We start from the raw sequence: 72,089 nt of genomic DNA, 5'->3' as shown, positions 1-72,089 counted from the left end.
TTCCATGGCAACAGCATGCTATAATGACTTGTACATGTAAATGAGAACGGATATAATGGATATAATCTTACAATATACAATAAATTCTCAAATTGTTGAGGTGTAAGAGGAATAACGCACTGCTGTTCCTGTGAAGGGGGGGCACGGTGGCTTAGTGGTTAGCACGTTCGCCTCACACATCCAGGGTGGGGGTTCGAGTCCCACCTCCACCTTGTGTGTGTGTGGAGTTTGCATGTTCTCCCCGTGCCTCGGGGGTTTCCTCCGGGTACTCCGGTTTCCTCCCCCGGTCCAAAGACATGCATGGTAGGTTGATTGGCATCTCTGGAAAATTGTCCGTAGTGTGTGATTGTGTGAGTGAATGAGAGTGTGTGTGTGTGTGTGCCCTGTGATGGGTTGGCACTCCGTCCAGGGTGTATCCTGCCTTGATGCCCGATGACACCTGAGATAGGCACAGGCTCCCCGTGACCCGAGGTAGTTCGGATAAGCGGTAGAAAATGAAAAGTGTTCCTGTGAAATAATGAGCTCCAAGCTGCATTGGCATTGGACATTGGACTACTGATCAGAAGGTCATGAGTTTGAATCTCAGGTCCACCAAGCTGCCACTGCTGGGCCCCTGAGCAAGGCCCCTAACACTCAAATGCACAGTTGAGTAAATTGAAATAAAACTTAAATCACTCTGGATAAAGGTGTCTGCTGAATGCCAGAAATATAACTCCATCCATCTCTGAGTATTTTCCGGTAACAGTATCATTTCCTTGGTTGTATTTTACTTGACCTAGGGGTACGCAAACTTTTGCTCTCGACTCTCAGCTAAACTGGGAGAGCGTTTTTTCTTTCAATATACGATGTGAAAAACAGAAAGAAAGAAATCCAGGTTTGACAGTTGATTGTTCAGAGGAATCAACCTGCTTGTTAACGAATCTTCAAGAATCATTTGAATCACTGACTCGACCCTTCACGCAGTGACGAGGCATAACTGACATGAGAGAAGGAGAGAAAGAGAGAGAGAGAGAGGTGGTGCATTAGGCACCTCTGTCCTGCAGAGAAGACATGCCACTGCTTCTTCCTCTGACCTTTCCCTTAATCCCTCCTCCATCCTTCTATCGCTCCATCGCTCTTCCTCCACCGTTAGCCACCTCTCGCCGGTCCCCCAGCCGATCTGCTGTGTCACGCTGTTTGAAGTCGGACATCAGAGGCTATGAAAGCACTGTCTCATCCTGCATTGTTCATTTATTCATCCGTTCCTGTTTCATTATGCATTTCATTGCGTGTTTCTCGAACCTGCTGTCCAAACACTTAGCTGTGAAAAACCACACACACACACACACACACACACACACACACACAGATCTCCTAATTCCTTCGCAAAAGCCTCACAAGTAAATAATAAAACCCCAGTGTGGCTCTTGATTACAGAGTTGAGTCAATATTAACAGAAGCATAAATAAAATTAAGAACCAACCACAAAAACATCATTACATCATACATAATTCATAAAATGGAATCTTAGAAGCTAGTGTCATTAGCATGATCCCGGTTCGCTATTAGCCTCATGAACATTAGCACGTTTGGGTGAAGTGTCTCTTTAAAGCCGCCCAGGCATCAGCACCCGTTGAAGCTCATCCGCTGTTGAGTCCTTGCTTTATTAGCGCTTTCCGTTCCATTAAAACTTGTTCCAAATATTTTCATTCAGTAAATATTTATTTGTGATGTTTCCTCAGGATGAAAATCCAGTGTAAGTGTTAGCATATGGTGTTCTCATAAACTACTACAAAAGAAATATAATTTAAAAAAAAGTCTTTATTTCGGTTTTTGTCCTTTATTTCTGCTTTCTGATTCATTTTGCTCACTACAATTAGATTTTCTTTATTCAACAAAGATACAAGAAGGAGTTCTCATTCAAGGATCTGTTTAGCAAGTTCATGTTAATATTTTTAACTAGCTAGCTATGACTGAAGAATTAAAGGTGGGGTCTCCGATGTTTGAAAGCCAATGTCGACATTTGAAATCACCAAAACAAACACGCCCCTAACCCAAATGGGTCCCACCCCTGTATTGATAGCTCCGCCCACACCTACATACGTAACCCAGGCAACTACTGGAAAGAAATGTGTCTTTATCATAGCTGAAGGGAAGAACAATACGATTGCAGATAAACAAACAAGCAAAAATGACACACAAGTATAATCATGTAATGGACAAAGGCATATATTAGTTCTGTGTAACAAAGCAAAACCAACGTTACTCATCTATCGAGAAGGAAAAAAGCGCCTCGGTGTCTTAAGTAAAGTTGGTCACATATTCACAGATTGGAGTTTCCCGAGTCAATAACTCCTGAGCTAAACGCTGTTACTACACAAAACACGGTTGTAGCTGCGTCTCTACATTACTACGATAGAAAAGAGGTGTTATTTGTGTAGTAACAGTGTTTAGCTCAGGAGTTATTGACTCAGGAAACTCCAATCTGTGAATATGTGACCAACTTCCTGCTCCTTCAGTTCTCTCCAGCGCTGGAAAGCTGATCCTATATTAACACGTCCTACTTCTTACCTTATCGTAAGTCTTTCTTCTCTTTCTTTCTTTGTTTTTATCCTCCATGTCAATGTTAAAACCGCTTTCTGCTAATGTCACACATGCGCACTGAACACTCTCTCCGCCCATATTGACAAGACACGCCCCTTTCTGCTCATTGGCTACACGTTATTTTTGTTTTTGTTTTGTTTGTCGTTCTGACTCAGTTTTCTGAAGCATTTCTCAAACATCGGAGACCACACCTTTAAGAGCGCTGTATGAATAAGTGAGTTTAGCCAACTAGGTAACTTACGTTGTTACCCAGCTAGCTGTGAAAGCATTCACACAGCCAACACACACGTTCCTTGAATGTTACTTAGCAAGATATTTAACAGCTGTTTAGAAGATGCTAGTGTTTATTTCGCTAATGTAAACACTCAGTCAGTCTTTTAGCATGAATGAAAGCTTTCAAAACAGAAAACAAGAAATACTGAAAAGCTCATTTTAGGTAGCTAAATGTAACCAAATATATAGACATTAGGCAGATAGTTAGCTAACTAATCATATTGAACAACTCATTTGTTGTCTGCTCTTGTACATGTGTAAGGACAATAAAGTTAAATCTAATCTAATGTAATTAAATCTGGCTCTGATCTATATCACTGAATGGTTTAGTAACAGGCAGCAAAGTGTAACTCTCACGCTCAGTTTCATCTGGATATGTAACATAGGCTAGTGAGACATGTAGTTAGCATTCTGAACAACGGCTAGTCATCTATATGCAACAGAATGCAAACAGATTTGATTTAAAGTTTAAAGTTAGTTTAAAGTCTAAAGTTTAAAGTCTAAAGTTAGTTTAAAGTCTAAAGTTTAAAGTCTAAAGTTAGTTTAAAGACTAAAGTTTAAAGTCTAAAGTTAGTTTAAAGTCTAAAGTTAGTTTAAAGTCTAAAGTTTAAAGTCTAAAGTTAGTTTAAAGACTAAAGTTTAAAGTCTAAAGTTAGTTTAAAGTCTAAAGTTTAAAGTCTAAAGTTAGTTTAAAGTCTAAAGTTTAAAGTCTAAAGTTAGTTTAAAGTCTAAAGTTTAAAGTCTAAAGTTAGTTTAAAGTCTAAAGTTTAAAGTCTAAAGTTAGTTTAAAGTCTAAAGTTTAAAGTCTAAAGTTAGTTTAAAGACTAAAGTTTAAAGTCTAAAGTTAGTTTAAAGTCTAAAGTTTAAAGTCTAAAGTTAGTTTAAAGTCTAAAGTTAGTTTAAAGTCTAAAGTTTAAAGTCTAAAGTTAGTTTAAAGTCTAAAGTTTAAAGTCTAAAGTTAGTTTAAAGTTTCAAGTTGTAAGTTTGATGCTGTATAGCTGGCAACATGTATACATGTTGTTAGCAAGTGTAGCTAGTTAGCATGACTTGGCGTTAGCATGTAGGTCTTAAGGACTGTCACTTTTCACCCCTTTGCTCAAGTAGAGACAGTTTCCTCCTTGCTTTCCTCGCTCTTCTTCTTCCTTCTTGTCCTTTTTCGTCTCCATCCTGATATTGACATATTGATTTTCTGTGTTCGACAAGAATTCTAAGATAAAATGGTGATCGAACAGAGAAACGTAGATGAAAGGACAAGGAAGGAAAGTGGAGGAGAGAGGAAGAAAAAGATCAAATCTAACATGTGTATTACTTTTCTTTTCCGATATGAAGCCTATATTCGATAGGGTTCAATAAATCTGATTGTATGGTTAAAGACGTGGAGTCGAGGAAAACCTTGCTGGGTAAATCAATATGTTTTCAGAAGTAACAGTTCTACTTGAGTGGAAATTTTCCAGTACTCTTTCCATCATTCGTCTGACCACATCCTCGGGTTACTCACTAGCCTCATCCATTATTCGTAGGCTTGTCCATAATGGATGAACAGGTACAATGCACACCGCTCCAGAAGCCCCCTTCAGCCCTGCCTACCGACTCGTTCTGCCCAAAGAAACACACGGCAGTCCCGCTGTACAGCCCGAGCCACACGCTGCAGAGACAAGAAGTTCCCCTAGTCGTCCAATCGAACGTCTGATGTCTGGTCTAGCGTCGAACGCTGTCTTGTTTTTAGGGTCATGAGTGACTGTTGACGATGAACACGGAGCACACGATGGCTGCGATGTTCGTGTTAAATTATACAGAGTTTTGACAAAAAATACCACACCCACTTTTATATTCGGAACCTAATTTAATTCAATTCAATTCGAGTTTATTTGTATAGCCCTTTTTGCAATTGACATTGTCTCAAAGCAGCTTTACAAAACATAAACATAGAACAGAAGGTAAACATAAGGAATAATATAAAGAATTAATATAATAAATAAAAAAATTAGATAGATTTAGTTCACAATGTGTATGTGTTTATCCCCAATGAGCAAGTCTGAGGTGACTCAGGCAGCAGTGGCAAGGGAAAACTCCCTTAAATTGGTAAATGAAGAAACCTTGAGAGGAACCAGACTCAAAGGTGAACCCATCCTCATATGGGTGACACTGGAGGGTGTGATTATATATATATAGTCAAACAAATGCTGTATTGGTGTAAGGATCAAATGGAGTTCAGATCTCCTTTTAGTATCACAGAGTCCAACTGGAACTGGTAGGTCTGTAGATGTCTCCGGATCCTCACAGAGTCGGCCTCGTCTCAGAAATCTTCATCGCATGGAAGACGATCGGAGCTGGTACGATGTCTGGATGCCTCGGAATGAGTAGAAAGAGAGAAGCAGTGGAGAGGGATTAACATATCTGCTGTTCATAAAAATGTGCAAGTCTGATATAATAGTGTACAATATTATGGGATGTATTATGTGTACGCCTGACTAAAGAGATGAGTTTTTAATCTACATTTAAACTGGGAAAGTGTGTCTGAGCTCCGAACACTATCAGGAAGACTATTCCAGAGTTTGGGAGCTAAATATGAAAGCTTTGACCTAGATATTCTGGGAACTACCAGAAGTCCTGAGTTTTGTGATCTCAGAGAGCTCGAAGGATTGTAACGTGTTAGAAGACTAGTTAGATACATGGGAGCTAAACTGTTAAGAGCCTTGTACATACAGTAAGTAGCAGCAGTTTGTAATCAATTCTAAACTTAACAGGTACAGGTACAAACTTAACCTAATCTGCTCATGGAAAATTCTTCCTGCCAAATTGCTGCCTAATTGTCTGATTATCCGCGTCGTCTACACCAGCCTCTGTCTCATCACTCGAGGGGAACGTGACTATCAATTTCCATCCAGCTGTTCTGTTGGATCCATGTCTTAATATTCAGTCATTGTTTTAAATGTGTCTGTTTTGATGATGATGATGATGATGATGATGATGGGGACTTGAGTTTTGATGAACTGGTTCCTGCCATCTTGTGCCGTTTGCAGGAAGATGCCAAGATTAGAAATAAACATCGGTGGGAAAATAATCACAGATTCATTCTATCAGATATCATTATATCTATCCAGCTGTTCTGTTCAGATCGGTTTCTTCTCATCTTTTAAATTGTGTGTGTTGAATTCTGTACATCGTGTGGAAGTGCTTTTTTTTTTTAGCTCAGGAAGATCTTTAAAACTTTGTCTGTTGTCATCTGTATGTAATGTCTAAGCAGTTTCCTTTTGTTTCGATGACGATAGAATAGAAGCCTTCACATATTTCAATTTTGGCAGTTAAGGTCAGCGCACAGGGTCAGAGATGATACAGCGCTCCTGGACAGCAAAGGTTAAGGGTCTTGCTCAAGGGCCCAACAGTGACAGCTCAGCAGTGGTGGAGCTTGAACCCCAAACCACCTCTGCGCTGATGATAATGATGGTGGTGATGATGGTGGTGATGGTGATGATCGTGGTGAGGATGATGGTGATGGTGGTGATGATGGTGGTGATGATGGTGGTGAGGATGATGGTAATGGTGATGATGATAATGATGGTGATGATGATGGTGATGATGATGATGGTGATGATGGTGGTGATGATGGTGGTGAGGATGATGGTAACGGTGATGATGATAATGATGGTGATGATGATGGTGGTGATGATGGTGGTGAGGATGATGGTAATGGTGATGATAATGATGGTGATGATGATGATGGTGGTGATGATGGTGGTGGTGAGGATGATGGTAATGGTGATGATGATAATGATGGTGATGATGATGATGATGATCATGGTGATGATGATTCCTACGACGATGTGCTTTTTGCACACATTGAATATAATTATCTATTCTTAAAGAAGATGTGTCATGTGTATCATCTTTAGCTGTTTTCAGACAACAATCCAGCGATATCCAGTTCTTCATGTTTCCGGACATTTTTCTGCTCAAATCCGACTCATACGTTCCCTATTTACTTTTAGGAAATATGTTAAGGAGGAAGGTTAAAGAAAGCAGCTAAATGTTCTTTGTTCATCTGTGGGACTAAGTGTTACAGCACAGTGCGTAACGTTGTTCTGGGAAAAGTCTTTTGTTTGCTTGTTTGTTTGTTTGTTTGTTTGTATGTTTTAATGGAACACTGATGAAGGAATTTTTCCCACACTTATTTTTTTCTGTCCTTTTAAAGCAAACAATAAAATTCTCTGATGCCTACACGAGCTTCCAAGCTGCGCACTCGCAGTTCCGGAACGATTCGCAGTTACACGCCCGAGCCCATGTGAGTGAGCAGGTTTAAAGTATTTAAAAGACATATTTAAAAATACACGTCTTAAGTGTTTATTGCACCGGTTAAAAGTTAAACGTGTAAACAAAAAAAGCATTAAAGCTGAAAAAGTAACGTGTAGCTGCTTAAAGGTTCTCTGCTGATGTTTAACGGAATTTAACAGCAAAAATTAAAAGTAATATCAATTAAAAAAAATTTTATAATTATTTTTGTTACTCTAACTGTGGAAAAGACAACTGGAGACTTTTTCTTTCTTTTTTTAATTAATAGTCTGCTATTAAAATGAATTAATGAATAGTCCTTCATCTCCTAATATATCCACACTCATTGTTACAAGCTAATGGGGAATGAATAAGTTTTTTAAGCAGCCGTCTGTGAGTAAAACCAACACCAAGTTGAGAAGAGTCGCACTCTTGAGAACGTCAGGAGTCCAGTGCCACAAACTAAATACAGCCATGCGTTTCTTTTCAGTCAAAACCTTCAGCTGATGATGATGAGCAGCTCCCAAGGCTTCCTCCTAACTCTTATTATTGTTCCTGTCCTTATTTAGAAAAGATTATTTTCTCAGCCAGGGCTCTGGGGAGTGTAGGTTCTGCCACCTCTTCACAACATTTGACAGCTCTGAGGTCCTTGTTTGACAGCAGGAGGCAAACAGTCGTTAGATTCCAGCCTAAGTGCGTCACGGGAACAGACATTGAACCAACCAGATCATACGTTTACACTTACTGTTGCTGCATGTTTTTTTTTCCTACGGTTTGGGACAGTGATGTAGGACGAGGTACATTGTGAAGATGAGCGATGCTAACTTGTGCGATTCGGCTACTGGGATTCGTGGTCTAGCTTTTCTCTTTACGACTAATGCTAATGCTTTCACACAATCTCCCACGATCTCTGTACTATGAAGGTGCCAGGAAGCGTTCCTGTTACTGGTTGCCATGGCGATGACGATTATGCTTGGGTGAGGCGACTACCGTTCGATTATTTTCCACTAAAATAAAAGATTCTGGATGGAGGTTTGTTGCTTGTGTATAAAATTCAGCAGTGTAAATCGGCATCATGTCGTATGAGATGAAGTGGAAGAAGTGTGTGCTCTCTGTCACAGATCATTACATTAAAGGTATTTGGCAGACATCCTTATTAGAGCGACTTATTCATTCATTCATTCATTCATTTTCTATTGCTTATCTCAGGCGTCATTGGGCATCAAGGCAGGATACACCCTGGACGGAGTGCCAACCCATCGCAGGGCACACACACACTCTCATTCACTCACACAATCACACACTACGGACAATTTTCCAGAGATGCCAATCAACCTACCATGCATGTCTTTGGACCGGGGGAGGAAACCGGAGTACCCGGAGGAAACCCCCGAGGCACGGAGAGAACATGCAAACTCCACACACACAAGGGGGAGGCGGGAAACGAACCCCCAACCCTGGAGATCTGAGGCGGACGTGCTAACCATTAAGCCACCGTGCCCCCCAGAGCGACTTATACTTTTTACAATTCTTACAATTGGGGGTTAAGGGCCTTGCTCAGGGGCCCGGTATCGGCAGCTTGGTGGACCTGGGAATTCTCCCAACCCTCCGATTGCTAATCCAATACCTTAACCACTAAGCTAGCACTGAGGTTCACATTACTACTGCTGTCTTCACTCGCAGTGGTAGTCACGGTACTATGTCGCTTTGTATTTGCATAAACTTTGTCATGTCACAGATTTAGACACGCCCACATCTAGTGTCCGACGCTCACCGTCGCTCATGTAGTCGCAGCTCTTGTTGAAAATAAACGATCTCTCGGTCACTGTGGCTTGCTGTATATATGTGAAGGTGGCATTATACATGCAGCATCTAGTGTGCAATCACAGTCAGGATGATAACAAGCAGTCCAAGAGCATTTGAGTGAGGTTGTCTCGGACTGCTTTGATTGCAGGAAGAAAGCGATTTGAATCGACTCTGAATCGACTCGATTAAATTAAATGAACCCAACTAAACGAATCACTTTCTCGCTGATTCTGACTAAACAAAAACAAGCTAACGGGTGTGAAAGGGCGATAAGATGAATAGCAAGCACAGTAAGAAAAAGTCCTCACATTTTTCATCTTTTTCTTTCAGGTCATGTGAATCATTCTGGCATGAACCCAACACCTCCTGACCTTTGTCTTGAATAAACAAAGAGTTTTGGCAATCCCTTCTTTCTTTATCTTCCCTTCCGGCTTAATCCATCACCTGCTATTGAAGTAAAAAAGAAAAACGTATGTTTGAAAGCTACACTGATGAAGAGACCTGAGCGTAAAAAAAGACAACTGCTAAAAATGATCCTAACTCTATTACAGCTCAGGGTACAGGTGAGGATGAAATCATTTCCATTGCGTACAAATTGTTTGACCTGCTTTAGCTCTCGGGATGCGTGACGCAATTTCAGCTTTCCCTCGGCCTCGCTAAACATAGAGTCTCCTATCTTTAGGCTTTCACACTTACTGCAGATTTGCTTGCTGCTGTAGCACAGTGGAGCATCCAGACAGATACTACACTCTAAATTGTGTTTTTATTAATGGATATATCTCCAGCAACAGCGACTATGAGCTAATATGTGAGTACAAAGAGCATTTCACCTTGAACAGCATGAACAATATGTGACGGCATGAAAAATAGAAACAGCATGCCCATACGTGTGAAATACGACGTGCGAAAATGCACTTAAATACTGTTACACACCCGCATGAGCCGATACGTCTGTAAGTGTAGCGTCTGGCAGGCTAGCGTACGCCTCTTCATAAACACAATTAATTTTGTATTATTTTCCAAATTGTCTTCTGAAGCCTCTGTGCGCTAAATTACTTCAGCAGATTATTTTTTATTTCTTCTACACTCACAAATGGTGTTAGAGATGATTTGATCTGAGGGTGCAGCGTGATGCCCTGGGCAATGTTTGGGTTCTGGATTCGTCTGGATGTTACTTTGATATGTATCACCAACCTAAACATTGATGCAGATCAAGTTCATGGCAACACGTCCCCTTTCTTTAGGACAATGCGGCCTGACACAATGCAAACATAGCTCAGGAACAGTTTGAGGAACATGACAAGGACTTCATGGTGTTGCTTTATAAATTGTCCAGATAAGTCGATCGAGCGTCTGTGGGACGTGCGGGACATACGTGTCTGATCCATGGAAGCTCCACCTCGCAGCTTACGGGACTTAAAGTCTACTGCTAACATCTTGGTCTTGTGGAATTTATCCCTCGATGAGTCTGAGCTGGTTTTTGTTGGCACACAATTCAGTTTTTGGTGCTTTTAATGTTATGGCTGATCAGTTTGAGTCAGCAATGTTACAGAGAGTTAAAAGCTTTGCTCAAATGGCACCTTGGCATCACCGAGGCTTGAACCTTCAACCTTCTGACTAAAAAAATTCTATAAAGTTTGCTTGAGTTTTGAGAATCATTTGGTGTGTTCAGATGTGTTCAGCCGTTTGCTCGAGTATCTGACTCATTGTATCAATTTGTTCCATAAAAATCACCAGTGATTGTGTCTTATGGATAAAATTATGAATGAACTGTACTGTAAGTCATGCTGGATCAAGTGCTATTCTCTAAACTAACAATGAATGCGTGCAGAAGCCATCTTGTTAAATCAAACTAATCAAATTACAGATTCCGAAGACATCTTAATTTCACTGTTACTTTTTTTTTTTCATTTTTAAATTGTCTCTTGCGTTTGTGTTACATCACATTACATTTGAAAGCAAAGACAGACGCTTCTTCGGTCCTTATTTTCGTTTCCTCGTTTTTTTTTTTTCAGGTGTAAAGGAAAGTGCTAGTTTTTAAAAGTTGTGATCGTTGGTCTCCTGGAGCCATTACTAAAGAACCACGTCTTTTAAAAAAAAAAGATCTGGCAACCATCTACACACACGTCGTTTTTATAGTATGAAATTCGACATAAGCATTTGCCTCACCCGACTTTGAAGACTTTCCCAAAGTAAATGTTGATGTAACTTTTGGACCCCGAGTACAGCCCGATGCGAATGTTTTCAGCTGTTTTTGTTCTGTTAGCTAGAAGTAGGAAAATGTTGCTCTTGACATGGTTGCGCCTGAACTTCAGTCCAGGATTATTTCTCAGTTCACTTTCCATGTCGTCTCTACTTCTTGTATTTTTATGGCTTGTTAAATATATGCCCACTTAGTGGTGCACTCTAAGTCATGTAACTGTAAGTGCTGTGGTCAGATAAACCCAGACAAGTCGGAGGATCAGGTTTAAAGCCCTTCTGCCAAACAACCACTATCGGGCCCTTGAGCAAGGCCCTTAACCCTCACTGCTCCAAGGGGTGCTATGTCATGGCTGACTGTATGCTCTGACCCCAACCTCCAAAGTTGAGATATCTGAAGAAAGAAGTTCACTCTGCTGTAATGTGACAAAAGTAATGGCTTCTATTCTACTCTACGGATCCTTCTATTCTACGGATTATGGCCCCAACAGTGCTCACTGGAACATTCAGAAGTTTTGAATTCCTTCTGTAACCAATGCCATCCAAATGCTTTGCAACAATAAGGTTGCGAAGGTCTTGAGAGAGTTCTTTGCTTTTACACATCATGAGATGTTTCTTGTGTGATATCTTGGTAACGAGACCTTTTTATAGGCCATCAGTTTGGACAGAACCAGCTGATATTAATTTGCATTGACAAGGGGCAGGATTGCTTTCTAATTACTGATTGTCTTGGCTTTCCATGCCTTTTTGCAACCTCCCTTTCTTGATGTGTTCAATACTTTTTCCCTGTGTCATTTAACATTCATTCATTCATTCATTCATCTTCTACCGCCTATCCAAACTACCTCGGGTCACGGGGAGCCTGTGCCTATCTCAGGCGTCATCGGGCATCAAGGCAGGATACACCCTGGACGGAGTGCCAACCCATCGCAGGGCACACACACACTCTCATTGAATCACGTAATCACACACTACGGACAATTTTTTAGAGATGCCAATCAACCTACCATGCATGTCTTTGGACCGGGGGAGGAAACCGGAGTACCCGGAGGAAACCCCCGAGGCACGGGGAGAACATGCAAACTCCACACACACAAGGTGGAGGCGGGAATCGAGCCCCCAACGCTGGAGGTGTGAGGCGAACGTGATCACCACTAAGCCACCGTGCCCCCCAATTCCCAGTTGATGAAGAAATACATCATAAAACACAAGTAATGCTTCAGGCATCGCTAGCTTTAATAAAACACGTAAATTTTTAAAATGTGGAAGGGTAAATCCCAACGTAGGCTAATTTACATGGCATATCTTTGATGTTTTGTCTATTGTACTGTCTTCCACCATCTTGAAAATGTTTTCTCATCCGGGTGCCAGCGCTCGGTAGCCCCACCCCTATTTTGCTAGACACTACTCACACTATTCACATATAATAGAGCATAAGTATGCGATCTGAGATGCACCTCATATGCTTTAGTGTAGGTTCATGGCATATAATCCCAATTTAGTCCATTTCAGTACAATTTAGTCCATTTTTAGTCCAAACACTACAACACGTGGAAATGTTTAGTGAGTGTTAATACTTATCCAAGGCACTGTATTTTATTTATTTGGTTTGTTAAAAATGTCTTCAGCAGACTAGTTTCTACAGTAGGACTGATCCTAGTCTTCAGTAGGTTTCTTTAATTTCCACTTGGGATGTGTGCTCTTTAAAAAGTAGGCTAGTCTAACCCTGTTTTTTAAAGATTTCGTTACCTATTTAAAAACAGAGCCTCTGAGATGACATGGCGGATATTTTTTAATAAGCAGTGACCACAAATTATTAACTTGAAACCAGAAATTTGGTATCTCGACATAACAGTTTGTGGCCACAAGATACCTTGGTCTTGGTGTGTAACATGAGCTCATTGTAATATGCTGTGGGAACGTCATATTTAATACATGGCCGCCAGAAATTCCCTAATGTGACGTGGGTTAACGGTGTACCCATGTCGCAACTTCAGTGAAAGTGTAATATTATCAATCTTCCATGCCGCAATGGTTTAACCCAGTTGCTTTCTCTGTCTCTCAATCCTTTTAAATTCAATCGTTTCCACACTCTAAGCATTTTGTAGCTGCGATATGGATTTTCAAAAACTTGGCGTTGGTGTATAAATCCATATTTATATAAGGACTAAACTATTTGAAGACATGCTGTTATTGAGGAAATAACACGGTGCAGATGAAGAGGTTGAGTGATGATTGTTGTGTTACTGAGAATTATAAATAATTATAAATAATTATTCATTATTATCAATATTTTTCAAATATATTGTTGTCACATATAAAAGGATGGGTTTATTTCACCTTGGCTCTGTATTTAATGTTGCATTCTACTCAGTCAGGTCAAATCCCAGTTATGTGATCTCTTGAGCAAAACCCTTATTCCTTTCTGCCCCAGAGGGGCTGTATCATGTCTGACCCTGTGCTCTGACCCCGGCTTCTTAACACTGGAAACAATTCCAAAGCACAAAGCACTGCACATGATGTTGTCTGTCTGAGTCCGGCTCCTCTTAAGGTCTCTTCCTCGTTTAGTCTCTGGGAGTTTTTGACCACTGGACTGTGCATTAGGGACCTGTATCTACATCCTGCATCTACATTTCTGAAAAGCGGCTGTGCAACTGCGCGACAATGTCAATTGTTAAAAGTGCTACACAAAGTTAATTGCGGCTGAGGATATGGGCACCTACTACAATGGTTCCTCTTCCTGCCTTTCCTCTGAACCCCTATGAGGCATTTGAGGTATGATAATGGAAAGAGAGAAGGCTAAAGTGCATGATTACTGCTGTAAATTATTTATAAGGCAGGTTTTGTACAACTGCTTATTGTTGCAGAGAATGAAGCTCAGGTATTACCCTTGTCTCCTAAGGCTTCCATACATTATAGCATTCTATACACTTTATTACTCTATTCTATACACTATACCATTATATACAGCAGATAACTATATACCATACACTATAGCATTCTATGCACTATATTACTCAGTGCTAACATTATACCATTATATGCGCTATACTGCTCTATACTTTTTTATTATGCCCTTGTATACACTATACCACTCAATAGTACACATTATACTGCTCTATACTATACATTATAGCATCAGTTGATGTATCATTACAAAAAAAAATACAATATACCATTCTATACACTATACTATTTTATACTATACACTATACCATTCTATACATCATAGCATTCTATACACTACGACATTAAATACACAATACTGTATCATTCTATATTATTCTATACTATACACTATACCATTATATCCACTATACTATATCATTCTATACTATACACTATTCCATTCTATACTCTATACTACTCTATACTATACACTATACCTATACACTATACCTATACTCTATACTACTCTATACTATACACTATACCTATACACGATACCACTCTATACTATACACTATACCACTCTATACTATACACTATTCCACTCTATACTATACACTATACCACTCTATACTATACACTATTTCACTCTATACTCTATACTACTCTATACTATACACTATACCTATACACTATACCTATACTCTATACTACTCTATACTATACACTATACCTATACACTATACCACTCTATACTATACACTATTCCACTCTATACTATACACTATACCACTCTATACTATACACTATTTCACTCTATACTATACACTATTCCACTCTATACTATACACTATACCACTCTATACTATACACTATACCACTCTATACTATACACTATACCACTCTATACTATACACTATACCACTCTATACTATACACTATTCCACTCTATACTATACACTATACCTATACACTATACCACTCTATACTATACACTATACCACTCTATACTATACACTATACCACTCTATACTATACACTATTCCACTCTATACTATACACTATACCACTCTATACTATACACTATACCACTCTATACTATACACTATACCTATACACTATACCACTCTATACTATACACTATACCACTCTATACTATACACTATTCCACTCTATACTATACACTATACCTATACACTATACCACTCTATACTATACACTATACCACTCTATACTATACACTATTCCACTCTATACTATACACTATTCCACTCTATACTATACACTATACCACTCTATACTATACACTATACCACTCTATACTATACACTATACCTATACACTATACCACTCTATACTATACACTATACCACTCTATACTATACACTATTCCACTCTATACTATACACTATACCTATACACTATACCACTCTATACTATACACTATACCTATACACTATACCACTCTATACTATACACTATACCACTCTATACTATACACTATTCCACTCTATACTATACACTATAACTATACACTATACCACTCTATACTATACACTATACCACTCTATACTATACACTATTCCACTCTATACTATACACTATACCACTCTATACTATACACTATACCTATACACTATTCCACTCTATACTATACACTATACCACTCTATACTATACACTATACCACTCTATACTATACACTATACCTATACACTATACCACTCTATACTATACACTATACCTATACACTATACCACTCTATACTATACACTATACCTATACACTATACCACTCTATACTATACACTATTCCACTCTATACTATACACTATTCCACTCTATACTATACACTATACCACTCTATACTATACACTATACCACTCTATACTATACACTATTCCACTCTATACTATACACTATACCTATACACTATACCACTCTATACTATACACTATAACTATACACTATACCACTCTATACTATACACTATACCACTCTATACTATACACTATTCCACTCTATACTATACACTATACCACTCTATACTATACACTATACCTATACACTATACCACTCTATACTATACACTATACCTATACACTATACCACTCTATACTATACACTATACCTATACACTATACCACTCTATACTATACACTATACCACTCTATACTATACACTATTCCACTCTATACTATACACTATACCTATACACTATACCACTCTATACTATACACTATACCTATACACTATACCACTCTATACTATACACTATACCTCCACTCTATACTATACACTATACCTATACACTATACCACTCTATACTATACACTATACCTATACACTATACCACTCTATACTATACACTATACCTATACACTATACCACTCTATACTATACACTATACCTATACACTATACCACTCTATACTATACACTATACCTATACACGATACCACTCTATACTATACACTATTCCATTCTATACTCTATACTAGTCTATACTACTACTATTAAACTACACACTGAAATATTTACTGTATTATACTATACATTATACCATGTTATATTATATGGCACTATAATATAATGAACACTTCTACTCTATGCATAATGCCATACTATACACCATATTTTCCTATAAACTATACTATATTTTAGACTATTTTAGAAGCACTATTTTATTTATTATAGGAAAATAAACTTGGTGGTGAAATAAACCAGTTACTATTACCACCTTAATGTTGATCATTTTTATCTGTTTATAGTTGCACTCCACAAAGCAGCTTAGGTCTTGTTATCACTTACATTCTGAAAGTTATAAATAGTTGTTTTCTAACCAGAAGCTGCACTATTTACAGTTATAAATATGTACGCGTTGTGCTGTCATAAAGAACAGAGCAGCCTTTTTTGACTAATAATTCCAGGCAGGGAGGCACGGTGGTTTAGTGGTTAGCACGTTCTCCTCACACCTCCAGGGTTGAGGTTTCGATTCCAGCCTCCGCCTTGTGTGTGTGGAGTTTGCATGTTCTCCCCGTGCCTCGGGGGTTTCCTCCGGGTACTCTACATGGTAGGTTGATTGGCATCTCTGGAAAAATTGTCCGTAGTGTGTGAGTGAATGAGAGTGTGTGTGTGTGCCCTGCGATGGGTTGGCACTCCGTCCAGGGTGTATCCTGCCTTGATGCCCGATGACGCCTGAGATAGGCACAGGCTCCCCGTGACCCGAGGTAGTTCGGATAAGCGGTAGAAAATGAATGAATGAATGAATGAATAATTCCAGGCATATGATGCGTAATAAGATGTATAATTTATAAAATAGCTAACCCTACCAGCCAAGATTCAGCCAAATATTTTCCAGATATATGCACGATTAGACATAAACACACTTGTGAATCAAAGCAGTAAATAAAGAATAAAGAATGATGCAGAGAGACGAGAGTACAGAGTAGGAAGAAGACTTCCCAAGGAGACATTGTCATGTGACAGACAGAAATTCACTAGATAAACAGAAATTAGTGGGAGGATCAAGTAGGCTTTTTTTTATTGTTAGTATTATTATGAAGGGATCCTTTTTATAAAAAACTTTTTCTCTTCTGTTCATTCATGTCACCTGTTCTTCTACAGATTTACAGAATGTGCATGTGTGTGTTGTGGGTGTGTGAAGATAAAAAAAAAATTCAATTCCTATGAAAATTTTCCAGTACAACAACGTCACCTGCATGCACACCATGTTCCCGATTCGAGCGACACGGTTTGTAGTAGACATTCTTACAAGAGGGCGCGTCGCATGACCGTTTCATTTTCAGTCAGTGCCTTTAAGAGCAGAGACGCTGTTTCCTAAAGTGTGTTGTACATGAACACACACCATGTGTAATCAACTGAGATTACAGCTCATGGTGGGAAGAACTTGTGACGTGGTGTAATAGATGATTAATTATTATAGGTGATGTGGTAGAGTGTGTGTGTGTGTGTGTGTAAGGGGGAAGTTTGCATTACTAGGCCAAATGTTCTGCCTAGATGAACAGCTAAACAGTGAAAAAGCGATCTGTAGTTACAACAGTTACAGCCCATTTAAAAATGTCACCTCTGTCAACCTGTGAACCGTGCATGCCTCACACACACGTTTATAAACACACACAAACACACACACACACACACACACACACACACACGTATGCATGTATGTATGTATCTATCTGTCTACCTATATATATATATATATATATATATATACAGTAGTATAAACTGATGCACCTTTATCATTACAAGCACTGTATTGTTGCATTACTGCAGGCTTAGTGTCTATTTCTGTTGGACATTTTTGCAGCTGTTTTTTCCAAGGTCTTCTTCTTTTCACACACTGCACGACGAGTTTTCATAAATAGCATGCAGGTACACTGACCTTCACAAAGAGGCGAGTCTACTCCGTCAACACACACTTGGTGAGTGTAAACAGTAACGTCGGGATGGAAAACATAGTGTGGAAACAGAGGATGCTGTTGGGCTGAGTGCCGCGGTCAGGGCAAGAGTCGTCCTTAAACACATATACACACCAACCCACACATGCACGCACACACACACATAAGCACACTGGACACTTCAGGTGAAATATTGCTTGTGAGTGGAAACTTGGCCTGCCGAATTCAGTGCTGAGTAAGAGCACGTCTGTGTTTCTGCGTCTCAGTCCTTAAACACAGGCGGTGATACAGTGAGTGAGCGAAGCTGTCTGCTATACTTCGTCTCCTGAGCTGGTCTTGGCGAGCCTTGGCTATAAATTCCAGGAGGAGATGGAAACACAAACATGCCCTTACACAACTCAGGCTAGTGATCTCTCTCTCTCTCTCCCTCTCTCTCTCTTTTCTTTTCTTTCTTCTGACTCTTTCTTGCTTCTTTTTTCTATCCCCCCACCCAATCTCTCAGTTCCTGTCTCTCAGTTTCTATCACCCTTCTGTGTTTTCAGTCCCAAGGTCTGCCCTGCCCAAACCACAAAATAGCAGATGACATTTTGATGTGTCAGAAAAACCAATTTTCATGGTACACATGGATGTACCCTATACTCTATACACTATACTACTATATACTGTACACTACACCATTCAATACACTATACTACACTATACTGTACACTACACCATTCAATACACTATACTACTATATACTGTACACTACACCACTTAATACACTATACTACTATATACTGTACACTACACCACTTAATACACTATACTACTATATACTGTACACTACACCACTTAATACACTATACTACTATATACTGTACACTACACCACTTAATACACTATACTACACTATACTGTACACTACACCACTTAATACACTATACTACTATATACTGTACACTACACCACTTAATACACTATACTACTATATACTGTACACTACACCATTCAATACACTATACTACACTATACTGTACACTACACCATTCAATACACTATACTACTATATACTGTACACTACACCACTTAATACACTATACTACTATATACTGTACACTACACCACTTAATACACTATACTACTATATACTGTACACTACACCACTTAATACACTATACTACTATATACTGTACACTACACCATTCAATACACTATACTACACTATACTGTACACTACACCATTCAATACACTATACTACTATATACTGTACACTACACCACTTAATACACTATACTACTATATACTGTACACTACACCACTTAATACACTATACTACTATATACTGTACACTACACCACTTAATACACTATACTACTATATACTGTACACTACACCACTTAATACACTATACTACTATATACTGTACACTACACCACTTAATACACTATACTACTATATACTGTACACTACACCACTTAATACACTATACTACTATATACTGTACACTACACCATTCAATACACTATACTACACTATACTGTACACTACACCACTTAATACACTATACTACTATATACTGTACACTACACCATTCAATACACTATACTACACTATACTGTACACTACACCATTCAATACACTATACTACTATATACTGTACACTACACCATTCAATACACTATACTACTATATACTGTACACTACACCATTCAATACACTATACTACACTATACTGTACACTACACCACTTAATACACTATACTACTATATACTGTACACTACACCATTCAATACACTATACTACACTATACTGTACACTATAACATTAAATACACTATACTACACTATACTGTACACTACACCATTCAATACACTATACTACACTATACTGTACACTACACCATTAAATACACTATACTACACTATACTGTACACTACACCATTCAATACACTATACTACACTATACTGTACACTACACCATTCAATACACTATACTACACCATACTGTAAACTATAACATTAAATACACTATACTACACTATACTGTACACTACACCATTCAATACACTATACTACACTATACTGTACACTATAACATTAAATACACTATACTACACTATACTGTACACTACACCATTCAATACACTATACTACACTATACTGTACACTACACCATTCAATACACTATACTACACTATACTGTACACTACACCACTTAATACACTATACTACTATATACTGTACACTACACCATTCAATACACTATACTACACTATACTGTACACTACACCATTCAATACACTATACTACACTATACTGTACACTACACCATTCAATACACTATACTACACCATACTGTAAACTATAACATTAAATACACTATACTACACTATACTGTACACTATAACATTAAATACACTATACTACACTATACTGTACACTATAACATTCAATACACTATACTACACTATACTGTAAACTATAACATTAAATACACTATACTACACTATACTGTACACTACACCATTCAATACACTATACTACACTATACTGTACACTACACCATTCAATACACTATACTACACTATACTGTACACTATAACATTAAATACACTATACTACACTATACTGTACACTACACCATTCAATACACTATACTACTATATACTGCACACTACACCACTTAATACACTATACTACTATATACTGCACACTACACCACTTAATACACTATACTACTGTATACTGTACACTACACCATTCAATACACTATACTACACTATACTGTACACTATAACATTAAATACACTATACTACACTATACTGTACACTATAACATTAAATACAATATACTACACTATACTGTAAACTATAACATTAAATACACTATACTACACTATACTGTACACTACACCATTCAATACACTATACTACACTATACTGTACACTACACCATTCAATACACTATACTACACTATACTGTACACTATAACATTAAATACACTATACTACACTATACTGTACACTACACCATTCAATACACTATACTACTATATACTGCACACTACACCACTTAATACACTATACTACTATATACTGCACACTACACCACTTAATACACTATACTACTGTATACTGTACACTACACCATTCAATACACTATACTACACTATACTGTACACTATAACATTAAATACACTATACTACACTATACTGTACACTACACCATTCAATACACTATACTACACTATACTGTACACTACACCATTCAATACACTATACTACACTATACTGTACACTACACCATTCAATACACTATACTACACCATACTGTAAACTATAACATTAAATACACTATACTACACTATACTGTACACTATAACATTAAATACAATATACTACACTATACTGTACACTATAACATTCAATACACTATACTACACTATACTGTAAACTATAACATTAAATACACTATACTACACTATACTGTACACTACACCATTCAATACACTATACTACACTATACTGTACACTATAACATTAAATACACTATACTACACTATACTGTACACTACACCATTCAATACACTATACTACTATATACTGCACACTACACCACTTAATACACTATACTACTATATACTGCACACTACACCACTTAATACACTATACTACTGTATACTGTACACTACACCATTAAATACACTATACTACACCATACTGTAAACTATAACATTAAATACACTATACTACACTATACTGTACACTATAACATTAAATACAATATACTACACTATACTGTAAACTATAACATTAAATACACTATACTACACTATACTGTACACTACACCATTCAATACACTATACTACACTATACTGTACACTACACCATTCAATACACTATACTACACTATACTGTACACTATAACATTAAATACACTATACTACACTATACTGTACACTACACCATTCAATACACTATACTACTATATACTGCACACTACACCACTTAATACACTATACTACTATATACTGCACACTACACCACTTAATACACTATACTACTGTATACTGTACACTACACCATTCAATACACTATACTACACTATACTGTACACTATAACATTAAATACACTATACTACACTATACTGTACACTATAACATTAAATACACTATACTACACTATACTGTACACTACACCATTCAATACACTATACTACACTATACTGTACACTATAACATTAAATACACTATACTACACTATACTACACTATACTGTACACTATAACATTAAATACACTATACTACACTATACTGTACACTATAACATTAAATACACTATACTACACTATACTGTACACTATAACATTAAATACACTATACTACACTATACTGTACACTACACCATTCAATACACTATACTACACTATACTGTACACTATAACATTAAATACACTATACTACACTATACTGTACACTATAACATTAAATACACTATACTACACTATACTGTACACTATAACATTCAATACACTATACTACACTATACTGTACACTATAACATTAAATACACTATACTACACTATACTGTACACTACACCATTCAATACACTATACTACACTATACTGTACACTATAACATTAAATACACTATACTACACTATACTGTACACTACACCATTCAATACACTATACTACTATATACTGCACACTACACCACTTAATACACTATACTACTATATACTGTACACTATAACATTAAATACACTATACTACACTATACTGTACACTATAACATTAAATACACTATACTACACTATACTGTACACTACACCATTCAATACACTATACTACACTATACTGTACACTATAACATTAAATACACTATACTACACTATACTGTACACTACACCATTCAATACACTATACTACTATATACTGTACACTACACCATTCAATACACTATACTACTATATACTGCACACTACACCACTTAATACACTATACTACTATATACTGTACACTATAACATTAAATACACTATACTACACTATACTGTACACTACACCATTCAATACACTATACTACTATATACTGCACACTACACCACTTAATACACTATACTACACTATACTGTACACTATAACATTAAATACACTATACTACACTATACTGTACACTATAACATTAAATACACTATACTACACTATATTCGACACATGTTATGACTTTCTGTGAGGGCTGTACTCCTGTTCTACACACCTGAATGGAAGAGGAATTGGGCTGAATGCATGTCCTGGTGACGTGACCACAAATCTGTGGAAAATCTGTAGTTATTTTCAAAAATCAGCTCCGAATATCGGTGGGTGTGCTTGAGTTTACATTTATTTCTGTTACCACAAAACCTGACTGAATAATACTGTATATATTAAAAAGAATGCTCTTTATAATGTACACCATACTCCTGTCTCTCACTTCCTCTTTGTTTCTCTTTAACCCCACCCCTTCTCTCTCTCTCTCTCCCTCTCTCTCTCTCTCTCTCTTTGTCTCTCTCTTTCTGTCTCTCTGTCTGTCTGTCTGTCTCTCTCTCTCTCTCTTTCTGTGTCTCTCTCTTTCTGTTTTTGACACACACGAATAAAGGAAGTTCTGTGCTGCTGACATGCTGAGCTAGTGGAAAACTAGCCGAGTGACCAGAGGAAGCAATAATCCAGTGCGTCCTGTCTGATATGGCCCCTTTACTCTTTTGCGTAAACTTGTGTAACTGCTTTTCGTGAGTACTTCCTCCTCCTTGTCGCTTACTCAGTAATAATCTCATTTCATGTGATCGATACACACACACACACACCTTGGCACGATTCTTAGCGAAGCTAACCAAAGAGAAGACAATGTGTCCTCTGATTGTGGGGTCACATGCAGCCGAAATGTGAAACCAGCACTATTCTTGTCACAGAAAGCTCCTTCAGACGTCGCCCACCCAAAATCTTTCGCTAAATAAACAACGTTATCTTTCGATCATGAGAAGACTTCAGAGGCTACGGCTTACAGTAAAGGCCGAGCAAACGTGTCAGAATGCACCAGGGATATTTCATTTTGGTATCTGAGATGAAGTGAAAGCTTTTTTTCAAAAGTTTCTTTGCTGTATTTTGCTATTAAAATGACTTTTTTTTTAATCACAGAATTATCAGATACACTAACTAGCATCTAATGCTAATCACATTAGCACATTAAAGCCATCATGATTTACTGATAATTTTTCTGGAACTAATTATTTACTTCCTATCTATAGTTCAGGTAAAGCTTCTTTCAACTTGACCTCGTCAGTCAACATCACAGTATCACTGACAACAAACGAGAGAGAGCTCTTCCTTTCATCTTCTGATGATCTATGATGCTACTTCCTGTTGAAGTTCATCTTTAGAATGTTTGGAATATTCCATAGAGGCGAATGTGTTATTCAGGTTACAGGGCAGAGCGAATGAACTAAAATGTACTTGTTTTTTTTTTTTTTTAATAGCCTAAACTGGATGACGTGTGGAAAAGGTGGAATTATTTTTAACAGTATATTAATACTCTTTTTAACGATTGTTAAAGTTTGTTAACTCTGTCAGACATTTCTGTCATTTTCAATCACTAGAAACAAATGAATGTTGTGTCTGCGAGTCTGATCTAAAGTGAGTCAGGACTTTCAGTCTTCCGGTGTGTTTTAGGCGTGTGCTTTTCCCTCTGTTGAAAATCATACACTGAGTTTTAGTGTTGAAGATAAATTTGAGCTGGTTTTAGATGAACAAACACTCAGAGCGTCTCAGAGAGCAGAAATGGGTTTGATATCAACATTTACTCTGAAGATACCAACATTTGTGTGGAGAAAAATAACCTGGAACCTATATTTTTTTCTATAAATATATCACCTATAATATTCGAGATAAAAACAGCAATCCTTCTGAAAGTCCTGAGTATTTACATTTATACGAGCTTCATATTAACACCACTGTGGACTGAGACGTGATAAAGACGTACAATGATCTACACGGACACGAGAAAATCAAACAGGAGGGTTCTTTATTTTTTAGCCTCTGGTAAATGATAAATGAAGTGACACATACTCGTAACGTCAGTGAGACACACATACAATCACACTCTTGGTTTTTGCTGTATGTGTGTGTGGCCATTTTCTTGGTGCTATAAAGAAGTGAAAAATAAAACCCTACCATAATGCAGAAGGTTCTCTGTGAAGGAAAACAATTATTCAGCTCATTGTGACAGCAACAAAGAAGGATGTTTGACGTGTGTAAGGGTTTAAGTCTTTTCTTATCGCACTGGGATTCGTCATAACTACAGCATAACTACAAGACAAACCGCAGCATTGTTCTTAGAATCATTGGACTGTATGTTTAAGCTCATCTTGCTAATCAAGATACTGGTTTTATTTGAATCCTTTCTTTGTAAATGTGATCAGAATTTCCATGGACTTTGCCTTTTACTTAATCTACTTGAAATGAGATTTAGGACCAAAGGCAAGCGCCGGTGCGAACCATACAGCACTACACCTCTAGCTTATACTGCGTCTAATCCATTTATCAATGAAGCAATGTCAGTGTGTGGTCCTGTGCATGTGTTCGCTGTATAAAAGCACTCAACACCTACGGTAAGGAGTAATATATCAATTTATATATATATATATATATATATATATATATATATATATATATATATAATACAATTATAAATTGCAAAAAATAAAAATTGCAATTGCAAAAAATAAAAATAATATGTATATATACATACATATTATTTTTATTTTTTTAAAAAAAAAAAATTAATTTATTTTTAAAAAAATTAAAATATTTTTTGCATAGATCAACAGTGACTCAGTGTGGGTTTTCTTTCCCTTCCAGAGGTCGAACACACCAAGCGTGGGCATAATCAAGCGTTCTCTTCTGAAGTGCTCGTGATTCCAGCTGTCATATTACGTCTGTTTCAAATCCCAGAGAGACTCGATGTTGAATCAGATTGGTTTGTGGTAAACTCTAACACCCGGGAAAATGTCAGAGAACCAGCCCTGTAATGCACTAATGCAGTAATGCAGTGATTCTGGCTTTGAGAGACAGACGACGCCGAGAGAATTCTCTGTTTACATTGTGTAAAGTGAGAAGCTTTTTATTTTTATTTAGAGTGATTCAGTGTTTCCTTGCAAAAAATAAAAAGACAGTTCTGTACAAAAAGGTTCTTCTTTCTCTGTTGTGTGTGTGTGTGTGTGTGTGTGTGTGTGTGTGTGTGTGTGTATGTGTGTGTGTGTATGTGTGTGTGTGTGTGGTTTTTGCCTCTAGGCACTAGCGTAATCTTAAGGGCTCAGTATGAACTCCTGACTAGGCAACTTCCTTATCTCATCTTATCTTACAGATGTTAAAGGCTGTCAATTGCACAATTCAATTACACAAACTCATTTGGCTTCAGTGACCTTTGAGAACACACAACTCCACCTCGATACTTAACAAATACTTCACACGTAACGCACTTGACGTTATGTCCCATGTTGTGGAACGTCCGTTAGACAAGTTACTTCCTGTTCTCACTTACGTTATAGCAGCTGGAGAAGCTTACATGACAATAACAGACAAAAATTTTCCCGTGCTGGAAAAACTCCTGACCAATCAGAATGAAGCAATTCAACAGCACTTTGGTATATGTAATAATTGTGTATATATATATATATATATATATATATATATATATATATTTGTGTCTGTGTCTGTGTGTGTGTGAGATCGAAGGTCTGGAATTCAGTTCCATGTGTATGAATTTCGTCTTGTAATCCCAGCATACAGAAGACTGGTAGTAATGAATGTGACGAGACAGAAATCCCTTGTGCAGCGTTAGTAACGTTACAATGCTCCTGTGAACAGGGTTCATTTAAGTACAGGATGATGCTGAAAAGCTGAACACTGGAGATTTGGCTGTGGATCTACATAATGAACCGAGTAAGTATGTTGGTTTGGTTTGTTAATTGGGGCTGTGTGTGTGTGTGTGTAGGAGTGTATATAGTGCAGTTCTGTGCAGTCCTGGCTCTCTGCTTTGCAGGAACATCTGCTTGAGCTCTACAAGCTTCAAATAAAAAGCACAGAAGTGGAAAGTGGCACAAATAAAAATAGACCCCGTGTCCTCTTTGCTCCAGAGGTTTTTGGAAACCGAGTTGACGGCTTCTCGCGGCTAAGAGAGACCTACTTCGGACGTTTAGTCGAGTGCGATGCTAAGAAAGATGTTCACTAGCTACCGAAACGTGTGCTGATTTGTTTCTTCTACATTTGAAGAAGAATGTTTAACTGATTAATTCCCATTTATGGAAGGAGTCTCCGGTGTCAGTGCTTTCTAACAGTCAGACCTTTGAGGAGTTTACACCTGTTTAAGGTTAAAAGTGAGCGTGTTTGTGAGTTAGATCTTGATGAGTTAGATCTGACAAGTGCATGCTAGGCTTCGTAGTCATCGACGTGAGAGCCCATGAACAGACGGGAAAAATCCCCATTTGCATTTTCACTTTCAGCTGCATGCCACTGCACCTACACACTCAGTCCTCTTACCAACACATGCCCTGCATAAAGAATAAGCTTTTAGTGCTTCCCAGACTATAGGGACTTTTCTCAAGAACATGACTGAAATATCTCGTGACTTTTTTTAGTAATGAGTTCATTTTTAGTGTCCGTTTGATCAGATAACTGCAGACTGCAACTGTAACTGATTTGTTTCCCTGCATGACTCCAGGCATGGGGGAAGACGTGGCCTAATAGTGCACACGGTGTGTGTGTTCACTGCTGTGTGTGTGTGCACTTTGGATGGGTTAAATGCAGAGGGTCACCATACTTAGCTGTATGTCACGTCACTTTGACATGTCAAACAATCACTTCATCCACCTTTGGAAAGATGTCATTCCCAGACCTTGAGCAAAGCCCTTAACCTTAACTGCTCAGTTGTGGATAAATGCATCCACCTTGAATTAAATATGTGCAAATGAACAACCTACTTAAATAATAACACCTTTTTTGGTGCACTCTTTCCAATGATGGACCAATTATGAGCTCCAAAAAGCAAAACAGCCAAGGATTGTTTGAAGAGTATCCCAGAGCCACCAGATGAAGGATGGTTTGAAGAGTATCCCTGAGCCACCAGACGTGAATCTGGAATACACCCTGAATGGAACACCATGTATACAAATTCACATTTACACCTCAGGGCAACTGACTGTAGCCAGTTCACCCAGCAGCTGTCAGGATATTTATATATGCATATTTTTTCTTGTTTGAATTTCACATTCGCGCTGTAACTGGTGCTTTTAAAAGGATACAAAACTCACATCATTGGCAAATTGCTACGGTGTAAGAGGAATAAAACAGTACAGGGCTTGTTGTCTTAGAAAATCTTTCAACTTCATGTCGGTTCTTCCCCAAACTGTTATTGTCTAGAATGTCCTTGTATGTTATAACTGTAAAATTTCCTTTAAGAAACCCTGTTACAGACATGACAACGCCCCTGTGCACAAAGCACACAACTCCATAAAGACATGGTGTGGAGGTTAGGGTTGGACTGGAAGATCTCGTGTGTCCTGTACTGAGCCCTGACTCTGAGTTTATTATAACGGTGAAGCTGGAATAACTATGGAACGAGTTGTTTATGAAGTGTAATGAAGTTATAAATGATTTCTGTGCATGGTGTGCGTAGTGTGTTTAGAACCGTACATGACATTTAGAATGAAGGAAAATGAAAATTTTAAATACATTTTGCACAAAATATTTAATGTAGTTAAAAAAACAGTTGCACTGTAAAGTGTACAAATGTGTATGTGTGTGCGTGTGTGTATGGTTTGTTTGTGTGTGTGAGTGTGTATGGTGTGAGTGTGTGTGCATATGGTGTGTGTGTGTGTGTGTGTGTGTGTGTGTGTGTGTGTGTGTGTGTGTGTTAAGGTCCTGCGTGCTGCTGTACAGCGCCATCGAATCAAGATAGAAAATCTCTACGTCATGGAAAGAGTGACGTCGGCTTTAATTAGCCGCTGGGGAAGACTGGTCCCAGACTGTGGGCGGGGCTTAAAGAGCCGGACCTGGTGCTGACTTGTGCACGAGCTTCATTTGTTTATTTATTTATTCATTGTCAGATCCATAACGTGCACCACAAACGCTCCTTTCTATTAAATCCGTATTCTGCATTCACACACGGATAGGTTTAAAGCCGGTAATGTAAAATAACACACACACACACACACACACACACACACACGCACACACACGCACACATACACATATATATATAAAAAAAGACAGATCTGTATTCCAGAGACCAGGCGGTGACGTCACGGTTTCCAGCAGCGACAGATATGTCGGTTAAGCCAATAGGGGGTTCGCATTAATATCGCTCAGCGCCGTCCTTCTGACGTGGGTCACGTGTCCCAGAGCGACGCACGGTAGTGGGCGGGGCTTCACCTCAGATTGAAGGAGGGTGATAGTGCGGCTGGAGTGCGGCTCACGGAGACTCGCGCGAGCGCCGCTTGGTGAGTGTCTTATATAAATATACACGTTTTATATGCTTTATAATTCTCTTTTTTTTTAAGCATTGCCTTGAAGAATATTTCCTCCTGCAGTTCGCTTCGATTTCCAGCACGCACTTGAAGCCGAGCTGCGGTTTAAGGGCTGTTTGTTTGTTTTTTTTTTACACACAGACATTTACCTCAGGAACTGTTTTAGCTTTTTCTTTAACGTTAGCTAGCCAAATTGGCTAACACTCGGAACTAGCTCGTAGTAACGACAAGTGAGTGAATGGACCGGTCCGGTTAGAGAGCAAGAAAAAAAAAAAGAAGAGAAAGAAGAATGAACGATTATTGGGTGTTTTTTTTAATTTTTTTATTGAAGTTAGCTAGTTAGCACGGGCGTCAGAATGACAGCGGTCCGTTGGAGAGTTTACCGTTAAGTCGTTGGGATTTAAATATTTTTAAAAAAACATTCTAATTCGAAGGAGACGATTCGAATGCACGCGCGTGTCACGGGCGGTATGATGACAGGTCAGACGGAGAGACATAAAGAGCTCGAGCTCGTTTGTTTTGTAGTGGCTATATAACATAAATATAACACACACACATTATATATATATATATATATATATATATATATATATATATATATATATATATATATACACACAATACACACACACACAGTGACCTGGACTCGAGATATTAGCTGAGGCGAGGCACTTTTTTCTCTATTAGACAGATGGATAACGGGTCCTTGCTGCTTGCTATAAACGCTTGTCATTTTAAAAAAGAAGGAAATAAATAATTAAAGAGCAAAGCACGAGTGTAGAGATGTGTAGATTTGAACCAGAAAGCAAACCGGAGACAAACCGTTTCTTGATGGCAGGTCTGATTCATTACAGGAGAATTTGGTCTTAACTCGGATGATGACAGGATCTCTGTTTAATGTTGTGCACCGTTCGAACAGAAAGGTGTTAGCTTGCTTGCTAGCTGGATGTCATTTGCTGTTTTTTTGGGTCTGGCTCCTTCTGCTTAGGCGTTTTTTTTTTTTAGCTTCTGGAGGGAAAAAAAAAAAAAGAAGATGATGGAAAAATCTGACTTGATGCTGGATGAAAGATTATGAAGATAGCGTTTGGGTATTAGGAAGAAGTTCTAGCAGTAATGCAGCATGTTATGTTGGCTGTCATTTTATTCCTCCTGATTTCATCGCGTGTGTGTGTGTGTGTGTGTATGTGTGTGTGATCCCTCGTGTGGTGGACTTGTACAAGGTTTAAGGGAGTCGGTGTGTGGAAATGTAGCACATTCTTGGTTGTAATAAACATTCTGCTAAGTTTTATACTGAATCACGGCTGTAGTGTGTCCTTATCTGCTCTTATATATTATATAATATTTATATTATATATTATATTATATACTGTGTATATGTAGAGAAGAAAGTCTCGCATAGAAGTGTCCACCCTTTGATTCCTACATTATTCATTATCAGTTCAGCTGTCGGATATTGGAACATTCATGCCCTGGTGATATTTTAGTCTCTGGGCATTATTTATATGCTACGTGCGTGTGAGAATGAGACTCGTCATCAAACACACCTGTTAACACACCTGATCTGACTGTTCGCCATTGGGTTTTGTGCAGAATCCTCATGTGTTGCCTCCATGGGTTCGACTGTAGGTCAGCTTATTGTCACTCCCTACATTCTCTCTCTCTGTCTCTCTCTCTCTCTCGCTCTCTCTGTCTCTCTCTCTCTCTGTCTCTCTCTCTCTCTCCTTTCTCTCTCCTTTCTCTCTCTCTCCTTTCTCTCTCTCTCTCTGTCTCTCTCTCTCTCTCCTTTCTCTCTCCTCTCTCTCTCTCTCTCTCTCTCTCTCTCTCTCTCTCTCTCTCTCTCTCTTCCTCTCTCTCTCTCTCTCTTTCCCTCTCTCTTTCTCTCCCTTCTCCTCTCTGCTATTGACCCTGGGGCTGAATCTCTTGATGTTAGGCTACTTGATGAAATTGTGCTGTTTTCATAAGCGTAGGTGTGCATTTAATTTATTAAATAAATTCCATGAGAAACCAAGGTCTTTATCTTTTTAAATATCCGTCATCCCCTTATAAATGAGCCCGATTAGATAACCCGGCCCTGTCTTACACAGTTATATAGATGCAGCTGGTTTGTCAGAGGAAACAAACGTTAGTCTTTTTAACTTCAAAACAGTGGTTTCCGGAGGGATATTTTTCCTCTCGTTGATGGCTCACACAAACAGCGACGGCACAGCAACGGAGAAACGAGGAAGCGCTGCACTCCCTGCCATGGCATGTCGATCAATAGGCTGTACAATGTACAAACGAGCAGTCCACAGACGTAGTGAAATTCAAGTATCAGCGAGCGAGAGGATCAGAGCGCCGAGGGCCACGGAGTCACCGTACCCGAGGGCAGGGGTTCAAAACTGAAACGCCACTGTTCAAAGTTCAAGTAGAAAAAACACTGAACAGTGAATAGACACTGCTTTTTCACAAAAGAGCATGTTCATTTTTAATCCTTGTAGATTTCAGTTCGACGTTAGGTAGGGTGCGAAAGGCTTCGGCTGAAAAATAGGAGGATCATTGCTCAACTCATCAAAGTATATTATCGCTAAAGGGATTCATTCCATCAGCTCCTTGTTGTTGTAAAGTGAAGTACATGCTAACTTTCACACTGGCACAATGTACAATGCAGTACAATGCAGCAATGCTGGACGAGCGTAGCCACAAAGCCGTGAAATGCGCCTCCGTGTGTGCTTTCGCATACACGTCTCAAATCGTTTACCAACGAAGGATAATTTATAGGTTTAAGGGCTGATGACACGTGATGGACAAAGGTGCAGCTTTAGCTTTAAAACCCTTTTTATCATGTCAAATAGGAAACCTACATGTTCTGATACATGTCTTGTATCAAACAAATGCCATTAAATATCATCATATATTTCTGTCTTTTTTTTTTAATATTTAAATAAATGTTTTTAGTAAAAGAGGTCATAATACAGGGTGAATGTAGATGAGTAGAGGAAAACGTTAAGTGTAGTGACCTCACACTACACCACACACGATTAGACGGCCTATTGGTGCTTCCAAGTGTACGTGAGCGGTGTTAAGGCACGGTATGTCGAACGTCAAGATCTTCTAGGTTGGTGTGTTAGATATCTCTCACACATACACGCGCCCATTGTGTAGTATAATATCCAGAAGCACCAAGTGACTGGCGTTACTCTGAGGTGATATAGGCTCAGGCGCGGTATTGCTCTGGGGCATTTCTGAAGTGTTTGTACCCGCTGTAGGTGTGTGAATGAGTGTGTGCGAGAATGTCTGAATGAACTCTGTGGCAATGTTCAAAGTGGAACAGAAAGGAACAGTACAGCAGCACGTTACTGTTACACCTGCATTGTAGTTAAAGACACAAGCCCTGACATTTAAACACACCGTGTCTCCAGACGTCAGCAGCGGTGTTACAGCCTGTACAGTGTGACAACTGTGGTAAAGCCTTTACACAATCCTTTACACAAGTCCAATTGCACTCCTGACATACAGTGTACCGAGTGTTTAAAGAGGCGGTGTCAAAAATGCCACGTTCTTTAATTAACACCAAAATGACTAGTAAATAATTAACTAATTATGTTGGGCCATGAGGTGAGTACAATTAACTAATGACTGTAATATGACTGAAAATAATAATCTTCACATCAGCCAGAGTTCTCATTATTTAGAAAATCGGACTCAGTAAACCTAATCACACACAGACAAAACAGTCACTTGTTCAAAAGAAATGGTTTATCCGACCTGCAACTAAAAAGCCGTTCGGCCTTGAAAAAGCACAGCAGGACTTTTCAGAACTGTTTTTTTAATGCAATATATTTAAATATATATCTGCAGCAAGTTCTATGTGCTGAAGGCCAAGTGGTGTCCTGTGGTTTCATTCCGTTTCAGTTATAAGAAAACTTTAACCAGGCTGCGTTTTTATCTCAGTAGTGTATTTCATGTAGCAACCTAATGCTATCAAAGTTCTCCCAACACTTACTGCTTACTTATCACAGACTTGTCTTCACTCTTTTACACGTAAGCCAATACTTTATCTCAAAGCTCATGCGCAGAAACTGCAACGCTCAATCTCTCTAATCAGCCGCTCTCACTATCACGTCTCTCTGCATTTAGGACTTTATTTTCTCAAAGAGAAAGTAATAGATGTATGTGAGGGGAAAAAATGAAGATGCAGCAAATCCAATTCCCAGTTAAGATGTTTAGGCCACTTAAAGCTGAAGTTCTATTGTCTCTCTGCCTCTCTCTCTCTGTCTGTCTCTCTGTCTGTCTGTCTCTCTGTCTGTCTGTCTCTCTGTCTGTCTGTCTCTCTGTCTGTCTGTCTGTCTCTCTGTCTGTCTGTCTCTCTGTCTCTCTCTCTGTCTCTCTCTGTGTCTGTCTGTCTGTCTCTCTGTGTCTGTCTGTCTGTCTCTCTCTCTGTCTGTCTGTCTCTCTCTCTGTCTGTCTCTCTCTCTGTCTGTCTGTCTCTCTCTCTGTCTGTCTGTCTCTCTCTCTGTCTCTCTCTCTGTCTCTTTGTCTGTCTCTGTCTCTTTCTTTTTTTTCTCAGATGGAAATGTAAGAGATTAAGATCTTTCATGGTTGGATGATGATGATAGTGATGATGATGATAAACTGTTCCCTGTAATCTCAGGTCTTCCTTTCCTCAAGTGTTGTAATTTTTCCAATTAGTTATTATCACATCTCTGATTCTTGGCTTCATCGTGAAAGTAACAGAAGCATCAACTCGCTCCTCAACCACAGTGGAGAACACTTTTGTTCTTTGTCTGTTGTGCCACCTTAATTTGACTTTTAATCCATATACAGCAAAAAACATACTATATATACTGCCTAAAATTTCCCTGTGTTGTTTTTTTTATTCAGTAACCACTTGCTGCTGTGCACAACGGTGTGTCAAATAACATTGTGCTCTCTACTTGCCTTTATTTTCAGGACAAAGGTGAAAATGGTCCTTGCTTTATAAGGGAAAGAGCTGAAATGATTTAACTTGCAGCTAAAGCATGGCTTCGAGGAACCACGTGGGAGCTCTGGTCTAGAGTATATTTGGGAATTCTGAAAGAATTAAACATTCGATCTGTTGAACAGAAACCGAGTAAATGACCAAAAACATAATGTATGCAGTGAACACACTTGTAAAGAGAAGGATTCAGTGCTTAAAACCTACAGTGAAATAAATCAGGTTGCGTTTTGGTGCATTATAGTCGACCCGATTTGACACCAGCGTTGATTCCATGGTGCTTTGTATTTTTTACAGAAATTGTCCATGAAGACTTGGTTTATCTAATGAGTAATTACTTTTATTTGTTAAGAGGGTGCTTTTAGCCTCAAAGCATTATCTACTTGCACTTGCTTTGTCGTTAAATAGAAGGTTAAGTAGCAGGTGCTGATTATGGGGCTGTTCAGATAAAGCTGCTGACCCATAACTTGTCCTCGGTTCGTGTGTATTTTGTCTGTTGTGGACAGCCGCTGTCACCCATGGGCATGCGCCATCCATACGTCCAGCTTCGATGAGAGTCATGGTCGAAATGCAGCCTGCTGAACATGATTTACTACAAAATATCATTTATTTGTGTTTAAAACGATTGCATTAAAGTAAAAATACTGATTGCTGTATTAATTTCCAGACCTATTCACACTAGTTATTAACAACTCAAGCTTTGTTTATCTCCAAAACGGTTCTATAAACATCTGCTGATAGGTTGAATATAACAGGAATAACTGAAAGCACTAATAACTAATGCATCATAACTAATTTGACTATAGTTTGAATAGGTAAAAAATGTATAGTTTCCTGTCACTTTGTCTCTTGCTAGTGTGATCACAGCTTTAAAGTTTATACTCCCGCTTAATACGAACCACACCTTAAATGCATCGGAACACCAAGATCACTTGATTAAACTGGTTGAATTTGCTCGGTTTGGATGGAGCCTTTAAAGGTACATCATGGGGTATCTGTCTTTCACTTGGAAACCTGGATATAGCATAAGGCTCATAAATCCTCCCTGGCAAGGAAAGGTACAATTTAGTACACGTTCTTACTTTTAATTTAGCGTGTTAATGACTTTGTAGCTCCAGTGCGTTACAACCTGTGTGTGATGGCGGAGTGTTTAACACACAGGTTGGTTTAGCTGTGTATCTTAATGAACTAATGCTTCAGGGATCCCTTCAGATCAGAATCTCTTAGCCTTTGCAGTTCTTTCCTCATCCATTTAATCAGTACAAATTCTAGACCGATGATGTCATTTTATGTAAATTTGGACATTTTTTTGTGTCGTCACTGTGCCTACTTGTTTTATCAGTCTTTTTGTGTCATGCACCGAAAGCAGTGAAGTGTGTACACACACGCGTAAACACGTGTCGAGCGAACGACACTCACTCCAAGGGGTTTCTGTACCGTACAGTGTGATTAAAGCCAACACCTCGGCTTTATTCCCCTCAGATAGATGTGTCATGACCCACTTCAGCTGCAGCCGCTCTGGGGATGAGAACAGGAACGAGGAGGGGGTCGGCTGGGTGATTCTAAAAATACATCACTGCCTGTGACTCCAGTGTGGAGGGATCCCTGGAATTGCTGTCCTTGACTTGCAAACCCAGAGAACACACACACACACACACACACACATCGGGGGTCCAGTTGCCAAGCTAGGATGCATGGGGTTGGGTGGGGGTGGGGTTGGGGTTCTGTAGGTTTACATGCTCCAGTGCTTTTTTTTAGGGTGAAACAAAAAGCAGTCAGAGAATAAAAAAGAGATTATAGAGTACATATTATAGCATCATCTTGACACTACAAAGTCTTTTGTGTGTGTTTAGTAATGATGGCTAGTCCAGTGATGAAAGAGTTAAGACAGTGTGTGCCATTTCTCAGCCGTGTACAATCCCAGCTGTTCTTTAGCCATCCAGTCACAATGATTTTCTGCTGTTGTGACATGTGACCTGCTTTGCAACTCGAAACTGTTAACGTGAAGCAAATGTTGGCGCCGCGCTCACTTTGGCCAAGCTCGATCTCTTGTTCGAGCTTCTGTCCACTACGGGCAGACAGCAGAAGCTTGTGCTTTGACGCCTTTCATTCAGACAAAGGTTCAACCAGGACGTTGTTTTTTTTTTTGTGTGTGTGTTTGAAAATTAGAAACGCTGTAGTGGTGTCATTTCCTGCTATAAACAAGTTATCTGTCTCATTTGATTATGACAAGACCGGTACACAGACAGGAAGCCAAACGGGTTGTTCAACGGATGCGCTTCTCTTCTGACACATGAAGAAGTGTGATCCTTTCGCACTGGACCCGAGAGCTCCCGAGAGAACGTCTTTCGAAAAGATTTATTTATTCATAAATATTATTAAAATCTACAGCGTGGTTTGAAAAACTGAAGTAAAACTACACTACAGTGTCCCTGAGATGGTGTGAGATATTTCTACCTGTAAGACACATGTCCAGTATAATGAAGACCGGATGTGATAAATGAAGTGCTTAAAAGATTTAGGAACGATGGAGTAAGAAGCCAATCACGGTTGAGGAGTTTGTATCCTTACCCCATAGCTCAAGAAGTCATAGCCAGCTAACTAATAAAGCAGGATGTCCCTGTGACATCTCTGTATTTTTGTATTTCACACTTCTTCTCATCTAATGTCTTTCTATCCTCTGGTCTGGACTTTAGCTACCTAACTTGTGCAAGACTCCTCTTACCTGCTGAAGAGAAAAATACACAGATTATATAATACTCAGAAAACATATTCTTTAATGAGGCAATGAACTAGAGATGGTCGAACGATGGATGTTTCAGACCAAATGCTACATCATCAGACAGTAATCTATCCAAATCCCCGACATCAGCTCCAATCCTCCAATGAAAAAGACACTCTGACATTCTCTGACAATTTCTTATGCAGCTGAGCAATAATATCACTTTCGAGACACTTTTGCACAGTAAATGCTCTCGCACAGGTTTCTCTCTCACAGCAAGTAGCCAAATGATTATGCTAAGGAAAGGCATTGGTTTAATCTCATTAACCCTCGTTTCTTCTTCTTTTCACTCATTCTACAGCAAGCATATTAAACTAGCTTAAACCGCTAACCAAGCTTTCAGCATCAACGAGTATGTATCTATCTATAGGGTGGAAGGGTTGGGTGGGGTATTTGTATGGCACAACATGCAAGCAGAGAGCCACTAAATCCTCCCCTTTTAACCAGAGCATCTCTCTCTAGTCGTTACTATAGAAACAGTAACACATTAGTATGCATGTTCGAGCACATTTATATAAACCTGACGTTTACTTTAAAGAACTGCTGACTTAGTCATGCCGTTATAACACACCTTTTAACCAATCAAATTTGATAAATCATGGTGTGGTGGCAATTTATTTTTTTAAACCACGTGGCTATATATATGTCAGGTTTACTAGCACGATTTACCCACTATTACTGCATATGTGTATGAGGCAACCTTCGCTCCATTCTCTCACAATAAAGTGGTCTTTATGGTAAACCAAATGTTTGAGGTGAAGCTCTTTTTGCATTTCATGTGTTTTTTTTTTTTTTTTTGTTTTTTTTTTTTTTTTAAATAAATCTCTTTACTAGTGAACGTTATTGTGTTCACAAAAAATGTGATCACTTTATATTGTAAAGTTCTGGGACTCTTCATAGATTTCTTCACTGAAATTGCCATGTAAAATAAAATCAGTAGAAATAGTGTAGAGTGGTGGTCGGTTTTAGCACAAGTTGACCGACCCGCCCCCCCGACCTCATACAAGATGAATGAAAAAGCCCCAACTCGCTAGGTTATCAGGTTATAGGAGCTGTGATGTTTTTCCTCCTGTGTGAAAGTAGGCAGTGTGTCATGTTGAACCTGAGCCAGTGACCTGGTGTTCCTACATTGTATTTATTTTTAGGTGTAATGGAATCTTGCTGAACTTTAGGTGTTCAGTGTTTCATTTCATAACAACCTTGCGTAGTTCTGTACACTGTCCAGTTGCAATACTAACCTTCTCTCTCTCTCTCTCTCTCTCTCTCTCTCTCTCTCTCTCTCTCTCTCTCTCTCTCTCTCTCTCTCCAGATTTGTATGGATTGTTTTCTGTGACGCTCCTGTCAGCATGAACGAATGAGCTTACACAAGAAGTTGAGGGAAATGGCTTTTGAATTGACCCAGTCCTGCCATATACAGTCAGTCCTCCTCCTCCTGCTTCGTTGAAGGACGTCAGTTGTTTATGGGAACTACTGGCATCAGTCTCCTGAGGATTTAGCTTTCCTTTGGGACGCCTAAACACCCCCACTCTCCCTCCTCCCCCCACAGCGACATGGCTAACAACTCGTACAGCGGGGTGAAGAACTCCATAGCGGAGCCCAATCACGATGGAGAATTCGGCTGCTCGCTCAAAGAGCTGCGCTCGATCATGGAACTGCGGGGGGCCGAGGGATTACAAAAAATCCAGGATACTTACGGGGACGTTAACGGACTCTGCAACAGACTGAAAACTTCACCCGTAGATGGTACATCAGATATTGTTTCTTACTTTCTGTTAAGTATGAGTATGCAAAAAAGTATGAGGTTTATTGAGTCTGCATGCGGTAAGTGAAGCCTTCATTCATGGCATAGGACAACATGGAAAGAACAACTTGGGCATTCAGCATCTTATGCAGTCACAACAATGGCAGTTTGTTCCCTCTTTTTTCTTTCCTTTTTATTTATTCATTTTTAAAGTGACACACTTTCTGCTACAGAGAGAAATAGAATAGAAATACCACAAAAATAATCCGTAAGTTGTGAATTTACATCCTCGGACACCCTTCAGGATTCCGCGACGGCCCTTCTGTTGTCTCCGCCCACTCGGCGTACCTGTTGAGAAAGCGAAACCGCTCACATCCGCTCGCCTGCATGCAGCACTTTATTCCCTTCTCACGCACATTGCGCTTAATCATAGGCATGACCTCCACTGAACCATGAGCGAGACGAGGGATTTTCGGTTTGATCCTAGATTAAAAAAAAAAAAAAAAAAAAAAATCATCATCCATCACATCCACAGCTGCTTGATCCTCCTCCACAGCTGTGTGCGTGCACGTGTGTGTGTGTGTGTGTACACATGAGAGGTTTAGAGTTCCCGTTCAGTCAGTTTTAATGAACTAATGACTTGACCGTGGCACTTTGGTGGTTTTCATAGTTAAGATAATTAGAACGTAATGTAACCTGCAAACTGCTGACTCTCAGACAACCTCTGGCATTTCTTTGTTGCAACAGTATGAACAGAAATATGTTGTATCTCGACATTAGACATCATACACACATTATTCTTTAATACTCCACGCCTCCCTTCTCCCGGTCGCATACGAGTTAGAAGGAAAAAACGAAATCCGTCATGTTTAAATCGAATCATAGTGAAAAATATTTTCTACACAGCTTTTCATTACGACAAACCGCTCCATGTTTGAAGACCGGTCTATATCAGCTATCTGACATCGTATACTCCTGTTTCCTGCCTCACAGGAAGTGACGAATTCCAGACTCGGGCCACTTGGGGAAATGTTTATTTTTAGGCTGTTTGTTTCTTGACATCATACTGGAAAGGAAATAATGTTGAAATCACTGCTATGATTTAAAGTGGTTTCGCTCCCAGTTTTGAATTATTTATTTATTTATTTTTACATAAGTCAGTCAATAGGAATTGGGATTTTGGTTAGAAGTTTTGATTAGATGTTTATCTAGGCATTAAGGAGCAATAGTGCAGTAAGATGTGGGTTTAGCAAAAGTGTATGCAGTCATTTGAACAATGACCAATCTTAAATGCTTGTTTGTTGGGATGCGCTTCATCTCAGTAGTCACTGTAGATCCTACGGGCGGTGCTTCATCACAAATTAATGACTTTAGATCTCTAAATAGACATCTCTAATTTACTAATCTTAGGAAGTGTGCAATTGAATTCATTTTGTCATCAGTGGATTATGAGCATGGCTTCATGTTCCACCGTCATAAACGCTTTAAATGCCACAGCATTAGATCTTTTTAAGTATACAGAAATGTGTGCGTTTTGCATTTGAGTTTCAACTAAGTAGCTGTGTTTTTGTGCAGTGTGTGTGTGTGTATGTGTGTGTGTGTGTGTGTGTGTGTGTGTGTGTGTGTGTAGCATGCACCAAAGCAAAGGTGCAAACACTGCAGTCAGATCCACTGCAGCGTCCCACGCCGCTCTGTCCCCCTCGCCCAAGAGCATGCTACTTCTGAGAATATATCCTCAGTGCACTTCTCTCGCTAACTAAAGGTTCCTCTAATTACACAACAGTCCATGACAACATGTTACACTTGTGATTTAAAGTCCCAGTGAACAGCTGAAATCCTGAACACTCGAACCTAATAACCCGTAACGTCTCGACTCTTTCTGTCACGTTAGCGGTATGGCCGCGCGAGAGCCAAACAAAAACAGCGTCGTAATAGTTGCACTAATTATAAACACCAAAAAATCAAGTGGTAAGCAATTACACCACAGCCAAATAAGACTGTTTTACAGCAGGGTTGCCATGGTAACCTCTTTCTCAACCATCTCATGCTGATTTCCTCTTTTTTACCCTTTCTGTCTTTTTTTTTTTAAATCTACCCAACACACCTCTCTTATTTTTGTCCCCAACACATTACACATTTTTGGTCCACGATCAGAGTCGCGTGTTATTCCCCAACTCGTGTGGGACACTATGATTGCACGTCATTGGTGGAAATACTCAGCTTAAGTAGGAAGCTGACTCAAAACGACTTTTTTCCGCTTTTTTCACCGCTATCCGTTTCCAAATCGTATGTCACAGGATTAGAGTCGATTTACGTTTTAGACGACGGCGGTATCCGATGACTCAGGCCCATCCCCCAGCCCTAGTTAGAGCTCTGTCCACGGAATTGTGCTTATTTCAAAACGCTCGGCTTCCGTTGCAGTTCATTCTTTCGTCTCCGTTTACACCTTTCCGTCTTATCACGTATTCCTAAACGAAATGTTCACCCGGCTCAGCGCCGGTGTGACTGATCATTTACAACAATGCTCGTAAAGATCTTCTCATTTGCACATGATTATTTTAACTTGCAAATGTGAGCAAAACACTGGCACTGTACAGCTCCCGTTCGTGCCCGGACTCCTAGGGTGTGAAGTGTCATCGTGAATAGACCAATCTAAACATAGACGTTGAGTCAGTAGAGTTCTGGAGCAGGAGCAGGGTTCTGTTGCTCTACAGTAGTACGATGAAGAAGAACTCAACTCGAATAGATTACACACATGAATCAAATCAGGGAAGGTTTAAAAAAAAAATGCTCATGCTAGAACATTAAAAAGAGATTTCAAAACACGTATGCCATGGACCGATCGATCAAATAATATGCCATTGCGAGACAGATGTCGGAGCTTTCCATATCTAAGCTAATGGACAAAAGCGAGCAGAAGAGACACAGGCACTTTTTTTTTTTTTTTAACCTTCTGTTCACTTCAAAGTTTTATTAGCAGGCCATAAGATGTTTAGACAGCCTGTACAAGCAGACAAGAGAGAGGAGTCGAACACTCTGATCACGCTTTCATTCGATTCGTATTACATATTTAATTTTTTTTATTATTATTTTTAAAAATCTTTTGTAATCAGATTTATAAACAATGCAACACCGTGGTGGAGTCTGTATAAAAACGATAATTCATTTATTTTAATTTAACAAATGAATTTTTGGTGGTCAGAATGATAACGAGATGCGTGATGATTGATTTAAACCGCTAGTCACATCTGTGAGGTCACTAAACATCTGTAGGTGATTCATCACCGGTGTAATATCTGATGCGCTCTACGTCTACACAACGTCAGCGAGAATCGTTCTAATATTCAAATACATTAAAAACATTACACGGTTAAATCATTTGCTGTAAGCTGAACGTTCGATGGATTTTAATCTGAACACTGAGCACATTTATTTCTGTGCTGTTGTTGACCGATATCTTTAATAATATCCAGATATATTTATACATCACTTTCTCTTAAGGTTACATTTTTACTTTATCAGAACCTCTGCCAAGTGCTTCATTCTGAAGTGTTCAGCTGCTAATCGTAATTACTTTCTCTTCAGTTATTCACTTTATAGCAGTGCGTTCACTTCCGGAATCTGATTGGTCAGTGCGTTCACTTCCGGAATCTGATTGGTCAGGGCGTTCACTTCCGGAATCTGATTGGTCAGGGCGTTCACTTCCGGAATCTGATTGGTCGGTGCGTTCACTTCCGGAATCTGATTGGTCGGTGCGTTCACTTCCGGAATCTGATTGGTCGGTGCGTTCACTTCCGGAATCTGATTGGTCGGTGCGTTCACTTCTGGAATCTGATTGGTCGGTGCGTTCACTTCCGGAATCTGATTGGTCGGTGCGTTCACTTCTGGAATCTGATTGGTCGGTGCGTTCACTTCTGGAATCTGATTGGTCAGTGCGTTCACTTCCGGAATCTGATTGGTCGGTGCGTTCACTTCTGGAATCTGATTGGTCGGTGCGTTCACTTCTGGAATCTGATTGGTCAGCTGGTCTGAACATAGCTCTGACATGAATGACAGACGGTTTTAATTTCTCGTCTTTTCTATTGCAATTTCACACAGCGGACCGTCAATATAATCTAAGACTAGTAATGAACAGTTTGTAAAAAATTGTTGCAGATTCACTAGCTGATTTGGTGATGTGTTTGGGAGACACACTTTAACATTTACCGAAGGAGATGTGGTTTTTTTAAAGGAAAATTCTTCAGCTCAGAAAAGTTTGTGCTCACTTTAAATTTATTTTTTTTTTTGGGTAAAATGACACTGCAAGAGAGAGAGAGATGGTGAGGGAGAGAGAGAGAGGAGGGGAAAAAGATAAGATATAATAAGATAAGATATACCTTTATTCGTCCCAAAATGGGGAAATTTCTCTGTTACAGCAACAAAGAGAAAGAAATGCAAATATATAAAAAAATAAAAAGACATAAAAGGGGAAAGAATGAAGGAGATAGTGAGACAGGGAGAGTCGTGGAGGGGGACTCTATATAACAGTGATGTGAGCGAGAACAGGAACTAACATTAAATGTAACTATGAAGTGTTAAAATGCACAATGTGTCGTTCATTACACATGGTAATTGTTGGCAAGTGAAAGATGTAAATGAAACGAAAACGATGCGGTTCAGCCCCCAACTCACCCCCGACGCTTAAGCCTAGATTAACGAACCGTTCTGATGCGTGTCTATCTCGCAACTCTCACGTTCACTGCCACTTGTATGTATTTATACATAATCATATTTATAGTCATAATAATAAACAGATTAATAAATGCTGTTTGTCCAAGAAAACATATAAACACTGTCAAAAGTTTTCTGTATGGAAATGTTTATTGAACATTTTACTGAAGGAGTTTCTGGTGTCGGTGCTTTGTACCAGCCCACTTCAGGAGTTTCTCTGAACCTGTGCCCTGTTGTGTTAAGTACGTTATGTCAAGTTTATCAAAATTACAGTCACGTGACAGGAGGTAGGAACTGAGATTATTTGCATGTTTATTCTGCTCAGGAGATTAGAGTTGTCTCATGGAGCTCAGGATTGTAGAAAGAGAATAAATCGGCGGCTGAAGCGTTGCGTCTGTAAGTAGAAGTGCAGTTCTGCAGAATGAAGCTGGACCGAATCTATTTGCAGGAGCAGTCAGCGATTTGAATTACTTGCAGTCAGGGTTGTCTGTCACCTTGCTTTTTAAACCATAATTACAGCCTGTTTCAAACGTGGTCACGTCACCCTAGCGGGAATTAAAGCATCCTCTTGAGTGCGCCGTGAAAGGGGTGTATGCAGATGTGATTAAATGGCATGGAAACGCACATGTTGATGGGCCTGCGAGAGAGGGAAGCTCTAATGTTTTTGCCTTTCTCTTTGCTGGACTTTAATCTCACCCTTGTTGCTGATGCAAAAGCGTGGACACAAAGGTAGTATTGTGGAAACACGGACTGTGCCTTTGCTGTTCTCTTCTCGTCTCACGGGATGTGATTATAGACGCCATTGTGTGTACTGCGACATAAAACAAGGGAAAAGGATCTTTTAATGAGCTAGTAATGAGATTAGAGTATAAAAATCCTTCCACACATCTATCCCTTCCTTCCTTTCCTTCCATCTCTTACTTCCTTCTTTACCTCCTTCCTTCCTGCCTTCCCTTCCTACCTCCCTTCATTCCACACCCACCCCCCCTTTTTTTTCTTTACTTCCATCTTTTCCTGCCTCCTTCTCTCCCTCCCTTCCCTCCTTCCTTCCATGACTCCTCCTCTCTTTTTCCACCCTCGCTTCCATCCTTCTTTCTCCATCTCCTTTTCCACTTGTCCTTCTAATGCTTCTTTTTTTTCCTCTCTCCCTGCTTCCGTCCCTCACGTTCCGTCCCTAAGTCACGTTAATAAAGTATATAAAGCTATTTAGAGCATCACCACAGATATAATAAGCGTTTCATTTCCTTTATATTAGACGACAAAAAAGCCTGTTTGCGATCTTGGCCAAAAGTCCATATCCGTTTGATCAAGAGCTCAGGAAATTTATCTAACCATCGCACATAAGAGATATTCATGGTGTTATTTTTTTTTAAACGAAGAGAGAGGTGTCAGTGTGTCCTGTGCATGTATTCTGAATGGGTTTTAAAACGGTCACGTGTGATTTTGTGCAAGCTAATTAACGACTAGTAAAGGCTGATGTGTGTAGTGCAGCGAGCGCAGAGATTTTACTCAGAACAACTTTGTTTATTTTGTGAATGACAATCACAAGTAGAGCAATTTTTTTTTCTTTCCTTAAACTATAGAAGGAGATGCTTCTTGTCCATCAGGTGACTACTAAAAAAGCAAAACAAATGGCCCAGATGTCTAATCATCTTGTTCTTGTGTTTGTCTGAGCTCCCGACTCGTCAAGACCTTCGCATCGTGTCACGTCACAGCAGCTCGCTCACCTTGTCCGAGCACATAATTCCTGCCAGAGTCACGTCACTTCATTTCACACACACGCTCACTCAAAACAACACCACTGTGGAATTTTTTGTCATTTACCGTGTGGTGGAATGAAAGACGGTGTCTGAATAAGTAATGAGGGCGCGCGAAAGAGCAAGTTTCAGTTTCTTCAGTAATGACGCATATCATCATCAACATGACAATGGACTGTGCTGATTCCTCTGCCAATTCTGTCTTTCTCTCTCTCTCTCTCACACACTCAAACACACACACACACACACACACACACACAAAGATAATGCTCAGCACCGGTGACTCTGCATTTGTGTGAACATCACAAAAATCTCCACCTGTCAACGTTTTTTTTTGTACACACATTATAAAGTGAGGATGTTATTACCTTTTCATTATTTTGCGTATAATATGTATATAATTTGATTAGATTTTTTTAAAACAATGGTGTTCTGCCCTCCGCATACAGTCCACATCATCTGAGATTCAACCACATACAGAAACAATGCAGAGCGGCAAACGTGCCCGTACTCCAACAAGTCGACCACGTTAAACAGTTACGTACTCAAAGGTCTGGAGGTTGTGCGTTACGTTCAAGCCTCTGTTAGGTACGTTAGCTCACGTTGATACGGGTAATGGTTTTGTTAAGCGTACAGAATAGGATATATAGGATGTATAGGATAGTTACGGGGGGCCACGGTGACTTAGTGGTTAGCACGTTCGCCTCACACCTCCAGGGCTGGGGGTTCGATTCCCGTCTCCACCTTGTGTGTGTGGAGTTTGCATGTTCTCCCTGTGCCTCGGGGGTTTCCTCCGGGTACTCCGGTTTCCTCCCCCGGTCCAAAGACATGCATGGTAGGTTGATTGGCATCACTGGAAAAATTGTCCGTAGTGTGTGATTGCGTGAGTGAATGAGAGTGTGTGTGTGTGTGTGCACCCTGCGATGGGTTGGCACTCCGTCCAGGGTGTATCCTGCCTTGATGCCCGATGAAGCCTGAGATAGGCACAGGCTCCCCGTGACCCGAGGTAGTTCGGATAAGTGGTAGAAAATGAGTGAGTGAGGATAGTTACAGTTTTATATCTCCCCTCTCTCTCTCTCTCTCTCTCTCTCTCTCTCTCTCTCCTGTGTGTCTCCTGTAAGTCAAGAGCGACTTGTTTTGTTTTGCTGGTGATAAAAGTCTGTTTGTACTGCTGACAAGTTGTATGTACTAAAGACATCGAATTTCCATTCTCAGCCATTTACCGACTGCAGCCACACTTTCTCAATGACTTATCTTCACTCCTCCATTTATTTATTTATTTTACTTAGGTTCTGTCAGCACCGTAGTCACATCCTACATGATTCATTCCTGACGCAGTCAAATAAGTTCATTTACTCTATCAATGACCAAATCCTGATTTTTTATTTATTTATTTATTTATTTATTTTTTTTAACATCATGCATCCAAAGCAGTTTAGTGTGAATTGTAAAAGAAATAAATCAATAAAAATAGTGTGTAAGGACGTAGTAGAGATGGTTCGCACCAGTGGAGTGTGTTTGTAGCTAGTACAGTTAGCTCATGGTGCTTATCTGCAAAAAGTAACTGAAGCCTGTTTTCACATGTACAGTATAATGTTGCAGGTCGTGTGTTGTGTTTCTCAGCGCTTGTGTGAGCGCACTATGCAAATCGAAGCAGCCGAGGCATGAATTCTGTGTTCAACAGAAACGCTTGGAATAAAGGGAAATTTGCCTAAATGAGAGTCTTGCAGCTAAAACTGGCTCTCAGGCGACAGCTGGAATGTAGGTCATCGATGCGATGCAGTGCTGCCAGATGTTGATCAAATGTAACCTTGATCTTTGCTTTGTTAGTTCTTATGGTGTTTTTTTTTAATATTTATACTGAATCAGCACATCTGTATTCACATAGTTAGACGTGTTTAATGCTTGTAATCAAATATGACATTTCTGTTCTCTTTTCCCCCCCCCCAGGTTTAAGTGGGAACCTTGCTGATATCGAAAGCAGAAAATCAGTGTTTGGACAGAACTTTATACCTCCGAAAAAGCCAAAAACTTTTCTTCAGTTAGTATGGGAAGCGTTACAAGACGTAACGTTGATCATTCTAGAAGTGGCAGCCATAATTTCATTAGGCCTTTCTTTTTATAGACCTCCGGAAACAAACGATCACAGTAAGCACCGTTTTTAAATTCTCACGATACCTTTTGCAAAGTTTTTTAATCTGATATTGTTCGGTAAGCTGTTTTTTTGTTTTGTTTTTCTTTTGTTAAAAGTGTCGTGTGTTTTTTGTGCGTGTAGAATGCGGGGAAGGATCAGGAGGAGTAGAAGACGAGGGCGAGTCCGAGGCAGGATGGATCGAAGGAGCTGCCATCCTCCTTTCTGTAATCTGCGTGGTGCTAGTGACCGCCTTTAACGACTGGAGTAAAGAGAAGCAGTTCCGTGGCTTACAGAGCCGCATTGAACAAGAGCAGAAGTTTACAGTGGTGCGCGCCGGGCAAGTCATTCAGATCCCCGTGGCTGAGATCGTAGTCGGGGATGTCGCACAAATCAAATACGGTAAGCTCACGCTTTACACGGCCGTGACGCAGAACGTGGTTTAACATGACATGCTCTCGACTGGCCCACTGCAGCCTTCCCTGAGCTCGTGTATCTAGAAGAGGGCAGATGGCTCCTTCCACCCTGTGACGTGTGTCTGCTGGCTTTCACCTGTCTCTTCAGGAAGCATACGTTTGCTTTCACCTTCTGCAGGGCATGCGAGAGCTGGCTGTGGAAATGATATGACGTTCTTCTCATTGTTCTTGTCGTTGTGCAGGTGACCTCTTACCCGCCGACGGCGTTCTCATCCAAGGGAACGATCTTAAAATCGACGAGAGCTCTCTGACAGGAGAATCGGACCACGTGAAGAAGCTGATAGATAAAGATCCAATGCTGTTGTCAGGTACGAAGCCGACGGCGCTGCCGTTAAACGCGGCGTGTAAATGAGCGCAAATTTGATCTCGAGCACAGTGAGGTGTTGTACAGTTTTATTTGGACACGTTTTCTCAGAGTATTTAAATGAGTCCGATCATCAGCCTGTTTAATATTCACTCACACCTCCACTGGAGAGTCTGCCGTGGCTCAACGCTTTATGTAATCAGGGATCTGTCAGTCATCTCAGGCTCCTGCGCATGTGGACCGCTAACTATTCAGTTCCAAACCACACCATTACAAAATCCAGTGGTTGAGGTGGCCGTTGCTCTTCTGCTAGCGTTTCATGGTCGAGTTTGGTCACGTCATCATCAGGTGAAAAGCTTTATTTTGTCACTGTAGTCATCAGCATACTCTAATCCTTGGTGCTGAGTGTTCTCTATAAGTGACTGTGTGCTGTAAGCAGCGGTCATCAGGGGAAAGGGACGATTATCTCGTTTAACGTGACTACATTTATCTCATTAACACCTTCACATTTTTAATCCTGACCGATGACAAGTGAAAAGATCTTATAAATACTTTATAAAGTTATTTTGACGATAGTTTAATTTGTTTCCTGCGAGTCGAAATCGCAGAAGGTTTGTTACAGTATAGGCTTCAAAATATCTCAGAGACGTGTAAATAATGTAATGTCACTGTTACATTATCAAATCACCCAGCCCTAATATCTAGATCAAAATATCTAGGCAATAATATTTGCAAATTAAACTGAAATGAGAATGAAAATGCTGAAAGTGTGATTTAATATTTTTTCAGTCTTTTTAATACTATTCAAAACCTCAGACCTTCTTTAAAACTATTATTTTTAATAATAATTATTATTTAATACTGCAAATCGTGTATTATGCTGATTGCTGAGCGTTCTGTAATCCAGCGGATGCTATTCGATCCAATGATGGATACCAGCTGGAGTTTTATGTGTTTGGATTTTGTACCGACACACAAAATCCCTTAAAATTCCTCTTCCTGTTTATAGACGTACCTCAGGTCGCAATTTTTCCATTTTAAAGTATCGAGTACTTTTTCCATCAGGCAGTTAAAGTTATGAAATATAAATGATGCTGATTAGCTGGGTCAGCTATATGGGGAAATGCTGCGGTATCGCATGCGAACGAAGGTCCATGTACACTCTATAATCACCCCGTGCTTTTGCCCCGTGAAAGAAAGCTCAAGAGCAAGGTGGTATTTTTATTTAGGCCTTTCTTCGGTGTTGTAATACGAAGCAGCAGCAGCCTTAATCCGACTTTGCTTAATTGTCAAAGGAAGCTCTCGGTGCTTTATAAATAGCTGCTTCTTTGGGTCGTTTGTTCCGAAAGACAGCCCATATTTAGATAGCACTTACGCAGAAATTAAACACTGCATGTTTGTTTGTGTGTGCGAACCGTTGTGTTTATTGTACTTGCAACCAAATGGCATGCCCTCACCCGTGCGTCCTCTTGTGTACAGGTACCCATGTCATGGAGGGCTCTGGAAAAATGGTCGTCACCGCCATCGGAGTCAACTCCCAGACCGGAATCATCTTCACGCTGCTCGGGGCAGGAGAGGAGGATGATGATGACGAAAAAGAGGAGAAGAAGAAAGAAAAAGAGAGGAAGAAAGACAAAAAAAGTATGCCTGCACTATTATTTGGTGTCCTTCCAGCCTCTCTGGCAGTCTGACCTGTTTTAAAATAGATCAGCCACGTTAGTCTGTGGCCTTTCCGCTTGTGTAGAGACAGCAGCGCTGTTCTTATCCAAAGAAAAACTGTTATCTAATTTGGGCGTGTCCGCTTGTGTAAGGGTGAAAGTGCACTATATCTGTTGTGCAAATGCGCGCGCACACGACTATCAGGACTGCACTAATGCCTGACTTACTGTGGGTTAGAGTAATGTATGCTTTATTTCCTGCTCAGTCAGGTTCACTCGCCATAGACCAACACTGCGGCGCCGAGTCTCTGGCCATTTAAGGCCGTATCCACGAAGCGCTAGACACCGGGGTTGCCAGATCAAATGCTACTGATCGATTTGAATACAATTTGCATACGAAAAACTAAACAAAAGAACTTCACATTTGAGTATTTAAGCCAAGGCGAATTCTTAACACACTAGATATCACAAGCGTTACATTTGTTTATACAAACGATGCAGTTTTTAGGATTATTGGTTCTTAATTTAAAAAAAAAAAAAAGATTTTGAGACAAATTTTTCACCTCTAATTTAATTTTTTATTTTTTTTGTTTCTAAAAGAAATGGACGTGTATGATGAGGATGTAGGGCATGATGTGATTGTGGAGCAGTGGTTTCAGATTGACATAAAAGATGACAAAATGACCTTGAATATATTTCAATGTGTCCAGTGTTTCTTATTTTCATATCACAGTAAACCAAATATCAGATTTCAAATGTAAAGCTTGAGTTGAGTAAAATAGTCTTTATTGTAATGCTGTAGGAATTGTTGGTTGTTTCACTATATTGAAGATATTTTCATCAAATAGTTGATGTTCTGCTGTAGCTGGTCTAGTTTACTCAGACCTCGTTCTGATTTTGGTCACATGACCTATCAATACAACGTCCTTTACGTTACCTGATCAATAGTTGCTATTCATTACAACTGCTATTATTTGATACTGGTTTATTTATTTAGACGCTTAAAATATTAGAAGTATTTGTTATGTAATACTATGGGATGTTTTGTACAGAAATAGAAACGTCTAGAAAGCTTCATTAGTTGTTGTGTTTTGTCCTTTTGCTACTGCCGTTCAGCAAGGACCAAATGGAGCTGAAATATTTAGTTAGTTATTTGTTTGTTTGTTTATTTATTGGCGATCTGTTCTTCGTATCCCCAATTTAGCATATGGCAAGGATTTGTGCTCCATTAGCCAAAAGCATTTGTAATGAATTTCAGCAGCCTCCTGTGCTTGTTTTAGTCGTTCCAATGAAAGCCCCTAAACCTTTCAGCAGCTCAGCACTCACTAAACCCTGGGCCATGTTTTTATTCAACATGCAGCTTAGATCACAACTGCATGCATACAGGCACACACACACAGGTGACACACACACACACACACACACACACACACACACACACACACACACACACACACACACATTCACACACACACACAGGTGAAACACACACACACACAGGTGACACACACACACACACAGGTGACACACTCAGACGCGCACACACAGGTCACACACACAGGTCACACACACACACACACAGAGGTCACACACACACACACACACACACACGGGTCACAGGTCACACACACACACACACAGGTCACACACACACACACACACACAGGTCACACACACACACACACACACAGGTCACACAGGTCACACACACACACACACAGGTCACACACACACACACAGGTCACACACACACACACACAGGTCACACACACACACACACAGGTCACACACACACACACACAGGTCACACACACACACACAGGTCACACACACACAGGTCACACACACACACAGGTCACACACACACACAGGTTACACACACACAGGTCACACACACACAGGTCTCACACACACACACACAGGTCACACACACACACACACACAGGTGACACACAGAGGTGACACACACACAGGTGTCTCACACACACACACACACACACACACACAGGTGACACAGACTGACACACGCGCGCACACACACACAGGTGACACACGCACACACACACAGGTGACACACACACATTCAGGGTGGCCTGGCCAAAGATTGTCATTCTGCATTAAGACCTTAACCCACATGTTTTTTTTTTACCTGGATAAAATACTAAGTGCTGCCTCTCACCCTATTAAATCAAAGAGAGCATTTGCATAATTGGAAATATGTTTAAATGGATGCGGAAGAATAATCTCGAGCACAGCGTGGGACCGGTGAATACGTTTCAGAGCATTTCTGACGTGTGCTCTTTCTCTCCATAGACAAAAAGCAAGATGGCTCTGTGGAGAACAGAAAGAAAGGTGAGTAACCCTATTGACTTAACTGCATAATGAGCCACATATTGGCTTAGCTGGCAATCTCAGAGGTGCTGCAGCTTGCGTTAAAGCCATCGCCTTAACCCATTACTTCTATCGGATAGTCATTAAAGCTGTGAGAGTGTACGAGAGTGCGTGTGTGCGTAGCTTTGTGAGGTACAGTATGTACCCAGTTCAGCTTTATTGGCATGATGCATTTTTTTCAAAGAAAAATCCGATCATTAAGTGATGAGCATCCGATGAGCACTAAAGTGTCCTGATATGTCAACGTCCCTCAGCGGACCACAGAGAGGACGGACAACAGCACCAACATCACAGCTTTCAGTCTTTCTCCAGCAAGCATCTAAAGTCAGATCACTGACAGGAAACTTTCTTCACTCGCTTTGTGGGGAAAAGCTTTTTTCCTGTCGTTTTTAGATATCGCTGTCATTTGAATAAAGAACCACATTTCTATTGAAGCAGGCTTGATGGATCATAGATAATGGATAATGAATTTAAGAGACCTTCCACACCGAAAGATTTGTGCAGCAAAAAAAAAGTCCTCATTTACAAAGATCCCAATAAGCAGCCATGAGGATGAGGTTCCCTCTCGGGTTTTCTTCGTCATATCATCTCAGGGAGATTTTTTTTTTTTCCGTGCCACTCCGTGTAAACTATCGAGAATCCCAGGAGATCTACATTTTCTGAAGCATTCAAATCGGCCCATCTGGCTCCAATAACCATGCCACGGTTAAAGCTACAGACTTTTATTTTACTCAGTGTGACGTTTGACGTGAACCTTAACCGAAGCTCGTGACCTGTATGTTCATGATTTTATACATCATGCTGCTGGCACATGACTGGCCTGTTAGAGAACTACATGGACACGCAGGTATTCCTAATGAAGTGGCCAGTGTGTGTAATGGGCTTTAAAGAGCCTTCAGCATTAATTAAAGTGTGAACATTTACTGTTGAGAAACTCACGAGTCACAGAGGAGTGTCTCGTTCGAGCCAACTGTGTCTGGTGCCTGTTCTGATAACAGGATGTCTGTTATGTGTTATTTAGTCTGGGTTTGATATTGAAGCAGGACTGCGGTGTTTACTGAAGCAAAGGCTACACAGCGCCTCTCTCCTTTCCACACTTGCTGGGAAGGAGGTCTAATACCACAGTGGAAAGCGGTTCTAACGCAGCACAGAACAAGCAGGATGCACACAGTTCACCATGTGTATCTTCTAACTGCAGCCCGTACTTCAACCGTGGTGCTATAAACACGTCACACAGGGGTTACAGATATCCCTCTGGCTTATACTGGGGTGTGTGAGTGTGTTTGCACTGTTACACACACGCTCACAGAGACATGCTGATATTTAACGTGCTTATTTCATCACAGCAATGACGGGTGTGGGTTTGTGTGATACACCACTGATAATACTTTGAGCCTGTATTAAGGCCTGGGTTGCTCGGACAGATCGCCGTTGGACGCGTGCGGTTACCGTGATGAACCCCACCACCTTTTTTTCTTTAAATTTATAGCACATCTTGTTGCATTTTTATTCACTATTTAGAAAGAAATGCTTAATCCTAGTGAGGTGCCCTAGTTTCCATGCGCCTTTTGTGCATGCATGAACATGGCCTGTTTGCTCGCAGGGAGCACAGAGGGACCCTACAGTCATTCTCTCCCACAGAGAACGAGACCCATTATATCCGGTGCTCCAAGACTCACAAAGCTTGTCGCACAGCTGGACCCGAACCCAAGCCCTTTGTTGCCACACAAATGAAAAATGTAGCTGTTAAACAAAAGAGATTGAAGGGTAGACTGAAGTACAGAACATGATGTTTGGAGGTGGAAAAAAAAGGAGTTTATCACCATGCTCAGGGCTACAAACTCACTGTTGTTGTTGTTATTATTATCATTACGTATATTGTCTCTCAGACACAAATCTCTCTCTTATTCTCTATTTTTGTGTTGTGTTCAGCTAAAGCCCAGGATGGAGCAGCAATGGAAATGCAACCCCTGAACAGTGACGAAGGGGCAGATGCAGAGGAGAAGCGCAAAGCCAACTTGCCAAAAAAAGAGAAATCTGTTCTCCAAGGGAAGCTGACTAAACTAGCAGTCCAAATCGGCAAAGCAGGTCAGAACATTTTAGTTCTCGTCCTAATTGTCAAATTTCACTCTTACTCCTCTTCTTAGGGATTCGCTGTGCGGTTTATTACCATCCTGTGGTGCCTTTTTTTTTTCCTGAATCTAACCCTGTTGTTTTCAGCTAGGCTCTGAGCTTTTGGGTGTAACGCTGGTTTAAGGGTGTGCTTTTCTTATCTCTGTGCAGGTCTGGTGATGTCTGCCATCACTGTCCTTATCCTGGTGGTGTTGTTTATAGTGAACACCTTTTGGCTGCAAGGCCTTCCATGGGAGAAGAGCTGCACACCCATATACATCCAGTATTTCGTCAAGTTCTTCATCATCGGCGTGACCGTCCTGGTGGTGGCCGTCCCCGAGGGTCTGCCTCTTGCCGTCACTATTTCGCTGGCTTACTCTGTCAAAGTATGTCCCGCTTATCAGCTATATCGCTGACCACCATGTTGGACAACACGCAGTTCACGTTGTTGAGAATATCTCACCGTAGCTTTTACATTTACACGGCCTGCTTTTATATATATTATATCTTTTACTTAATCTTGTCCTCACCCTGTCTAATCCTGTAATGCCCCCACTTTCCCATCCCACCCCCTTTTTTTTCTTATTTTCCAGAAAATGATGAAGGACAACAATTTGGTAAGGCATTTAGATGCCTGCGAGACCATGGGCAATGCTACTGCCATCTGTTCAGATAAAACAGGCACTCTAACCATGAACAGGATGACCGTCGTGCAGGTTTACATCGCAGAACAGCACTACAGGAAGGTCCCTGAGCCGGAGGTAATCCCTGCCAGCACCATGGACCTGCTCGTTCTGGGCATCAGTGTCAACAGTGCTTACACCACCAAGATCATGGTGAGTTGCACCTGCATCCATTGTGCAAGTCCTTGCTTTAGTTTAGCTGGGTTTGATTAAATAATAAAAAATGAATTAATGATGATTTGCTTTTCGTCTTTTCCTCACAGCCTCCTGAGAAGGAGGGAGGTCTGGCCCGTCAAGTGGGCAACAAAACCGAATGTGCCTTGCTTGGCTTTGTGCTGGACCTGAAAAAAGACTACCAAGCAATCCGCAACGAGATCCCAGAGGAGAAACTCTATAAAGTTTACACTTTCAACTCTGTCAGGAAATCCATGAGCACCGTGCTGAAGAACGCTGACGGAAGCTTCCGGATGTTCAGCAAAGGAGCCTCGGAAATTCTACTCAAGAAGTAGGCGTCAGATGCTTGCTTGCTTTTTTTTTTTTTTTTTTTCCTTCTCCTTTCTCCGCTCCGTTTCCCCCCTCCTTTCCCCCTCTGGCTTATCCAAATCTAGCGTCCAGGCTACCTATGCATTTCTCCAGAGGAAATACACAGATGGTGCTTCTCATGCTGCTGTTTCATAATCGTTTCTCCCTGTACTCCTTGTTCCCTGTTTAGATGTTTTAAGATCCTTACAGCCAATGGTGAGACCAAGGTGTTCCGGCCCAGAGACAGAGACGACATGGTGAAGAAAGTGATCGAGCCCATGGCGTCTGAAGGCCTGAGGACAATATGCCTGGCCTACAGAGACTTCCCCGCCTCCGAAGGGGAACCCGAGTGGGAAAACGAGGCCGAGATACTCTCCAGACTCACCTGTGTGTGCGTGGTGGGCATCGAGGACCCCGTCAGACCGGAAGTATGACTTTTGCGTTTGGTTTGTAAATCATTAGGAACAGCTGTTAAATTTCAGCGCTACGTGAGGTGGAGCATCTGACCCGCTTCTCTCAATCAGGTCCCAGACGCTATTAGAAAGTGCCAGCGTGCCGGGATTACAGTGCGCATGGTGACCGGGGACAACATCAACACAGCCCGTGCCATAGCAACTAAATGTGGCATCCTGCAGCCTGGAGATGATTTTCTCTGCCTGGAAGGTAAAGAGTTCAACCGGCGGATACGCAACGAGAAAGGAGAGGTGAGATAAAAGCTCTTTCTGCCAGAGAGCACACACACACGTACAGATTTTAAGAATACTAGAAGTCCTGAAAGGCTTGTTTTATAGATTGAACAGGAGCGAATTGATAAAATATGGCCGAAACTCCGAGTCCTGGCGAGATCCTCTCCGACAGACAAGCATACGTTAGTTAAAGGTATTCTGTTGGGGTTTTTCCCCCCCACACATTGTTTTATGAACAAGAATAAACAAATTATATTGTGCAGAAGTGTTTACTTTCTAAGGTTTCATTTTCAGGCATCATTGACAGCACTGCCTTAGAACAGAGACAAGTAGTAGCAGTAACGGGAGACGGTACGAACGACGGCCCTGCCTTGAAAAAGGCTGACGTCGGATTTGCTATGGTACGGACCCTTATGCATGAAATGGACCGATACGTTCCACAATAACGTTTAAGGCAGATACATGCATCTATAGACTGCGTATGCAGACTTGTGTCATTGTCTTTTTGTTGGTGTTCTCAGGGCATCGCAGGCACAGATGTAGCTAAAGAGGCTTCTGACATCATTCTCACCGACGACAACTTCTCCAGCATCGTCAAAGCGGTCATGTGGGGCCGCAACGTCTACGACAGCATCTCCAAATTCCTGCAGTTCCAGCTCACCGTCAACGTAGTGGCTGTGATCGTGGCCTTCACCGGAGCTTGCATCACACAGGTAATGCAGTGTCTGCTGTACGCTTCTGAACAGCATGAAAGACATCATGTCAGACAGACTAACAGGAAAAACAGACCGAGGGATTAAGGAAGTTTGTTAGAGTTATCTGGGCAACTCTAAATGAAGGTTATTAGTGCGAGACAGACGCAGAGGATTACGACCCACTTGGGACAAACTGATTTAAAACTGGAGCAGACCGATAAGCTGTAAACCGGCGATAGTCAACTTCTTGGTTCCTTGTGTTGCCATGAAACGGCAAATCCTTTTAAAACGCAGCTTAAATATATGTTTTGGTGAAACAGGATCGAGTTTCCTAGAAGATGCTTTATACCAGTGTGTGTGTGTGTGGGTCTGTGTGTGTGTGTGGGTCTGTGTGTGTGTGTGGGTCTGTGTGTGTGTGTGGGTCTGTGTGTGTGTGTGGGTCTGTGTGTGGGTCTGTGTGTGTGTGTGTGTGTGGGTCTGTGTGTGTGTGTGGGTCTGTGTGGGTGGGTGTGTGTGGGTGGGTGTGTGTGGGTCTGTGTGTGTGTGTGTGGGTCTGTGTCTGTGTGTGTGTGTGGGTCTGTGTGTGTGTGGGTGGGTCTGTGTCTGTGTGTGGGTGGGTCTGTGTCTGTGTGTGTGTGGGTCTGTGTCTGTGTGTGTGTGGGTCTGTGTCTGTGTGTGTGTGGGTCTGTGTCTGTGTGTGGGTCTGTGTCTGTGTGTGTGTGTGGGTCTGTGTGTGTGTGGGTCTGTGTGTGTGTGGGTCTGTGGGTCTGTGTGTGTGTGGGTGTGTGTGTGTGGGTCTGTGTGTGGGTCTGTGACTGTGTGTGTGTGTGTGGGTCTGTGACTGTGTGTGTGTGTGGGTCTGTGACTGTGTGTGTGTGTGGGTCTGTGACTGTGTGTGTGTGTGTGGGTCTGTGACTGTGTGTGTGTGTGTGGGTCTGTGACTGTGTGTGTGTGTGTGGGTCTGTGACTGTGTGTGTGTGTGTGGGTCTGTGACTGTGTGTGTGTGTGTGGGTCTGTGACTGTGTGTGTGTGTGTGGGTCTGTGACTGTGTGTGTGTGTGTGGGTCTGGGACTGTGTGTGTGTGTGTGTGGGTCTGGGACTGTGTGTGTGTGTGTGTGGGTCTGGGACTGTGTGTGTGTGTGTGGGTCTGTGACTGTGTGTGTGTGTGTGTGGGTCTGTGACTGTGTGTGTGTGTGTGTGTGTGTGTGGGTCTGTGACTGTGTGTGTGTGTGGGTCTGTGACTGTGTGTGTGTGTGGGTCTGTGACTGTGTGTGTGTGTGGGTCTGTGACTGTGTGTGTGTGTGGGGGACTGTGTGTGTGGGTCTGTGACTGTGTGTGTGTGGGTCTGTGACTGTGTGTGTGGGGGTCTGTGACTGTGTGTGTGTGGGTCTGTGACTGTGTGGGTCTGTGACTGTGTGTGTGTGGGTCTGTGACTGTGTGTGTGTGGGGGTCTGTGACTGTGTGTGTGGGGGTCTGTGACTGTGTGTGTGGGGGTCTGTGACTGTGTGTGTGGGGGTCTGTGACTGTGTGTGTGTGGGGGTCTGTGACTGTGTGTGTGTGGGGGTCTGTGACTGTGTGTGTGTGTGGGGGTCTGTGACTGTGTGTGTGGGGGGGGGGTCTGTGACTGTGTGTGTGTGTGTGGGTCTGTGACTGTGTGTGTGGGTCTGTAACTGTGTGTGTGGGTCTGTAACTGTGTGTGTGGGTCTGTGACTGTGTGTGTGTGGGTCTGTGTGTGTGTGTGGGTCTGTGTGTGTGTGTGGGTCTGTGTGTGTGTGTGTCGGTCTGTGTGTGTGTGTGTCGGTCTGTGACTGTGTGTGTGTGTGGGTCTGTGACTGTGTGTGTGTGTGGGTCTGTGACTGTGTGTGTGTGTGGGTCTGTGACTGTGTGTGTGTGTGGGTCTGTGACTGTGTGTGTGTGTGGGTCTGTGACTGTGTGTGTGTGTGGGTCTGTGACTGTGTGTGTGTGTGGGTCTGTGACTGTGTGTGTGTGTGGGTCTGTGACTGTGTGTGTGGGTCTGTGACTGTGTGTGTGGGTCTGTGACTGTGTGTGTGTGTGTGGGTCTGTGACTGTGTGTGTGGGTCTGTAACTGTGTGTGTGGGTCTGTAACTGTGTGTGTGTGTGGGTCTGTAACTGTGTGTGTGGGTCTGTGACTGTGTGTGTGTGTGGGGGTCTGTGACTGTGTGTGTGTGTGTGGGTCTGTGACTGTGTGTGTGTGTGGGTCTGTGACTGTGTGTGTGTGTGTGGGTCTGTGACTGTGTGTGTGTGTGTGGGTCTGTGACTGTGTGTGTGTGTGGGTCTGTGACTGTGTGTGTGTGGGTCTGTGACTGTGTGTGTGTGTGGGTCTGTGACTGTGTGTGTGTGGGTCTGTGATTCTGTGTGTGTGGGTCTGTGACTGTGTGGATCTGTGACTGTGTGGGTCTGTGACTGTGTGTGTGGGTCTGTGACTGTGTGTGTGGGTCTGTGACTGTGTGTGTGGGTCTGTGACTGTGTGTGTGGGTCTGTGACTGTGTGTGTGGGTCTGTGACTGTGTGTGTCTGTCTGTGACTGTGTGTGTGTCTGTGACTGTGTGTCTGTGACTGTGTGTGTGTGTCTGTGACTGTGTGTGTGTGTGTGTCTGTGACTGTGTGTGTGTGTCTGTGACTGTGTGTGTGTGTGTCTGTGACTGTGTGTGTCTGTCTGTGTCTGTCTGTGTGTCTGTGACTGTGTCTGTCTGTGTGTCTGTGACTGTGTCTGTCTGTCTGTGTGATTGAGTCTGTGTGTGTCTGTGGGTGTCTGCGTGTGTGTGTGTGTCTGCGTGTGTGTGTGTCTGCGTGTGTGTGTGTCTGCGTGTGTGTGTGTCTGCGTGTGTGTGTGTCTGCGTGTGTGTCTGTGTGTGTCTGTGCACCAAGATGGCTCCTGCATGCTTGAAATAAAAATCTGCACTCACACCAGACATTTCTGAATAAGACTGTACAGTGTTTTAGATCAAAACACTGAATATAATTTAATTCAAATAAAAGTGCTTTTCTATGACACGCCCATCTCTTTAAATAATAAAGTCCTCTTTTCAGTTCTCATTTGGTTGCCAGAGCAGGTGAGAAGCTGTTAGTTTTACACGTCATTCTTAGTTACAGGCGTTTGTTGTAATTCCTGATTCTACATTTCGACCTGATACCTAGCAGTTTCTTTCTTGCAGGAGTTATCAGTCTTATTATCAGACAGGAAGTCTCTCTGGAGTTGACCAAGCATTTATTATTATTATTATTTCCTGTCTCAGAATGTAGACTACTTTACATTTGTCCCTTACTACAAGTGTTGCTTGTTGTCTAATATGAAGATGCTACAGTTTTATGAAGAGTAACGTGTACGACTTTCTGTCGGCTGATACGTGTGCACGTGCGTTCTGGTTATCGTTTGTACCGGATGAACCCGACTGTCATGTTTTATACCTCTTTTTATTTACAGAAGTTAACATACAGTAAATAACAATTTAGCTAATAAGGAAATTATAGCACAAGCGAGCGAAAAATCCCTCAATTTGTAGAAAACATTTTGATCGCTTTAATGAGCATCTCAGAACAGTATATTTTATTCCCATAACTTTAGCGAGAAGGAACTTACTGAGTTCTGCATTTTATGCATTTTCCCCCTCAGGATTCTCCATTGAAGGCAGTACAGATGTTGTGGGTAAATCTGATCATGGACACCTTTGCCTCACTGGCTCTGGCTACGGAGCCTCCCACGGAGTCTCTGCTGCTGAGGAAGCCGTACGGCCGAAACAAACCGTTAATCTCCAGAACCATGATGAAGAACATCCTGGGCCATGCCGTTTACCAGCTCACCGTCATCTTCACTCTGCTGTTTGCAGGTGCTAACCAGCAGCACTTTACTCCCAAAAGCATTATTAGTTATCATGAAATCATGACAGCTACCAGCTTGGGAAGGAAAATGTACTGTACTTCCTCAAAGACATGTCACGCCACCTTTTCGAACCGTAGTTCAATGAAGGACGTGTCTCTGAGGACACGCACCACGTGAATTGAACTATGCCGGAAGTATCCTGTGTGTCACTGTGTGACAGTTATGCCTTTGGTTAAAGATTGAGTGTTTGAGATGTTGTGATTGCTTTTGAGCAGGCATTACGCCTGTGTGAGTACATACTGCTCACCATTAACCTTATCCTTTTTATCAGGTGAAAAACTGTTCGACATAGACAGCGGCCGTAACACCCCTCTCCACGCGCCGCCTTCTGAACACTACACCATCGTCTTCAACACCTTTGTGTTGATGCAGCTCTTCAACGAAATCAACGCTCGCAAGATCCACGGCGAAAGGAACGTCTTCGACGGTATCTTCAACAACCTTATCTTCTGCTCCATTGTCTTCGGCACGTTCATCATCCAGGTGGGTACTAATCGGAATGCAGGTGACGACAAAATCAGTCCAGTGAATGTTCACTAACGCTAATCCTTTTCTTTCCAGATTGTCATTGTTCAGTTTGGAGGGAAGCCCTTTAGCTGTGTGGGTCTCAGCATCGAGCACTGGCTCTGGTGCGTTTTCTTAGGCTGTGGCTGTCTGCTCTGGGGTCAGGTAAGGCTGCAGTTATATAAATATAACTCTGTAGAAAGAACATCAGGCGGCCGTGATGATTTCAGACGTTTCCCTGTCGAGCAGGTGGATTAGCTACGTTTTAGTTACAGCCTGGTTCAGCGCTGCCCTCTTGTGGTCAATGTCTGGATTGAAATCGGTTGAAAATCAAAGTGGGTGATGGAAAAATACATTCAGGTCAATAAAGAGTTGTTCGGTGTCAGAGCCAGAAATCCAGCCGTTGTCTTCTTTTATGTTGTTGTTTGTTTATGGAAGCATTTTTGAGTCAGAGCAGCTGTTTGTGTTTCACAGAAATAATCATTTCACATGTACAGAAGGGAACACAACACCGTTATTCTAGCCTACGCTGTGGAAGATAGCTGATAGCATTCGTCTGGATTTTAATGACTTATGGTGAAAATTAAGACGTTAGCTAAAACGTTCCTGTTTGTGTTTGTCTTTTATTTTCTTTTACACTTATTCATCGAACCTTTCGCACCCGTTAATTCGTTTGTCACGTCAGCATCAGAGTAAATCCCCCACACAGAGACGGAGAACACACATGCCAGGGTTCTGTTTAAGTGCACTATACGCGTATCTCGACTGAGGTGTGGGGTTTGACGGAGTCTTTTCCTGTTCCTCTGCCCTCGTGCAGGTGATCTCCTCCATCCCGACCAGTCGCCTGAAGTTCCTGAAGACGGCCGGTCACGGAACTCAGAAGGAAGAGATCCCAGACGAGGAGCTAGAGGACATGGAGGACCACGACGAGATCGACCACGCCGAGCGTGAGCTTCGCAGGGGGCAAATCCTCTGGTTCCGAGGCCTCAACAGGATACAGACTCAGGTAACTTCACCTTGACTCTCTCCTTCATGCCCAATGTCGAGGAACTTCAGGTCAGGATCCCAGTTCTGTTCTTTTTTCACACTTAATTAGTGCCAATATCATTTCTTACAGTTAGCTTCACAGTACGTCTTGTGCAGTGTAAAATCTGGTCAGATAGTTGTTCTGATTTAATGTACTGATCAGGGTAATATCAGGGAGGCTAACGCTGGGGTTAACTTCCATACAGTGCCTTTTCTCTCCATGCTGCTACCTGTCTTCTCTTTATATGGGTGCCCTTCTTTTTCTGTCCCCCTCCCCTCTTCTCATATTCTCTCTTTCTTTCTCTTTCTCTTTCTCTCTCTCCTGTATGCGTTCTTTGGGCCCTCCTGTCACACTCTCTGATTCCTTACAGATGGATGTAGTGAGTGCGTTCCAGAGCGGCACTTCCTTTCAGGGGGCCCTCAGGCGTCACCCCTCGAGCACCAGCCAACAGCACGATGTAACCAATGTTTCTAGCCCTACACATGTAGCGTTTTCTACTGCCACCGCCTCCAACAAAGCTTCTGCCACTGTGGGGTGTGAGTGCGTGTTTCTTAGTGCATGACAATTAACATTTCCTCCTTCACTCGCCTAACGTTCTACATTCTTCAATAATGTCTCTCTGTATGGAAAGAAAAATAGAAGAAATTGAAACGGTTAGTTTTTTAAAACCAAACAAAACAAGCCCTAGATGTCCACTACATTGCTTCTGAATCCAAGTGCTGATTTATTTTTATGGACATATATCTGTGTGTACTGTTCTGAGGCCAGTGAGGCTGAGGTCTCTCTGTCGTCATTCTGTTTGATGGCTTTGGCTGGGTTTTTTTTCCCCCCTTCAAATAAACACTGTGTGAACATTCTAACAGATCAACATCGTGTGTGTTGTGTCTGCAGCGCCTGCTGTGCCTCGGTCCCTCTGCTGGGCCCTGTGACTGCTATAGTCCTCTGTGTGTAAATATTTTGAGTATATGCCCATGGACACACAGACAACCAGCTCAGTCACAGCACTGCTAAAACAATTGGCCTTGCTTAGAGGCTGTGTGGGATTGTTTTGAACTCCAGAACTGACTTGCCGCAATAATTCCTGTGAAATGAGCATTTTGTTTTTTTTTTCCCTCCCTCTGAGAGCAGTCTAGGTTTCCACAGGTTCATCTCGTGCTGGAGCTGAACACTTTCCTTAACCTGTATGTAACTGAGACACAGGGGAACGGAGCACACTGTCTGTTTCTTCCTCTGTGGATCACATGTCTCTTTCGTTGTTTTTTCTTCACTGTCTTTCGGTTTTTCTCAGTTGTCCAGTTTGTATCATTTTGTCACAGCTATTAGTATTACCTTTATTACACACACGCTTATAAAAGACTCGTCATGTTTCATGCCGGGCTTCCACAGACAGTATGATTTAAAGGTGGGGTCTCCGTTGTTTGAGAAATGCTTCAGAAAACTGACTCGGGCCGCCAAACAAAACAAAAACAAAACTAACGTGTAGCCAATGAGCCGAAAGGGGCGTGTCTTGTCAATATGGGTGGAGAGAGTGTTCAGTGCGCATGTGTGACATTAGCAGAAAGCGGTTTTATCGTTGACATGGAGGACAAAAACAACGAAAGAAAGCGAAGTAAGGCTTACGATAAGGCAAGAAGTAGAACTAACAAAATACGGCTTTCTATCAATTAAAGTCCAGAATATTAAATCAGTCAATACACTTACTTGCGTTACTGCAAATCTTTGTGCCTGAAACATGCGCACACGCTCCAAGTCTTCTGTTTCCATGTTATCATCAGCGACGTTACGACTTCTGCCTCTAACATTAGCTCTGCCTCGGGTTCTAGGTGTGTCGACCGTCTCCTTCTGCATGAAACGGAGCTGAACCTTTCACTGTACAACACACAGTACTACAAAAACACATTTATATTATCATAGTATTACTCATTGTGTTCATTTACTATCAAAACAGGGTGGGACCCATTTGGGTTAGGGGCGTGTCTGTTTTGGTGATTTCAAATGTCAACATTGGCTTTCAAACAACGGAGACCCCACCTTTAAGTTTCACGAGCCTGATAAAATCACCACCTGCATCTCATTTCTATTTTCTGCTTGAAGCAAATATGGAACACAAGAAGCATTTCATCCTGTTTGTCATGCTCAGCGATTTGTGTATATATATTTTCCATCATCTCCTTCATCACGTGTCGTTTATACTCCAGGCACCGTTCTTCATTCTGTAGTAGCTGGAGTCTTAATAGCACCAGCTGCAGTACCGAAGCACTTGTATACTTGTACCAAGCCAATCCACAACACCACAGACAGTATCACAACCCAGACGCTCTCAGACGTCACAAACCTCGTCTCATTACATTCACCGAGGGGTTTCCTTTTTCCGACCCACGTTAGCATTACTAACTCACTCTCACTATAGAATGCCGCCGGTTTCACCTTGTCCGCTAATTATATTGCTTTCACCATTTCTGAATGTTCCGCCCATTTTTTTTTTATTTTTTTTTTTTAGTGTGATTGCTTTGTTACTGTTACTTTACTCAGCTTTTTCCAGGTCTTCAGGATCTCCTCTCTCTCTACATTGAGACATTAATTCTGCGTGTTTCTTAGGTACACAGGACGAATGCGGTGGACTGGCGTATCCAGGACGATTCCTATTAATCAAGTCATTTTAATGTGTAAAGTTTCTTTATAGGCAAACAGTCCCTTATTTGACTCCAAAGCGATGCCAAAAAATGCCATGTTCCTCCTTTAGATTATGTGACATGTGTCATGGGCTATACTCAAAGGTTTACTTCTGTTAAACAAAAGGTAACACTGCTGTGCATGGGTCCAGTTTCTCCTGTCTCTCGTTTGTGTAATTTACGTGTTGTACAGCTTAGACCTGCTTGGCTGCTCAAAGTTTCTGTATCAAAACATAATCAGTGACCAATGATCAACCCCCTGCCCTCCCTCTCACCCCATCCTGCTCACTCAAGCATGTACAATTAACTCTCATGTACAGCTGTCTTCTCTAGTTTACTGTGGGTCTCTCTCTCTGTCGCTGTCTCTCTCTCTCTCTCTCTCTCTGTCTCTCTCCCTCTCTTTCTCTCTTTCTCTGTCTCTCTCTCTCTCTCTCTCTCTCTCTCTCTCTGTCTTTGTCTGTCTCTCTCTGTCTTTCTCTCCCTGTCTCTCTGTCGCTGTCTCTCTCTCTCTCTCTCTCTCTCTCTCTCTCTCTCTCTCACTTGCATTTTGAATAACTGGACACTGGCTATACGAGTTTTCTCACACTACTACTAAGAGGAGATGCTGTGATGGTTGTCCTGACCTTTTTTCTTTAATACATTTTGTACGTTTTTTTTTACTGACGTGAGAGCAGAAAGAAAGAGATGGTTTGTCTCTCTGAGTGGAGCTTAGCTTGCAGTAACAGCCTGTGTGTGTGTGTGTGTCCCCGCAGCTCAGACTTTGTCATCAAACGGAAGCTGGGTTTACACTGTACGGTCCTGGACTAACTGGGCACGTCAGGAAATCATTTGTAGTTTAGTGGCATTTGTAGTTTGACTAAAGAGACAATGAGACAGATCTGGCAGCATGAGGAAAGTATCTCACTGCTGTGACACGCATAGAAAGGAAAGATATAGGTGTTAGGATTATTAAGTGAAGTGAAAGGTTTTTTTTTCTTTTGCTCCACAATATGGACTTGCTTTAGACTAATGAATAAAACATCAGCATTACATACCGGACTCTTGTACAGTGAGATACAAATCTAACATCATGTGGACTGAAAAAGAAAGTATTGTAAAAGTAGTATCGTGCTTTTCTTAATCTCACTCTGAAGAGTGTTTATTGGAGCCCAGATCAAGCCTTTCCGAACGTAGTGATGCTCTCGACCCGCAGGTCTTTCCTTTCAGGATCTTCAGTGTATGATTTGACTGATTTGAGAATACGCTTCACCACAAAATGTGGTTATTGTGTGGGATCTTGTGATGTTGTGATAGTGTTCGGAGCCCACAGTGTAACACTGGCTTCATTTCGCACTAATTACAGCTAGTTTATCTGGCCTTGGTTTAACCTGGATTTAAAATGCAAAGTGTGAGTGTGTCTTTGTGATTTGTGTCTGACCGTGTGGTTTGCACCACTTCTCTATAAAGTGTATGAGACTTACTCCGTGTGTGTGTGTGTGTGTGTGTGTGTGTGTGTGTGTGTGTCCGTACCTTTGTTTCCTTCCAGATCCGAGTAGTGAATGCATTCCGCAGCTCCCTGTCCCCCTATGAGGGGTTGGAGAAGCCTGAGTCACGCAGCTCAATCCACAACTTTATGACCCACCCGGAGTTCCGGATAGAGGACTCGGAGCCCCACATCCCCCTCATTGACGACACGGATGCCGAGGATGACGCCCCTACGAAGAGAAACGCCACCCCCACACCCCCTCCACCTCCCTCCCCATCGCCCAACCAGAACAATAACGCCGTAGACAGCGGCGTCCACCTCTTCTTAGACAACAGCAAACCGGCCACACCCTCGGCCCCAGCGAGCCCCATGCACAGCGTGGAGACGTCCCTCTGATTGGCTCCGCCCCTCCCTTTCTCCACACTCTGAGCCACACCCACCTGCCGTCTCTACAGAGACCCGTGCGCGCTCAGCGGACTCACGGGCACAGAGCCGTGTGTGATCTGGGAGCTTGGCTTGAGCTTGACTGAAACAAGAGCAAGCATTCACCAGAATGTAGGGTGTGGTTGTGATTTACCTTTCTTTTTTTTTTTTTTTTTTTTTTTTCTCCTTTTTTTTTCTTTCGTTGTTGTTGACTTATTTTATTCTCAACATCCTCTCGGAGACGGAAGGACTCTATTTCCGCCTCTGATTATAATAAATCTTTCTGTCCTCTTTGTGAAAACGGAGGGATTGTTAAGAGATTGAAAGTGACCTGTATTTATTATTATTATTATTATTATTATTATTATTATTATTATTATTATTATTATACTGACAAGACGATTTGTCTCTCCATGGCTTGCAGATGATTTAGCTGTAAGATTTCTTTTATTCCTGAATGGTGGTGTACATTTCTTTCTTTGGCCCTCGATCACCCAGGTTCATTTCTGCTCTATTTGGCTCTTCATATTTTGAATTATTTATGTTTTGTTTTTTGTTTTTTTGAAAAGGCAGGTCTGTTTACAAAGTTTGTAGATACTTTTTTTTTTTCTCTTTGTCGGTGAAGGCGCTTCCTGATGCAGAAAAAAAGGGACAAATAAAACAAACAAACAAAAAAAAAAAAGAGAATAATATTTCAGATACTGCTGTATTTTCAGGAAAAAAAAAGGGTGTTTCTATGGAAACCAAACTATTTTTGCCTGCAGGTTTTATTTGTTATATATTTGTGGATATGTAGAGATCTTCTAGCCAAATAGATAACACTAAGGCTCGTATAGACGTGAAGACAACGGAGGCGTCGAGGTCCAGAAGCTATAGCACGAGCGAGGACACGGACACGGGCGAGGACCTCTGTCAGGACATTTCCTTAGGCATTTACTACTGCGTTTCTTCAGTTTTAAAGCTACTTTATCTTATCGTGCTTACTAGGGACTACATTGTGCTCCCAGTTCATCCTGTAATGGTTGGGAGGCTAGGTTTCTATGACATCAGCTCCATCAGAAATGAAAGGTTAAAGCGAGAGAGACAAATCACCGACATTTATCACGTTTGTAATCGTTATGTAGGACGTCCACTGGTGACATTTCTGTCCCTGCCAATATGTGATATCTAGGCTCAGGTTCTCAGGCTAGGGGGAAATAAATAAATAAAATGAATCGGATGCAAAAGGATGTGAAACACGCATCATTGAGTGAAGATTTTTTTTTTTTATTATTTAAGTAAACGATCGTGTTTCAGTTAATATTTAAAATTTGCATTTAACAAAAAAACACATGCGTCTAATTAGTTGTTTTTTTTTCACAACACAACAGATCGTATTCTTTCTACATCTCGTTCCATCAATATTCTAGTCATTCAGACTGCTGCGTTTGACTCGGCTGTGGATTGATTATATTTGTCACCTGAAATACTGGAACTTGCTAAATGGGGGAAAAAATAAAAGTGGATTTTTAAGGGAAAAAAAAAACCACTTGGACATAAAGGGGTCTCTGCACAGGGTACGTTTATTTCAACTCCCTACGGAAATTTTGATACAGACCGTATAAATAAAGATTTGCTTTGTATTTTTATGGGACATAAAGATCTTTTGACCTGCTGAAGCAGACTCGAAGGAATTTTACACAGAAACACGTGTGCAGTAACTCGCTTTCTGCTAGGAATCTTTCTCAGGGTGGCGAATAGTACGAACCAGGCTTTAAGAAAACACCTACAGTCAAATAATGACTTTTTTTTTTTTTTTTTACATTTTAGATGAGCTCTTTGTTAATTTTTTTGTTTGTTTTGTTGTTTTTGTTTTTTTTTTGGCCAGGTTTGGGCTTTTTCTCCTGCGGGTCTGTTAAAGAAAGAGGAGAAAATCCACAGAAGAATAAAATGCGCTCTTTATTCAGCACATCCACACTAAGTTTTTTTCCCCCCTAATTTATTCTTTTTTTTTTTTTGTTCCTTGTGTTTAACGATTAAAAAAAAAAGCAGCTTAAGTTCGCTATTTAGTGACGAAATTGTGGAAAGATTTAAAAAAAAAAATAAATAAATCCATGACTTTATTCTGTAGCTTCTTCCTGTAACAGGGATGAATGTTTTTTCCATCTGTTTTATGGATTTATTATTATTACTATTTTTTTTTTAACTTAACATTTGGAAATAAATAAAAGTACTTCATGTCTGTTTATCTGGAGAAATGTAAATGGTTATTGTGATTTCAATTTACATTTGAAACTTGTTGAGTAATGTGTATGGTTTTTAAGAATTAAAAGCGAAAACTGGATATTTAGCCTAAGCTGAAGGCCATGTTTTGCTTCATATAGAGTGCAAAGCGTCGGAAATGATGTTCGAGGTAAATAATAAACTACGAGGCAATAGCACTCTCTTACGGTTCCTACCTGGTAACTAGTTAGCTTTATTATTATTATTATTATTATTGTTAGGTGTGTGTGTGGTTTTCCTCACTGTATGGACTTTACATTACTGCATGTACACACACTGCTATTTTTAACTTTTCAAGTCATTGCAAGTCAGTAAATTTTCTCATGAATGTGATTTTTATTTTTAATATTATTTTTTTGTTTGTTTGTTTGTTTCTCACACTTACCTCCCATCCTGCATCCTGATTGGTCAGAAGATTTACAAAAAAAAAAAACAATCTCTGGACTCCTGTGAAAACTTTCCAGCCCGTTCTGTAAACGATGAGACAATCTGCTTTTTACAAAAAATGATGACTTTCACTTGTCACTCCTGCCGTTCATTTGTAAATAAACGTACGCTCCACTGAACCCAATTAAGAACATCATCAGATTCGTGACCTGGCTAGATTTTTGATCCTGTTTCTGAGATGATCTCAGATCTTTCCATTTCTATTCAGACTGGTAAGTTTTAAGTACTTAGTTTATTGTACGCTGTCATTCTATACAATTTAGTGTGTATCTCAAACATCATCCAGGAAATTTCAGCCTTAAAAAAGAAGAGAATTGAGAAGAAATTAACAGAGTACAAGATCTCTTACTGAAATGTCGATGGAGCTCAGCCGGATCCGTTAGGGTGGTTACATGAAGGCTTTCCCATCCCATTCCTAACAGATTATTTGTTTGAGTGTAAAGGTCAGAGATGGGTGGACTCAAGTTATATGACTTGACTCGAGTCAGACTTAAGTCGCAAATTCGAGACTTGCTTGACAAATATTAAAAAAAGGCTCGACTTTGACTTGATATTCATGACTTGAGACTTGATATGGACTTGAGTTAAATGACTCAGAGAAAGGGGACTCAAGTCATATGACTTCACTCGAGTCAGACTTGTCGCAAATTCGAGACTTGAGACTTGCTTGACAAATATTAAAAAAAGACTCGACTTTGACTTGACATTCATGACTTGAGACTTGACATGGACTTGAGTTAAACGACTCAGAGATAGGGGACTCAAGTCATATGACTTGACTCGAGTCAGGCTTAAGTCGCAAATTCGAGACTTGCTTGACAAATATTAAAAAAAGACTCGACTTTGACTTGAGACTTACTTGTGACTTGCACATGTGTGACTTACTCCCACCTCTGGTAAACATAACTGTGGACCGTTTGCGGATCTGTTCAGCTCGATGCCTCGTCGTCCTCAAAGAGCTCGACCTGCTTTTAACTTTTCACCTGATGGAGAGCAGTTGAAGTTTTTCCTCCTTAGTAAGGATCCTGCCACCAGTGATCATGTCACATGCAGTCTGTAGCAGATGTTTAGATCTTTTCTCTCTCCACACATCAGCACTTCTGTCACACACACACACACACACCGAGACAGCCTGCTGCTTTACTATTTTTACCTGCTGAAGAGAAGAAACTGCATGATTTATTGTACAGGGTGTGATTATGATTATAGAAATACACACCATACAGTTTATCCATTTATATCCTCTCATACAGTATTTAGAACATTTCTTTTATTTCTTTCCTTTAGACAAAAACACCACAGCTTGAAGGTGTCCAGAAATCGGCTCAGAAATTAATTCGGCGGCTCTGTTAAATACCTTACTCTGATTGGTCAGAAGGTGTTAATTCGTTTAAAGTCTAGTGGGTGGAGTTACCAGATTCAGTCACTCTGATGGCCTAAAACTTAACACAGCTAAAGTAAATGTGTTCATAAACAAGAAGAAGCTATTTCATTTGTCTGGATTTGGTCTGAAATCTGTCTCACTAACATCTCGCTACATGTCCAAAGACATAAGAGATGGAGAACTTTCAATAGATACTGAAAATTAAAGAGTTTTTTATATCATTATTATTACTATCACAAGAATTAAATAGTTATTCTGTCATTTATTAAACGTGGGATCTCGAACAACTTTTAAACATTTCACATTATCATTTATTTACATAAAGTAAATAAAATGTTCATTCATTTATACGTCAAAGTAAAATGTAAATACACTTAAAACTAATAATAAACCAATTAAAAGTCAGCTGTTTGTATCAATA

General features: G+C 40.7%; 1 protein-coding gene across 2 annotated transcripts; it reads left to right on the top strand.

Moving 5' to 3' along the window:
- The first annotated feature begins 29,798 nt into the window (after nt 1-29,798).
- Nucleotides 29,799-69,898, top strand: atp2b1a (ATPase plasma membrane Ca2+ transporting 1a). Of its 2 annotated transcripts, XM_060890110.1 has the most exons (22): nt 29,799-29,955; nt 39,028-39,461; nt 47,877-48,074; nt 48,202-48,459; nt 48,716-48,841; nt 50,317-50,478; nt 52,809-52,847; nt 54,819-54,974; nt 55,170-55,384; nt 55,592-55,834; nt 55,945-56,186; nt 56,394-56,631; nt 56,728-56,907; nt 56,995-57,082; nt 57,184-57,290; nt 57,411-57,602; nt 61,218-61,431; nt 61,756-61,967; nt 62,046-62,153; nt 62,806-62,994; nt 63,386-63,472; nt 67,213-69,898. In XM_060890110.1, exons 2-22 carry the CDS (start codon nt 39,269-39,271, stop codon nt 67,546-67,548), a joined length of 3,783 nt encoding a protein of 1,260 aa, XP_060746093.1. In that variant the 5' UTR covers nt 29,799-29,955; nt 39,028-39,268; the 3' UTR covers nt 67,549-69,898. The 2 variants fall into 2 exon arrangements, with proteins under 2 accessions (XP_060746093.1, XP_060746092.1); XM_060890109.1 differs by lacking the exon at nt 63,386-63,472.
- Nucleotides 69,899-72,089: the final 2,191 nt, after the last annotated feature.

This window comes from Tachysurus vachellii, chromosome 16 (assembly GCF_030014155.1).
Source record: "Tachysurus vachellii isolate PV-2020 chromosome 16, HZAU_Pvac_v1, whole genome shotgun sequence".
NCBI classification, from domain to species: Eukaryota; Metazoa; Chordata; class Actinopteri; order Siluriformes; family Bagridae; genus Tachysurus; species Tachysurus vachellii.
The sequence above is the reverse complement of the archived record's forward strand: the minus strand, read 5'-3'. Positions and strand labels throughout refer to the sequence as shown.

Coding starts and splice junctions, on each gene's coding strand:
- atp2b1a (XM_060890110.1), top strand. CDS start 39,269: ATGGCTAACAACTCGTACAGCGGGGTGAAGAACTCCATAGCGGAGCCC. Junction 56,908..56,994: donor TACGCAACGAGAAAGGAGAG/GTGAGATAAAAG, acceptor CTTGTTTTATAG/ATTGAACAGGAGCGAATTGA. Junction 57,083..57,183: donor CAAGCATACGTTAGTTAAAG/GTATTCTGTTGG, acceptor TTTCATTTTCAG/GCATCATTGACAGCACTGCC.